General features: G+C 43.7%; 1 protein-coding gene and 1 long non-coding RNA gene across 2 annotated transcripts; one reads left to right on the forward strand and one right to left on the reverse strand.

Annotated features, from left to right (window-relative positions):
* Nucleotides 1-3,069: 3,069 nt before the first annotated feature.
* LOC115512812 lies at nucleotides 3,070-25,663 on the forward strand. The gene is made up of 3 exons (XR_003968497.1): nucleotides 3,070-3,081; nucleotides 16,875-16,884; nucleotides 25,561-25,663. It is a non-coding gene; the product is annotated as an uncharacterized LOC115512812 (long non-coding RNA).
* A 1,541-nt stretch (nucleotides 25,664-27,204) lies between these two features.
* LOC115512811 lies at nucleotides 27,205-32,448 on the reverse strand. The gene is given in 2 exon segments (XM_030314196.1): nucleotides 27,205-31,077; nucleotides 31,582-32,448. Coding segments are annotated over 2 exon segments (4,725 nt in total). The 5' UTR covers nucleotides 32,434-32,448.
* Between the last annotated feature and the right edge of the window lie 39,641 nt (nucleotides 32,449-72,089).

Genomic DNA, 72,089 nt, shown 5'->3' on the forward strand with positions numbered 1-72,089 from the left:
TCAAACCCACGAACTGGGAGATCATGACCTGAGCCAAAGTCGGACGCTTAACTGAATGAGCCACTCAGGTGCCCCTTTTCTTAGTAAATGTTGATGGCAGATCTAAGATTCACTGGGACCTCATTACGTCCTCACTGGGATCTGAGATTCTTTGGGACCTTATTAATTATCTAAAAAAATCACCATTCAAATTAAAACTTCACCTATTTCTTGCTTTTGGATTTGAGGATTCCCACGGAAAACAGAAAGAGGGAAGATTTAAAGCACCACGGGCAAGGATTTCCTAACAGCCAGAATACTGGAGTATATGCTGGAGTATCTTGGCACCAAAGTGGCCACAATCCTACTTTTTTGGCACAATACTTTCTATTTAAAGCAAGCGCTGGGGCGCCTGGGTGGCTCAGTTGGTTAAGTGTCCAACTTTGGCTCAGGTCATGATCACACGGCTCGTGGGTTCCAGGGCCACGTCGGGCTCTGTGCTGACAGCTCAGAGCCTGGAGCCTGCTCCGGATTCTGTGTCTCCCTCTCTCTCTCTCTGCCCCTCCCCTGTTCATGCTCTGTCTCTCTCTGTCTCTCAAAAGTAAATAAACATTAAGAAATATTTTTAAAATATAAAAAAAATAAATAAATCAAGAACAAAAAATAATAATAATAAAGTATTATCAGCAGTTACTGATCCAATCAGGATTTCATTTGCTCTTGACAATTTCTAGCACAAAATAAGTGTATTCTGACCAAACTAAGTGTCATTCAGGTATTTGAAAACAGGCTTAGGACACACACTTCTCTCAATAGGCTTCAAACGAAGCATCCGAGAATTATGGGAAGAGGAACAGCAGGTCAGCTGGCCAGCCAGCAGCGTAGAGCTTCTGTTGAAAGTTCATCTATTTGTGCAGCAAATTATTTGCCATCCAGAAACGTGATAAGCATTGGGGTCACCAGGAGAAACCAAACAATTTTTTTCCTCCAGGCTCTCGTATGTCATCACCAGGTAATTATCACCGAACGTGCTATGTGCCATATTAGCCGCATGTAGGAAGATGGTCTACTCACCCAGTTGAGAGTGTCTGGAAATCTCTGAGCAGCTCATTTCAGAGAAGAATCGAAAGGCTGGCAGAAGTAAGGAAGGATGTAAGGGATGTAAGAAGTAAGGGATGGAGAGAGGAGGGGAAACAATGACAGACCCAGGAGAAATGGGAGCGCACAGCATAGAAGAGAAAGGTCGTGTGCAATGGGAAAACTCAAGCTACGTTAGGTTCCTGCAACTCAAATGAAATGTATGAGAGGGCTCACAAAGACGCTGTTGAGATAGATTGAGGCCAGATCTTAATGGATCTTGAAGGGTCTCTTCAGACCCTCAGATCTTACCCAGAGTGCAATGGGAGGTCTTAAATGATAATAGGACATAAAATCATAATATTGATCGCTGTGGATTGATGAACCTATCATTTTTCAGATTTTCTGTTCAGAATTCCCTTTGATGTCTAATGTTTTCAGACGATCATATATTTTTGATTAAAAAGTACTTTAAAAAAGGATTGCTTTCCTCAAAGAAACTTTATTGACTCCCTACCTGAAAAAACAGGTGATTTCCATATTTTTCCTACCTCTCCTCCTTCTTTCTGTTTTATTTATAGGTGAAACCTTGTCTGAGATTTTAGACTGGTAACCTTTCAAATGGTCGTTCTGCTTTTATACTAATTATCTCATCTTTCTGGAAGTAATGATATTTGCATTTCTTCCATAGCTGTCTATGAGAATTATTTAGGTGCTATTGTAAGTAGAGGTTCTTCCTTTTTTTTTTTTAATGTTTATTTTTGAGAGACAGAGTGCGAGTGGGGGAGGGGCAGAGAGAGAAGGAGACACAGAATCTGAAGCAGGATCCAGGCTCTGGGCTGTCAGCACAGAGCCCGACGCGGGGCTTGAACTTGTGAACGCGACATCATGACCTGAGCCTAAGTCAGATGCCTAACCGACTGAGCCACGCCCCACAGGCGCATGACTTCTTGACGAACTGTTGGCCTTGTACCTTATCTGTCGGGACCGTTGACCTGTGGGCTGTCCTTGTGGCAGATGATCTTGGTGTTTATTCCACACCCAAGTATATTGCTCTGTTGGCATTTCAAGGTCTTTATTTATTTTCTCTTAAGTTTATTTATTTATTTTGAGAGAGAGAGGGAGACGGAGAAGGGGAGGAGCAGAGAGAGGGAGAGACAGAATCCCAAGCAGAATCTTCACTATCAGCTAGGAGCCTGACATGGGGCTGAAACTCAAGAACTCGGGAGATCCCGACCTGAGCCGAAATCAAGAGTCGAAAGCTTCACCGACTGAGCCACGCAGGGTCCACTCTTTACTTTTTTCTCTACCCTTATTATCAGGTATTCTTTGAGGAGGTCATATCTGCTGCCCGGGAAGGGAAGGGTGGTATTCATCACTCCTGGGACATCACTCCTGGGACACAGATATTTCCCCAGTTTTTTGGCATCATCTTTTTTGAGAAATATAAAACTGGGTTGATCTTCCTTTTTTTTTTCTGGTAGGTAACATTTATTTATTTTTACACTTTTCGCAATGCTTTCTTTTGAATTGCAGTTCAAGGCTTCCTTTATATTTAGATATTTCAATTTTATGTCCTGGTGCTACATAAATTTTCTAATCTGAGGATGTAGTTTTCTTCGGTTCAGGGAATATTTCTCCTCCCCCTCCTCCTCCCTCCCACCCTCCTCCTCCCCTGCCCCCTCTCCCTCCCTCCCTCCCCTTCTCCTCCTTCCCTTCCCCCTCCTCCTCCTTCTGAAAATTGCGTGTTTCATTTGTTCTGGTGCATTTGTCAGGAACACAAAGGAAGAGGCTACATCTCATTTCAGAAAAGAAAAAAAAATAGGCTGATAGTATCACTTGCTAAGCAAGAGAGTTCTTAAAAAGCACAGCCTCTGAACAAAGCAGAGCTGGGACCTTCTATAGGTGATGGAAACCACAGAGGGAAGGGTTAGAGCACTCTAAGAAGTGAGAATGTCAGGGGATGGCTGGTATGTTGGCTATGAGAGCGTGGCTATAACTGGTTGACCGGCTTTCAGAAGTGTGGTTATGGAGAGGAGTTGTCCAAAAGGTACTCGCTTTGCACAACATCCCCCTGACTGCTTTCGACTGACAACCCCATATTGCCGATGTCCTGTTCACCGTGTGACACGTGGACGTGAGCTCGGGTTCCGTTGTGCCTGACAGCGCAGCCCATGAGGGGATGCGTGGGCTTTCTGCTTTTCTACGTGTAGCCCAAGCAGGGACTCTGTCGTAACCGCACAGCATATTCACTCTGCCCGTGAGTTCATCTTGGCTACGTTTGAGCTCCTGGAAGACGGAGCTTGTATAATCTAGTCATTTGCCAGACACTGACGTCTAGTGAAATCTCAGCCTATTGGAATATGTGATAACCTGAACGTGCCAGGACACAAGTGCACACAGTGAATCTCTAATGGCGGAATTTTAGAGCACACTTGGGATCGCTTGGAGGAGGCACATTGCATGCTAAGTCTTTTCTTCCTGAGGTTGCTCAGCTTAGACATCCAGGCGTCCTCTGTTACTAAAATGTTCACTAGATGTACGCTCTTGACCATTGACGGGAAACAAAGCCACACCAGAAAGTCACTTTGACCCTGGACGTCACTTGTTTGTGGTGGTCATTAAGTTTAGCTTTAGGACTTCCCTTAATCCTTCAGATTACATGTTACAACAGATCATTGTTACTTTTCTGTAGTTTCTGCTACAGATGTGGTATTTGTTTTTGTCTTCTATAGCATACATTTTATTCAATAATCATCTTAGATACGTTTCTTATGAAAATCTAATTTTTAAATTAAGTTAAAAATTCAATTAAATTTTTAAATCAAATTATAATTAATATATAAGATTGGATTATATTAGAATATAAAACTATTTTTTGAGCGTTTGGCAATTAAATGTATAAAGTCTGCTTTTGAAAAATTACAAGAATAAAATTACCAATATTTGTGATTATGAGTGTTAATTTAATAAAAGTCCAATTTCCTTTATTATGAAGTCCACATTTTCATTATGTATTTGGAGGCGCCTGGAGAAGAGCTCCCAGAAAACCGGTAACATTTTAACCAAGTTTGAAGGCTGCATGAGAATTTGCCATTGGCGAATTGGCAAATGCCATACGAATGGCAAAAAAATAAATGATAGGCTGTGACTCTCCGAGGACAGCCAGCTCTCATTCCTTCCTTCCTTCCCTCCCTCCTTCTCTCCTACCTTCCTCCTTCTTTTCCTCCCTCCCTCCCTTGTCTTTGTCCTCACTGAATTTCCAGAAGACTGCAAATTCTTTGCTCTCAATTGCTCAGATTCTCCAATCCAATTGAAAGAAACCGAGACTTGACCCACTCACTCCATTCCTTGCCTTTTGCCAATTGGCTTTTATTCTCCCGATGCCTTAAAATGCATTCAAATGCTATCACTGTGGTGAGTGATGAGGGAGATTTTAACCACTGGGCAGCTATGAGCCTGACCGACCCGGCCCAATACCCCCAGAGACTGATGATTCTGAGTAAGAAAGGAGTGTCAGGAAACCCGCCCTCAAATGAATTGTTTTCCATTATGATTTTCTGGTGCTTCAACTAAAGAATGTATTTGTGAAATAGTTAATGATACGAAAGGCTAAGCCATAGCATTTTAGAATTGGCAGGACATTTGGAGATGACCTAGAAAATAGTATTTCCGACTTTTTCGTGGAGAACAAATACTTCCTGGAAGGCCCAAATGTGGAGATGAGAATGTAACAGAGCAGATGGAAATAGGGTCCCACCTTCATTTTACTTGGAATAGCCTTAATTTAATCTGGTAAATGTCATAAAGTCCTTCCGGAGAGGACAACTCATTGTGATTGACAGTTGGGCTTCTCTGATGATTGGTGATGTTGAGCACCTTTTCACATACTAGTTGGCCATTTGTATGTCTTCTTTGGGGAAAAAAAAAATCTGTTCAGGTCCTTTGCACATTTTTTAATGGGGTTGTTTGTTTGTTTGTTTTTCCTATTTGTTTGTATTTCCAAGTTTAAGTTCCTTGAAGACTAGTGAAATAAAGGGCTCGTGCGTGGCTCAGTCGGCTAAGCATCCGACTCTTGGTTTCCATTCAGGTCATGATCTCAGGGTGGACGGGTTCAGGCCGACATCGGACTCAACACTGACAGAGTTGGGCTTGTTCGGGATTCTCTCTCTCCCTCTCTCTCTCTCTGCCCCTCCCCCATTCTCTCTCTTTCTTAAAATAAATAAACTTAAAAAAACAAAGACTAGTGAAATAAGCGGAACACAGAAAAACAAATACTGCGTGATCTCACTTACATGTGAAATTCAAAAAAAGCCCAACCTGTAAAACCAGAGAGTAGATTGGTGGTTACCCGGGGCGGGAAGGTGGGGAAAGGGGAGATCTTGGTCAATGGGTACAGAATTTCGGGATGAATGAGTCCTGGAGATCTAATGGACAGCATGGTAACCATAGTTAATAATACTGTATTGTATACTTAAAATTTGCTAAGAGAGTAGGTCTTAAGTGTTCTCACCACACGCACGCACACACAGTGATGGGTATGTTAATTGGCTTGACTATGGTAATTACTTCATAATGTGTGCGTCTATCGGACCCTCATGTTGTCCACCTTAACTATACACAGTTTTATTGATTGATTGATTGCTTGACTGATTGATGTATCTATTTATCTATCAAGTAGGCAAGCTGTAAAAAAAAAGCTCTGTGAAACAGTTTATTATCTTGGTGATGGGTTCCACCTCCCAGGTGGGAGGGGCAGAAGGAAAACAACGAATTGTTCTGACCCTGTCACTTTATAGAGACAAGAAGCAAGGTCGGGGAAGGCAGGTTTGGGAGGGTTTGGGAGACGCATGTGCACTGCATCATGTGGCTTTCTGGAAGTTTCCCTATCCCTTCCCCCAGCTCCTATCTCCTTGGCTTAAAGGGCCGGGCGGGGGTAAATTTCCCATTCCGCAACTTTTACAAGAAACCCCATGATACATGTGACACTTCCTTGGGAAGTTCAGACAATGCCTGATTACAGAAAGCTCTCTGCCGACACTCCCAGGCGTGTGATGCCATCAGCCAGTCATTCTACTTCTTCCCAGGATCTTTGCTTTTTTGCTAGCTCTCATCCTCCCCGGGAGTCTAAGGGGTGGGAAATAGGTCCCGCACAAGGGCAGGGGCTCCCCAGCCTCCCGGCGGAAAAAGGGTCTCTCCCTCTTCCCTCGATGATAAGATGTCACCACAATTACCTGGCTGCTGGAAATAGCTCTGGCATTTTTTTGATGGTGATGATGCGTAGCTCCCAAGCGCCTGTCAGGTAGATTTCTGCTTCTCCCTTTCAGCCTGCTCTTCTAGGAGGCCTGCCTTTATTTGCTCTGGGGCTGAGGTCATGTTTCAGCTCTTTGCTCTGTCCCCAGCCCCCCTTCCAAAACCACAGCCTCTTTTTCTTTGTTGATCCTTCAGTGAGTTCTGATGGGTCAGAGTAGGAATAAACTCCTTCTGCTTCCCTCTGCCGTTCGGTGTCCACTCAGCCTTGTGTCTCTGACCCAACTTGCGTCCATGGTATCTTCCGATTTTGTGCCATCCACAGATTTCATGAAAGGCTATGCCCTTCTTCCCAGACCCTTAGTGCAAAGAAGAGTCAGTCCGAATAGAGCCACACTGAACGCCTCCTCCCACCCCGACACCTGGCTGTTCTCTCCCCTTTGTTTGTATTTCCTCGGTCACACTTCAATCTGTCAGTTCAGAAACTATTTCTGTTGGGGTGGGAAAGGCACTAGTGTTTGAATTCTTACAGCTATGTCTGGGAACGTGGAAGAGGCTGGGGCTTTGGGTCTCTTTAAATGAACCCTAGGTCTGCCCTGACCCCCTGTGCGATCGCATCCAGGAACATTAAAGGCTCTGGAACTTTGAAAATGAAACTAGGGATACCGCGGACCCCTTCCAAGAATTATCGTGGCGATCAAATTGCATGAGACGGTGTATAAAGCACCTGACACAGGTCTGTTTCGTATTGGCAATTCAATAAAAGTGGATTCTTTCCTTCCAATCGTTTATGGTGAGGATTTGTGGCCGATGCCGCTTGCGGCCAGCCTGCACCTCTTGTCCTGGCTGCCTCGGCACATGCCGGCCCCGCTTTCAAAGCCAACATCTGCATGGACTTGTCCCAGTGCTTTCCCTCACCGCGGGAACTTATTTTGCTGCTCAAGGGGCCGGCAGGTGGACCCGCAAAGGAATGCCTCCTGGGCAGTTACTGTTAACCCATCAACAGAGGAGCTGGAACATAAACAGTCTGGCTCCCCCTCCCCGTTTGGATAACTCTGAGGTCCCTGTCTCACACTGGCCCACAGCGGTCACCAGCTCAATAACACAACCTTTATTATCTGCCTTTCCTCCCATGACCTAAGATGGCCCAAGGTCACACAGACTAAGAAATAGACCTCCTCGTGCAGTGTGAGCGCTTGATTAAAACACATTTCCTCCTCTACATGGAAGTGTGCAGACTCACGCCAGGAAATTGACCTGGAGGGTTTGCACCTATAGTAGGATTTCGCATCAGTGGAGAGATTGGAAACAACGTTTAAGGTGTGTGTTAATACGTGAGGAGATATGACTGGCTTCTACACAGTGAGAAACACTCTGAGTTCCCCGGTCATTATCACAGTCACAATGTGGACAAATATTGATTACCTATTATCGCCTATCTTAATTCCTGCCGAGCCGAGAAATCATGCTCCAAGGTGAGTCTCATACAGGGAGAAGCAGGTGGTAGACAGTGGGTGACGGTTGGGGGCGGAGATAATCCAAGCCAGAGGTGACAGGTGGGAACTGCGAGTTGGTGGAAGGGAGCTGATTAGACCCAGAGGCCCACTCCAAGGACATGGGAATGTGATCATTACTGAAGGATGGAGACTTGAGTCAGGAACCACGGGACCAGGACCGGGAGAGGGTTGGGGGGATTAGCGAGGTGGTTCTCGGAGAATTACAAGTGTTCCCAGCTTACTTTCCAGCACCCCACGTTCACAAGTGTATAAGGGCCACCAAACCTGAGCGCTAACTATGAGCTGGGCAGCAGAGCGCAGGCTGGCCCGCCCCAAGGGGGGAGTCCAGACAGACGGCCTCATCGGGATTCGGCAAACAGGAAGACGGTGGTACCACGCGTCCACCGCTCAGTGTGTGAGCGCCTCTGCCCTTGAACGCCATCAGTTTCACACAGCTGCCTCTGCCTTTTGTCACAATGGCTCCACTGATGACTTAACTCCCTTCTCGATACAGGTATCACCTCTGTTTCTGTGCCAGCTCATCCATTGTTGGCTGACCTGGAGCGGAAAATAGGTTGCTTAATAAATAGTCTCAGCATTGGTACAATACAGCCTATTTCTAGGTCAGCCGTACCTGGTGGGGAGGAAACAATGATCTCGTGGTTAAAAGGGAATGGGCTGCCCTATTAGGAGGGTGTCCCTTAGATGGTTAATTAACCAGAGACCTGGGATCCCAGCTCAGAGAGCACACTCTGAAGATGAGACTCAGGGGTGGACCCGCAGGCGAGCCGTGGGGGATAACCTTGGATGTTCTCCAAAGAGCTGGCCACACAAAATGCTCCCCAGAGAATGACTGATTTAGCATTTATATAGTACGCAGAATTGCACTTTCTCACTGCTGTGGACTTTTCTGGCAGGGGCCGTTTAATCCACTAGGACATTCGATCAAGTCCTTTTGAAAGTCCCCAGCCCTACACGCTCCCTTTATCCAAGCCGATCCCCTTCTCCAGTCCCTGACCAGGCGGCCAGCTCCACGTAGTAATCAACTGGGCGCCCTTGCATCGATCAGCCACTCCCCTTGACTTCGCTTGACCCCTCACACAGCTCACTTCTGACTATTTCTTGCTCTCGACACCTCCTACACCTCCTACCTGTACCCTCTAGAAAATCTGCTATTTATTGAAGTCTCCTAGAAAATATCAAATACAAACAGGAGCAGAGAACGTGGACTCCTGAGTAAACAGACACAACTCGGAACCCCAATATGGTTCATCTTTCCCAGCGACATGACCTTGAATGAGTTATTTAATCTTTGCCAGCCTCTTTAGCAATTCATCACTAAAATGGAGATGCGTGTAAGTGCTCAGTAAATCTTAGCAGTTATGACTGTTATTGACTGTGACTTTTATTCTATCATTGCGTAATAATAATATTAACAGTATAATTATCAATAATTTATCATAAGCGTACACTTACATAACTACAGATTATAAAATGTAAAATTACATAAAATTACATAAAATTATATAAAATTATATAAAATGTAAAATGATAAATACTTACATATTATTATTAGCTATTGTTACTATTAATAACTACAATTATCAATGTATTAAATATTATATAAAATGTAAAATGATATAAAATGTAAAATTATAAATACTTACATATTATTATTAGCTATTGTTACTATTAATAACTACAGTTATGAGTATTTTAACTTGTCATCATATTCATATGCGTGTTATGTTATGTAAATGCTCAGTCGTCTGAGGCGCATGTAATTATTCTCACTTTGCAAATGGGGAAACTGGGGTCTAGGAAGGTTCAATAATTTTCCCCTGGTGGCATTGCTGGTAGTAGCTGGCCCAAGAGTGAGAACACTTGGCATATAAACCCACTGTCTTTCTCATTCTTTTCTTCTTTCTTTCTTTCCCCTCTCTCTCTTTTAATATGACTTCCTTCTTTTATATTCTCTCTCTCTCTCTCTCTCTCTCTCTCTCTCTGTGTCTGTCTCTCTCTTTCCCCTTATCCTAGGGGGTTAGGGTCTTGACATCTGAATTTGGTGCTGCTCTGACACCTGACATTTATAGACAGGACTTGGAGGAATCGATATTTGCTGTATTGGATTACACTGAAAAAACACTACAGTTGAAATCAGAGTTTTGATCCGGGACCTCTTCGAATAATGAACAGGGATGAGAGTCCAGGCCACGGGAGGTGGTGAGAAATTCTGTAACATCTATCTGCCACGTAAGACGGTCCCAGCTCCAAAAACCAAGACATGCAGTGAGGCGTCATTCATCCAGGTCAGGGATGCACCCTAACACTATTGACATTTGGGGCTAGACGATTCTTTGTTGGAGACGATGCTCCTTGTAGCATGTTAAGCAACAGCCTTGGTTTTTACCCATTAGCTGACACCAGCGATTCCCCCTGAGTTTTGACAAGCAAAAGTATCAACAGACTTTGCCAAATGTCCCCTGGGGGGAAAATTACCCCCATTTGAGCACAACTGATTTGAGTCCGTTGGAGGAAGACCAGTTAGAAATAGTAAGAAAATGATTTTTGATTTTTGGATAATAGAACCGTTGGAGGGATGGATATGGAAGTGTCGCTGCCTAGGCAGGCCTGTAGAATTGGGGATTGGAAGGAAGGATTTACTTGGATTCTAGCTTTGCCCCTTTCTGGTTGCACTTGATTTAAATACGATTTAAATATCCAGTTTGTAACTCTGAGCCTGAGTATACTCAGTGGGGAGATAGTGTACAGACAAATGTTTGTCTCCTACCGAATTCAGATATCGAGACCCTAACCCCGAAGGTCCCAGCGTGATGGTATTCGGAGGTGGGGCTTTGGGGCAGTATTGAAGAGGATGAAATTATGAAGGTGGGGCCCTCATGAGGTGATCAGTGTCCTTGTAAGAAGGTCATCAAAAAATTGTCTCCACCATGTGAGGACACAGCTCCAAGAAGGCTGTGTACCAGTCAGGAAGAAAGCTCTCCCCAGAACCCAACCCTGATGGTGCACTGATCGTGGACCTCTCGCTTCCAAAACTGAGATGAAATAAATTTCCGTCACGAAGCCACCCAGCGTATATGGTGCTTTGTCGTGGTAGCTGGAGTAAACGAACACACAGACGTAATAATTTTGCCTATGGCTCAGGATTGTTGAAGGATTTAATTGAAGTAAATCCGTAAAGTGGCTTATGATGGTTTTTATTGATAGTTACTGGTTTCAAGAACATTTCAGCAATTAACTGCTTATGAAGTTTGGCAAGCATCGGTCCTACTAGACCTACTCTGCTGAAGAGGTGATATAATTGTAATTAGCTCATTACTGGTATGCCACAGAAAGCTGTTAAAAACTTGAAATTAGTTTGCCCTTAATTGGTTCATTCATTCCTTTGACAATTAGCAAACAAGTCAGACTCGGAACGAGCCCTCATGTAACTTACATTCAGGTGAATACACCAGCTTGACTTACAAGATGTAATCAGGACAGATTTTGAACAGAATTGAAAGCATAAATTATTTCATGACAATTCTGAGTGCTCTGGTGGAGAATTCCAGAGTTCTTTTCCAGCACATACCAGTGGAAACCTCTTTGTTAAGCAGCATCAGCACCCTTACCTATATCCACTGTGAATTGGTCGAATTGCTTAAGAAAACTTTCTTCATAAAGTATATGCCAGTAAAACTTAGGTTAGGGGAAAGAGTGATGATTTTGCTCAGTGTATTCCTGGAAATCATTAAAGGCAAACTTCTACTTTTTACATATACCTATACATTTATAAAACAGTATACTGCTTTTACATGTATATTACATATATATGTTTAAATCGATTTTACTGAGATATATTTACATGTAATAAAATGTACCCATTTTAAGGGTGCGGTTTGATTAGGTGTGAAAAAGTAGAAGGAGCAATCACTCGTCATGCTATTGCCAGACTCTACAATGTGGGCTAAAGATGGCCTGAAGGTGCTCCGTGAGATGGTTTGTAGCCGTCAGAATACACGTCTCCAAAAGCATTGATTCAGACATTTGAGAAGCTTCCAGCAGGCGGCAAGCAGAGGGCTCTTGGCAGAATATCCAACCCCTACCCTACATGGCAAGAGATTCTGGTTTACAAAACCCTGCCCATCCATTCTCTCGCTCATTTATCATTTCTTTATCGAACAAGATGAGCTATAAGGCACATAGGAATTCTTATCCCCACCGCATAAACAAGGAAACCAGGGAATAGAGAAGATCCGTGATGCATTCATGATCCGCATGGAGGGGCTTGGAGACAGGGACCCCCATCTAGGTTAGTCTTGGACACCGTGCAGTGGCCGTTCATCGTGTGCACGGCACCACATTCCATCCAAACACCCTTTCCTCAAGCATGCTAGTGGGTGTGGAACAGAAGAGCTCCGTTTGGTGCCACCAACAGCTCAGTGCCTTTGGTGACTGCTGAAATGTGTTTCCTACATTGTCTAGTTCAAGACCTTTCTAAGCCATAATGTTAAAATTACCCCATGCTTCATCTCAACTCAATCCAATTTCTTTCAATGCAATAATTACGTGGACCGTCCACTTGACCCGTGGGCCAAAGCAAAACAAAAACATAAAACAATGGGCTCCACTGGGATCCTTAAGCATCAGCCAGCCACTCACTTCAACAGGGCGTGTGACGTCTTAGAAGGTGAGATTGAAATGGAAGGATGGACTGAGGCCATTTGATGGATTGGTGATTCACGGGATGTTTGTCGGCTTGGCCTGTGTTAACAAAACTCCCCAGGCTGGGGGACTGAAAGCACAAAAATGTATTGTCACAGCTCTGGAGGCTGGAAATTCCAGATCAAGGTCTGGCAAGGCCAGTTTCGGACCAGGGTCCTCTTCGCGGCGTATAATTGCCACCTTCTCACTCTGTCCCCACGTGGCCTTTCTGTTGCACGCACTCACAGAGGGAAGGAACAATGTCTTCGGGGTCTCTTCTTATAATGACACAAATTCTATTGCAGGGCCCAAGCTTTATAACCCATTTAAGTATAATTACTTCATTAGAGGCTCCATCTGCAAACACTTGCACTCTGGGGATTAGGGCTTCCATATATGAATTTGCGGGGAACACAAACCTTTTCCACCACGTCCCCCCAAAAATTTGCGTCCCTTTGAATGCAAAGTACATTCATTTCATCCCAACAGCCCAAAAGTCTTAGCTTTTGTCAGCATCAACGGCAAAGTCTAAAGTCCAAAATCTCTTCTAAATGTCATCGAGGGGTGTCTGGGTGGCTCAGTCAGTTGAACATCCAACTTCCGCTCAGGTTATGATCGCCACGGTTTGAGCCCTGCCTCTGGTTCACCGCTTCAAATCCTCTGTCCCCCTCTCTCTCTTCTCCTCCCCACTTATGCTTTCTCTCTCAAAAATAAACAAAACATTCAAAAGAATAAGGGTCATCGAAATCAGGTGTGGGTGGAACTCAAGCTACGGTTCATCTTGAGGCAAATTCCTCTCCAGCAGTGACCCTTGTAAAACCAGACAAGCTGTGTGCTTCCAAAAGGCAATAGTGGGGCTGGTGTAGGATAGAGAGTCTCATTCCAAAAGGGAGAAATAGGATATAAGAAAGGGGGGACGCCTGGGTGGCTGAGTCGGTTAAGCGACCAACTTCAGCTCAGGTCATGATCTTGCGGTTTATGAGTTCAAGCCCCACATCAGGCTCTGCACTGACAGCTCAGAGCCTGAAGCCCGTTTTGGATTCTGTGTCTCCCTCTCTCTCTGCCCCTCCCCCACTCACCCTCTGTCTCTCTTTCCTTCAAAAATGAATAAATATCTAAAAACTTAGGAGCGCCTGGGTGGCTCAGTCGGTTAAGCGTCCAACTTCGGCTCAGGTCACGATCTCGCGGTCCGTGAGTTCGAGCCCCGCGTCGGGCTCTGGGCTGATGGCTCAGAGCCTGGAGCCTGCTTCCGATTCTGTGTCTCCCTCTCTCTCTGCCCCTCCCCCGTTCATGCTCTGTCTCTCTCTGTCTCAAAAATAAATAAACGTTAACAAAAAATTTAAATAAAAACTTTAAAAAAGGAAAGAAAGGGGTGAAGGGTCCCAAGCAGACATACAACCTATTGAGACAGATGCCATTAGGCCTTAAGGCTTGACGATGCTCCGCCCACCAGGCCCACTGAGGCAGCAGTCCCATGGGATGCAGGCAGTCAGTCCACAGCACATGCAATGGAAAGGCACTGAAAGCCTTTATACCTGAGAATAACCTGTATAAAATAGAATTTCAGAAATATCAAACTGGCTTGGGAGAGAAGGATAATTCTAGTTTACCAAAGAGCAAAGTATGTGACGTAAACGAGAAAGCTGTTGTGATAATGCATTTGCTTACCCTTCCCCATTCCATCCATTCATTGTACATTTGCCGAACTATGGCTATTTGCCGTGTGGCACACCGATCGTTGAAGGTGCAATAGCAGATCGGACAGACCGACCCCTGCTTCCAGGGGACTTATTTTCTAGCACGCACAATGGCCTGACTGCAGCGCGGCAGTGGGGGTAAGGCAGAGGGGTCAACGGAGGATATGATTCAGAAGTATTGTCAGCAAAGCGTGCATCTGTGTGGATGTGAACGAAGCAGAGGCAGGGAAAACTGGAGGCATCCAATAAAGTACATTTTGAGGAGTGGCCACTCTTTTTGTAATCATTGTAGCATAAATACAGGAAGTGAGTGGCAGTCATATTTATTTGGGGCTGTGGGAAAGCTAGCCGACTCTGGTTACTATGCCAGGTGCTTGCAATATGGCAAAAATAGCCTGAGGCAGGTTAAAGTAAAGGGAGACCCTTCATTTATTCGTTCCTTCAACAGATATTTACTAAATGCCACCCACGTGTCAGGTACTATTTGAGGCACTGAAAATATAGAGGTGAACACAGTTCACCAAGTCTCTGTTTCTCCGGAGCTAACATTAAATGGAAAAGACTGACAAGTAAATAGGTACAGGGTGCAGTTGCAGATTGGGCTCGTGAGGTAGAAGGAAAATTCAAATGGGGTAAAGGATCAGAAAGGGATGGAGAAAGTGCCACTTTAGAAAGCATGGCGCGGGAAGGACTCTCTAGAGAGAGGACATTTGAGAAGAGCTCTGAACAAAGCTTTGAGCTGAGTCACTTCAACCCTTATTGAATCCCAACAGAGCACAAAGCTTGGTGGGAGATCCTAGTAATAAGAGTAATAAATCAGGAAACAGAACAGAATCACAGCAGCCCACATAAGGCACTGTTTTTGGTGAATCTCACGCTGAACTAACTCTCTCTCTTTCATTCTCTCTTCCTCTCAATTGCATATGGTCCCCCCCTCCCCCCGGAAATCATTTATCTCAGAACCATACAATGTGCGTCTGCAGCAAAATGAGACATTAGAAAGAGAGGGGACTTTTCTGAGTAGGAACTATCCCCTACGATTCACAAACAGTGATTTCCTCCATATGCAAAGTCTGCACCTTGTGATTGTCCGTCCTGTGTCCCAACTCTTTCTCCAGTGGAAAATGCGCCATGCTGAAAGTAAGCCAGGGTACTGGGTAACTTTTACTCACCCAGCAGAGGTCTGGCATCTGGGGCCAAACTGGGCAAATATAGTCCCTCTTCCCCTACATGGCAGCTATCTGGATACACATGTCCAGGTGAAGGATGCTTTACCTTTTCCTCTGATGTGTTGGTATGAAGCTGCTCCGTATTCTGGTTTCCTTCCTCTGCACAATCCATACTCCTTGAATGCTCTCCTTTATTCCTTTTTGTTTGTTTGTTCGTTTTCTTTCTCTGAAACAGTGAGGGCAAAACTACGGACCAGGGGCTTCACTAGGTACAAAAATACCAACATCGGTCATATGTTGTCCTTTGCCTTTAAGACTTACCGTGTATCGGGAAGAAAAGCTTGGAAAACAAATCCATCATATGGTGAAAGTGTTACAGCGGAGAGACAGCTGTGAGCTCCAGTAGTAGGGAAAAAGCTACGGGAACGATGGCCCAAGAGAATTGGCATGTGGCCGGGGCAGATCCCTGGGAGCTGAGAGAAAGAGCCAGACACGCACGGTTAGTCTCATGAGAAAATACAAGCATTCAAGGAACTCCCCCTCAGAACTGAAGCTCAGTGTTCCTGAGGACAGTCCTACAAATCATTTTGGAAACCAGGTACTGAAGACGTTTCATGGTGTCAAAGACCCTTTGAGTGTCATGGGGTCATCCAGTACGACCACACAAAAGAAGACTGTTACCTCCCTTGTTTCAGAGACTAGGGATTCTAATTGTGTTTTCTGAGTTGGGTTTAAATGGAATTGGATTTTTCTCTCTTTATCTGTTATGTCAAATGACTCTTTCTCCAGTTCAAGGTATCAGCCCCTTAAAAACATGGACTAGATTAGGCTTCCCCCATTACCTCACAAAGGTAATGGCGATATAAAGGTATAATAAATGGAATAAAACATGTGTAGGGCTTGGTCGAATTTGCAAAGCAACATCATATGCAACATTAACTTTGGGGTTAGCTATTTCCCCGTTTTACGTGTTTTTTTTTTAATATATATATATTTTAGAGAGAGGGTATAGGCTGGAATGAAGGGCAGAGGGAGAAAGAGAAATTTTTAAGCAGACTCCCCACTCAGAGCAAAGACCGACGTGGGGCTTGGTCCTGTGACCCTGGTATCATGCCCCGCACTGAAATCAAGAGGCAGACACTTAACCAACTGAGCCACCTAGACACCCCCCCGTTTATACATGTTAATGGAGGTGATGAGGGTCCAGAAATGTCACATGGGTTGTCCCATGATGCAAACACAATTGGAAGAGGTTGAACTAGAATCCGGGTCTTTGGGCTCCCAGATAATGCAAATTTTTCTCTAACATTTAGCTGTTACTTTCATCAGAGGAAGCAAAAATTTCCGATAGTAGTTGGAGACCTAAAGGAAAACCATCCATTCCACCCTGACTGACTAATCTACCAGCCCGTCCCTGCATTTATTACTCATCCCCAGCCTATTTACACTAAGTTGTCAGGTTTTTGTAGAAAGGATACAGGAAGCCTGGGAGCGGCTGTCAGCTCTTGAGATGTTCTCTGCTCTACCTCTGAATGCAGGTAGCCCGGCATGCCTCAGCGAGCTTGGGTAAGAGGCATGGTTTCTCGGTTAGATTGCTTACGTCCGTGGGGCACGATTCCCTTTCATGTAAGGTCTTGTCAAGCAGCTGGGATAAAGCACGAGCCCTAAGGTTACTGGATATAAGTGCTTTTATCTTTTCATTTATTTAAGAAAAGCATAATATGGAGACAGAACTGGTGTTTAATGCTTCAGAACAAGGGGGCTCTGTCCTAATAAAGAACCAAAACTTTTGGAAGGCTTTGGTCCATGATCAATACATACCTCTCGTTCTTAAAATTTGTGTGTGTGATAGGCATTTTTTTAAGTTTATTTATTTTGAGAGAGAGAGAGAGAAAGAGAGAGTGCAAGCAGGGGAGAAGGGCAGAAAGAAAGGGAGAAAGAATATCAAGGAGGCTCCGGGCTCAGTGGAAAGTTCCACAGGGGGCTCGATCTCACAAACCATGAGATCGTGACCCGAACCTAAATCAAGAGTTGGATGCTTAACCAACTGAGCCACTCAGGGGCTCCCTGTGCAATAGGCATTTTTAATCTCCTTTTTAACAGTGGAGAAAACTGCCGGTTAGAGAAGAAGGAAGGAAGATAGTACTTTGAGAGCATTTGCCAGATGTTAGGGGCTCTAAGAGTTTTACATGTATTACATTATTTACTTTTCATAATAATCCCATAAGACAGGTAACACTTTTTCTCCTTCACAGGTAAGACTCAGCGAGAACCAAATAGGTTACATAATTTGCCCCAAGTCTCCAGATAGTAAACATGGTGTTGAGACAAGATGGCTGGCAACAGCCCCATGATCCTCCTACCAGCGTTGGGTTGCCATGTTGCGTTGCCATTTTGATCATATATTGCTTCCTTCAGTCCTTTTGTTCACCCTGGGAACCAGGTATTGGGATTCCCATCTTTTATATGTTAAGAAACTAAGAGGCATGCTTGAATTCCCATAGCAGATCTGATACTCAACTCCAAGTACCAGAACATCACATCCCCCATTGTTCTCCTACACTCAGGTTCCTGATAACAAGACAAATTTGGACCGTGCCTTTTTTTCCCCTGATTTTTTAAAAGTGCATTTATTTATTTTGAGAGAGAGAGTGCATGAGCAGGAGAGGGACAAAGAGAGGGAGAGAAAGGACCCCAATAGGGCTGCACTGTCAGTGCAGAGCCCAGTGCGGGGCTCAAACTCACGAATGGTGAGATCATGACCTGAGCCAAAACCAAGAGCCAGATGCTCAACCAACTGAGCCACCCAGGTTGACCCAGAACCATGCCTTTTAAATATATATCCTGCAATATATATCATTTATATTCTCAAGACTGTATTAGGGCAGTGATGAAATGGAAACAATTTGCCATGTTACATGGGCTGATTTCATTTTTTAAAAACCATTACGTCATTCTTCAAATTAATTGGTGAAAAAATCCAGTTGTAAAGGAGCTTGTTCTCATTTGAACAATCACTTTTTTTGGAGGTGGAAGGAGCAGACATTCTAAGACAGCTCAGATGGACGCAAATGTCACAGGCTGTGGACTGTGGGACTTTAGAGGAGAACTACAGTCCCATGGATCAGAGAGTTTCCCCACCAAACGGCAGGGCCAATCAAACATTCCTCACTTCTCCAAACCAAAGCTCCTTTGAAATCACTAGGTCTATTTCCAAAAGCCCTTGGGCTTTGCCATCCATAATCCTTTCTTATTATTTTTAACACAGGGTCATGCCCTTTGAGTCTTGATGTCTTGTTTTCTTTGGCTCTTAGGAGGCTCAAGTTTTTAGATCCCTTCTCGACTTCAATAGAAGTACTATTCCTGAGACACCTCTTGCAGGGTTTCCTTAGTTGTCAAACCTTGTGCCATTAAAAAAAAAAAAAAAAAAAAAAAGAATATCTCCCAAGCTATCCTTGCTGACTTCAATGATTGTATGGGAATCAACAATTGTAACTGAATTTTTTCCAAAGTTCAATCTACAGCTTCTAGGTAAAGACAGATTTGAAATAACGAAAGCTTAGGGTTTGCTGTTAGCCTGGTAAGGTATTGTTTGTATCACAATTGCTATGAGTTAAGCTTCCTGATCCTTAGATTTCACATCTCAAAACTTTAAGGTCTATTGTCCATCATGAACGATTGTTCTGGAGATTGAGGGAGATCATTCATTCACTCACTTCTTCGCTTCCTCATCATCCATTCAGTCAGTAAGTTCTATGGGCTTACTAAGTGTATCTAGGATTCTGTCCATCATTGGAAACGATAGAGATTACAGTGCTTACGTTTCTATTCTCCAGGAGTGCATAAACTATTAGGAGAGACTCGTGTGCAAAATTAACAGTTGGTATGAGGTCTGCTAAGAGGGTGTATGCATAGAAGCCCCAGGAACACCAAGGGGTAAGGAGAGGCTTCACCATCTAACATTGGCCAGGTGTTGACTGGTAGAAAAAACATAAAGGAATCAAGGTGCCTTTCCTGAGCACGAGAAAATTAAGTAAGGACTTAACGAATGAGAGTAAGCCAAACTGGGAGGAGATTGGGGCAGGGGCATAAGAGAGGCGTGCTCTTTTTTTTTCATATCCACACCTAAGACAAAATTTGAATTGCAAATAAGTGCTTAGCATTTTAAAACTCTTTGATTCTAAATAAAGCCAATTTGACCTCAAAACCTGCCTTTGGTTGCATGTAACCAAAGCTATTACTGTTCGGTGTTTAATGCTGAATCTTCTTCATAGCGTCCCAGACTTAGGAGCTATTCTTTGAAGTACACAAAAGATAAGATCCTGTGGGGACTGGACTTTCTGAACATTGAGAGATTAATTTACACCGCCAAAAAAATGAAATCAACCTGCCACGAATCAAAGTTCCCATTCTTATTTTCCAGGGCATTTCACAGGAGGATTTTCCCACTATGGAAAAAGTAAAAGATAATAGAAAAATCACTCTCGTGCTACTTTGGAATGAAAACAAACAAGAGAGTCATGCTCTGATGGGGAAGTTAGCAGGCTGTCATTGATACGTCTCTATAGGCAGGAAAAAGCATTCCACATAGAAAAAAAATGCTTCCCCAATCAAGTAATTCAATCTATTTACGTCTCCTTGTATGTACACCTAATAGGAGTGCAGCACCATATTCTATTCCATAAAACCTGCTTAGATTAAGGATGAGCATCATATTAGGAAAAGAAGATGAGCATTTTGATTTAGGTCTGTCTGTACCACTTTGATGGAGTGACCTTGGGCGGGTCTTTACCTCCTTGCTAATATTCAATGGTTTTAATAGCATCCACCTCATCCTCAAGTATAGACTGATGGGTGTAAAATGACTGTAGGTGCTATCATGCAAAATTAATGTAAGTTATTGACAAAATTACAGTTAGAAAATACCCCGATGGGAATTCATTTTGAGTTACACCTTGCCTCACTTCATTCACAAGGCTGGGAACATAGCAAAAGATACCCAGGGTTTTGTGATCCCTTCTGTCTTATTCAGCTCGTGCTGCTAAAACAAAATGCCATCACTGGGTGGCTTAAATAGAAGATATTTATGTTTCACGGTTTTGGAAGCTGGGGAGTCGCAGGTCCAGGTGCTGGCAGATTTGGTGTCTGATGAGAACCTTCCTCCTGACGTAGACAGTTGTCTTGTTGCGGTATCCTCAATGGCTCTTCTTTTAAGGGCACTAACCCCATCATGATGATTCCACCCTTGTGTTCCAATTACCTCCCAAAGGCCCCACCTCCAAATATCAACATGATGAGGATTAAGGCTTCAACATATGAACTTTAGGGGGACACAAAGGGACACACAAACACTCAGTTCAGGAACCTGCCCTTGATTTATGGGTAATTCATATTGTTGCATCATTCAAACTAATTGTCAATCTCTTGACTTTTTCGGGACCTTGATCTCATGTTACCTATACAGACCTCTGCACCCTACTTCTTCCTCTTTTTGTAAATTATTAACCTCACCACCCATTCATCAACCCCTGAAACATTTTTTTTAATAGAACTTGTACGAATGCATGAGGACAATTTAAGGTCCTCCCATTCTGGAGGAAGTCTTACCCATACTAATGACCAAGCTCCTTCAAAAGAAGGATGAGGTATCTACCTAGTACAGCTCTTAGTACCAAGTAGATGTTTGTGTGACATTGGTCACCTTCTGTCACCTTCCTCACTGTCCTCATCCTCCTCCCTAACTTTGAGGGCATAAGTGGGAAGAATAGGAATATTGTTCATTGAGCATCAGGTTCCAAAGCCTAATTCTGCCCTTTGCTAACTTCAGGAATTTGCTGAAGTTGATTAAGATCACTGGCATACATCAGTTGACACACATCAGAGAATAATCAGAGAGCCTGGAGACCCTACAATGGGTTCCCGCACAGGGAATGCAATACTGGTGGGAGGAGGAGTAGGATTGTATAATTTTGTTCTTTGTGCTTGGTCCTCATTCTGACACCAGAGTGCAATGTGAGGTTGGGTTAGCTGCTGTGTTTGGAAGGGGCTGGAGGCTTCAATGTGTTTCTGAGAGAAGGGGCATCATTACCTGGTTGCTGAAGATCATTCTTAGTCTCCAGGGAAGTGTTTCTCAAAGAGGGTTCTACAGGGGAGGAAGTATGAACCTCTTCTTCTTCTTCTTCTTCTTCTTCTTCTTCTTCTTCTTCTCCTTCTTCTTGAGAGAGAGAGAGAACAAGAGGAGGAGGGACAGAGGGAGAGGGAGAGCGAGAATCTTAAGCAGGCTCCATGCTCAGTGCAGAGCACAATACGGGACTCGATCTCATGACCTACCATGAGATCGTGACTTGAGCCAAAATCAATAATCGGACGCTTAACCAATTGAGTCACCTAGGCACCCCAAGGATTAATCTAATATTCTATACGAAGTTTCCAAGAAAGAAGAATCTGGAAGAAAGCAAATCTAAGCCCTTCACCCTGGATCTTCTGCCCCATAACTGCTCCTGGTATCATGGAATCTCTAGAATACCCATTTATTCAGAATCCTGCCTACGTCTGGGAAGCGAGCCCAGAGGAGGAGGAGATGGGATGAGATTCCTGAATGTGAATGGTTCAGTGACATTGAGAATGTGGCTGTGACATTCCTCTCATAGGGATGGATTCTCTTGGATCTTTCTCTGGAGAGCCCGTGCAGAGGTGATGTGATGGTCAAATGCAGTCACCTTCTCTCACTGGGGCATCCCTGACCAAATCTGTGAGAACTCCAGGTCCGACCCAGAGAAGCACCATGTGCAGTGAAAAGAGGGCTTGCATGGGACACTGAGGAATAATATTTAAAACCAAAGAGACCACTCTTAAGCAGGGCATTCTTGATGTAGGACAATCCAATGTCATGAAACTACCATAAAAAAAAATTATATCCGGGGTGCCTGGGTGGCTCAGTCGGTTGAGTGCCCAACTCTTGATTTTGGCTCAGGTCATGATCTCACAGTTCGAGGGTTCAAGACCCATGTTAGGCTCTGTGCTGATAGCACAGAGCCTGCTCGGGATTCTCTCCCTCTCTCTCTGCCCCTCCCCCACTCGTGTTCTCACTCTCTCTGTCTCAAAAATAAATAAATGAGACTAAAAAATACAATCTCCAAACACTGTTGATGCCCTCCTCTATCCTGTCTTACTCTTGCCAATTCCTTCACAAAGGATGGAAGATCTTAAAGTGGGGTCGTCTATCTCAGAATTGTGATCTTTTTCCAGTTGTATGGATAGGTAGATAGATAGATACACAGATACACAGATACATAGGTAGGTAGATAGATAATAATTACGTATATATAACTAGAAAAAGAATACATGTATATACATCAAAATATACATTGCTTTGCTTTTAAAGTTCTATAAGTTGCAATATAAATATGGAAATATGGAAATTGTGAGTCAAACACATATGAGAAATACTGTGAAATGTCTGCAGGATTTTTCAGAAACCTAAAAATGAGTATGAATTGTATATTTCAAAGAAGGAAAGGGACTCTCTAGTATGTGCCAAGCTCACTTGGCTATGAGATTAAAAACAACAATAACAACCCCCCCCCCCAACTGCCAACTGTATCTGTAGCTAAGTGTTCAGAGGAGCCCATGTTGGTATGAATATAAGATCCTGAGCCAAAGGCACCCAGGGGCTCTTGTCGTGTCTGCATAGACTAGCCTCACGCCTCAGGACAAGAAAGCTGTAGGATTCAGGGATGAAGCGAGTCCTCCGTTTAGTTGAGGTATGCGGGTGAACTTCCTTTGTCCTCAGGACCCCAAGTGAGGCAGCAGGCGGCCAACCAGGGTTAAGGTCCCAGTGAGCTGGGGGGGGGGGTCCCCTGACATCAGGCAGGGGCAGTAGCCTAAGCCCCAACAGAAGAGGGTGTCCAGGCCCAGCCTGAGAGTTTGGCTGTGAAGGAGAAATGAACAGGGGTTCATGGAGCATCTTTCTTTTTTTCAATGTCTATTTATTTATTTTTGAGACAGAGAAAGAGACAGAGAGAGAGACAGAGAGAGAGACAGAGAGAGAGAGAGAGAGAGCACAAGTCGGGGAGGGGCAGAGAGAAAGGGATACAGAATCGGAAGCAGACTCCAGGCTCTGAGCTGTCAGTGCACAGCCGGAGGCAGGGCTCGAACTCGGGAACTGCGAGATCACGACCTGAGTGCAAGCAGGGTGCTTAACCAGCCCCCAGGTGCCCCTCACGCAACATCTTGTAAACTGTGCAAAGTCTTGTAAACTGCGGAAAGGTCAACTATGTCCGGCGTCCCTGAGACGGGGGATCATTTAAACATCTCCGTTGCCAACAACTCTCGGGCGCTTACACCCAGACTTGTGCCGGGCTGACACCCTCCTCGGTGCTCTCCGTGCAGTAACTCCGCGAATACTGTTGTTACCCACACTGTTATTTAACACTACTATTATCCCCACTTGAGATGATGTGCAGGGAGGTTTACAAATGTGCCCAAGACCAGTGGTTCCTGAGCTGGGGAGCTGGGCTCCGCCCCTCACAGCCTGACTCCCAGCCGGGCTCTCCAATTCTGTCACTTAGCACATAATAAGCCCATAATAAGCACATAATAAGCCTATTATTGTCCTGGGTTTAGGAATGAGGAAATTGAGTCTCGCAGAGTACCTGTAATTTGCCTACAGTCACGCCACTGTTGAAATGCGCAGCTCCCTTTTCAGGAGAGAAGGATGTCTCCGGTTGAAGTCACCGGGCCCCCAAACCTAGTGCACCAACACAATATACAGGTTTCAGGTTTGGGGATAATTGTCTGCCATTTGGGGTTGTCTGCACCATTTTCCCTGAGCCATTAACAGCAGCCGGATAATCAATTTGACCAGGTACAGTGACAGCCTTTGGGGAACAGCAGACAATATTTCGTATTTAGGTAGAAAATGCTTTATATTTATATAGTCAATTATGCTTCTTGAGGAGGCTTTCACATCAGATTTTCCACATGATTTGGTTCGCCCAGCACCTGTGGAGAACTTTCAAAAGGGTGCTGGATTTAGATTCTGATCTGTTTGAATCCCGGTTCAGCCACTTAACCACCCTGCGATCAGAAATAAGCCTCGTAAATCACCCGAGGCCAGGAAGGTCCTTTAGAAAATAGGGTGAGCCTGGCAAGCCCGGGGGGAGGGGGGGCGTGAGGAGGAAATTAAGTTAGTATCTACAGAGTGCTGTGAGACATGAGCTACCTCCTCACAGTTTCACCTTTTCACCGTCGAGCCCCACTGTACACTGGGGGCTGGTCCGTACTGGGCAAACCGTCCTTCTAGTGTAATGCCCAAAGTTCCGAAACCTCCCACAAAAGTCCACCAGAGTCGTAAGTCAAAGCCAAGCGGCAAGGGTCGTTTATTGCAGGTTCGAACCTGGTCCTCTGCGCACTCGTCGCCGGTGACGCAAGAGGCCACGATCAGGGTTGGTACAGCGTTTTTATAGACAGAGACAAATAGCACAGGGGAGGTTTCAAATTATGAGGGGCCTGATTAGTTGATTTTAAAGTAAGGACATTTGTTGTTCTCTGATTGGGCGTCCTTTGTCTGTCCTTTGGCGGGAAGGCTTTGTCCGTTACTTGTGGGAGGAAAAAAGGGGGAAGGGGGTAGGGTAGGTGGGGAATGTGCTAAGCAAGCAGGTTTACAGAAGCGAGAAATGCCGGTTAGTTTATGTATAATCACTCATTCCATTACATATCAGACTACATTTAGGAAGGTTTACAACCCATTCTACTACACAGCGGGTTACATTCAGGAAAGGCCTCACAATGCTCGTAGCAAACAGCAAGCAAAACAGACTTCTCAGCAATTGTATTTCTTATCAAAGATCCATAATAAGCAGAAAAGAGAACTTTAGCTTTAAACTAAGGCAGGGCTGTCATTTGGATTTAAAGCTGTTCTTTTCATTCCCCCCTTTTCCTTGTGCCTAAAGAGCCAATCTTGGGTCTTTTAAGCCTCTGTTTGTAATGTCTCTAGCGGTAGGTACTGAGTTCGTAAGACCATTAATTGTACAGCATTGAACCTGTCTTGGACAAAATTAATAATTTTGTTTATGATGCAGGGGCCTAATGTGAGAGCGAGAAGTAGGATGGCTAGAGGCCCGAGTAAAGCGGAGAGCAGGGTAGTTAACCATGGGGACGCACTGAACCAGGATTCAAACCATCCAGCCTCCTGTTCTCTTTCCTTTTTTCGTTTATTTAGCCCTTCTCGGACCTTGGCCATAGAATCTCTTACTATTCCTGTGTGGTCAGCATAGAAACAACACTCTTCTCCTAGTGCTGCACAGAGACCACCTTGCTGTAGGAACAGCAGGTCTAATCCTCTCCTATTTTGTAAAACTACTTCCGAGAGGGAGGTTAGGGACCTTTCAAGCGAAGTGATGGCAGTTTCAATTCTTTCCATATCTTTGTCAACCGCTTCTCTAAGTATACTAAATCCCTTGTTTTGTATAGTTAAGGCCGAGATCCCTGTCCCTGTTCCGATGGCCCCGAGTCCGAATATGGTGGCTAGTGTTAGAGCCCCTGCAGTAATGAGTGCTCTCTTAGTTACTCTTTTGGGTGCTATCCACATCTGGTCTACATACTCAGTTGTGTGGTATATGATTTTTGGGAACACAATTACCATTACACAGAATTCTGACTGATTGAACATATCCTTGTAGAGACAAGGGGTTAATCCCGCATAAGAACAAAGCCACCATGAGTTATTTGGTGGAATAATCCAGTTTTCTGAAGTATTGAATATATTTCTGTTACTTATGCATAAGTGGCTATATTTTGTTGGCACTGTTCCTATACATGTCCCATTCCCCGTAAGCACTGGTAGTGTGAGGCCGGGTCTTCTCTGTCCCCAACTGCAAGCATCTGAGTTGTTCGCAGTGCTATAATTTCCTACTATTGCTACTGACTCGTAAAATGGAGGCTTTGTGGAATAGCACAGCCAACAAGCTTCTGTTTCATTGGGTTTAGTATGGTTTAAGGCCTTATAAGTGGTATTCATCATTACCCATAAGGGGTCATCTTTGAATGGGGTTTGAATTTTTGGGGGTTTTCTTGGAGTAGTCCCGGTTACAGTGACCACCTGAGTGGCCAGAGGATTAGTACCCTTATTTGTGGACCTCGGGGTAGTATTGGGCTTACTTGTGGGCCATACTGACTGGTTTGGCCCTAGTAGTGTTGGTGAGGCTTTGGGTTTTATTTTTAATCTTATCTGAATAACAGTTGCAAAGTAAGGCGGTCCCCGATACAGGTAAATTCCCCAATTTAGTCCCGTAATCCATCTCGTCTCCTTTTTTCCGTCCTCTAGGAATTTGATACGAATAAGGTTACAGGCACGGGTTTGCTTGGGACAGGGGCTGGCAAACTTCATGTCAATATAATGGGGTTTTACCTCCCATTTCCAGCTTCCATCATTGGTAGTGACACAACTCCAAGCCTTACAGTAGAGGGATTCGATTCCTCCACAGGTTTTTTTCATTGCTCCTGTTCTGAACCCGGGACATGCATAAAACCCACTAGATCTTATACGCTCTTTTTCATTTTCTGGGGTTCCGGTCCATGACGGATTAGGACGCTGGCGGCTTCCATTGGGGGGAAGTACCCCCATGGTTATGGCTACGTCCTCTAGGTTAAAATATAGATCAGGCCACCAGGCATTTAGGGGAGTATCGTCTGCTGTGGTAGTATTATAGACTTCCTGGGTTTCTAAATTAGAAACCTCCCAAGTTAAAGTATAGGGTATATGGGGGTTGCTCGCAATACTTATCAGTCCGTAGGAGGTGAGCAGGAGCACGCTAATGTGTGTTCCTCCGATCATTGTGGGTCAGGAGCTGCTGCAACAGTCTTGGTATGGGACACCCAGGCCTTTGGTCTCAGCCGGTTTTCGGGGTCCGGTTTTCGACGCAGAGTCAATTTTAAAGGATGGGTCTTACTCTGGTCAACTGTCCAGGCGGTGTTGGCTTCCGGCACGAAGTCTTCTCGAACCGCAAAGGGATCAGCTGGTCGGGCGTGGGCGTAATGGATCCAGGTGGCAATCCCGTCGACTTTGAGAGCAGTGGGTGTGGTTAGGATCACAATGTAGGGTCCCTTCCACCGTGGTTGGAGGGTCTCTTGCTTGTGTCTCCGCACGTATACCCAATCTCCGGGTCGGTAGTGATGCGGCTCAGGAGGGGGCCCGCTCTCATAAATGGCTCTCAATCTGGGCCAAACTTCCTGGTGTGTGTGCTGGAGTTCCCTCAGGGAAATAAGAAGTTTATGATCATCAAATTCAGTTAACACATTAGACTGTAGGTTGGGAATTATAGGGGGGGGCACTCCATACATGATTTCAAAGGGGGTTAATCCCAGTTTGTAAGGGGAGTTCCGCACCCTGAACAGAGCGTAGGGGAGTAAGACTACCCAGTTAGCGCCAGTCTCCATGGTCAATTTGGTTAGGGTCTCTTTTAGGGTTCTATTCATTCTTTCTACCTGTCCTGAGCTTTGGGGTCTATATGCACAATGTAGTTTCCAATCGGCCCCAATAAACTGCGCTATCCCTTGTATTACCTTTGAAACGAATGCTGGTCCGTTGTCTGATCCTATTAGGGTAGGGAATCCGTACCTGGGCATGATGTCTTCCAACATTTTCTTTGCTACTACCTGCGCAGTCTCATGCTTGGTGGGGAAGGCCTCTGTCCATCCTGAAAAGGTATCTATAAACACTAACAAATATTTGTATCCATATTTTCCAGGCTTTACCTCAGTGAAGTCTACTTCCCAATAGGCTCCCGGCCTGGTTCCGCGGGTTCTGGAGCCAGGGTTTTTCCCGTGGTTGGTGGCGTTAGTTAATTGGCAAGCTTTACAGCTAGTAACTATCTGTTCAATTTTTGTCCTAGAGTCTTTAATGGTGACCCTAGCATGTCTTATTAAGTCTTGCATTTTTCTTGTGCCCATATGAGTGGCTCGGTGCATCTTGGATAAGACTTTATTTCCCATTTCTTCTGGGAGGATTATGCTACAGTCTGCTGCTCTCCACCATCCATTAAGGCACTGAGTCATAGGCAATTTTTGGATCCAGCTTAGGTCTTCTTTAGTGTAGGTGGGACTTTCTGGTAAACTAGCTGAACCGGGGTCTGGTAGGGTGGTCATTAAAGCACAGTCCACCTGTAAGGCCACCTCTCGGGCCACCTGGTCAGCCAAATTATTTCCTCTGGCCACCAGTGTGACCGGTTTTTGGTGGCCTGGGCAATGTATGATGGCTAGTCGTTTAGGCAGCCAGAGTGCCTTTAAAAGAGCCAATATTTCTTCTTTGTTTTTGATAGTTTTCCCCTCTGCAGTTAACAGTCCCCTCTCTCTGTATATAGCTCCATGTATGTGGGCCGTAGCAAAAGCATATCTGCTATCGGTATACACGTTTAGTCTCTTGTCTTTTCCCAAAGTCAGTGCCTTGGTTAAGGCCACAAGTTCAGCCCGTTGGGCAGAGGTGCCAGCTGGCAAAGGTTCTGCCCAAACAGTCTCAGTTTCAGTTGTGACTGCTGCCCCCGCATACCTTTGACCCTGATGTACAAAGCTGCTGCCGTCAGTGAACCAGGTAACTTCGGCATCTGGTAGCGGGCGATCCTGTAAATCTTCCCGAACTCCATGAACCTGTGCCAATATCTCAGCGCAGTCATGAAGGGGGGTATCCAAGTCCGGGTCTGGTAACAGGGAGGCAGGGTTTAGTGTTCGGGGGGGAGCATAAATGATTCTGAGGGGATTTAATAATAGTCCCTGGTAGTGAACCAGTCGGGCGTTACTTATCCATCGGTCAGGAGGTTGCTTGAGGACTCCCTCGATGGCATGAGGAGTTGTAACATGTAACTCTTGTCCCATAGTTAATTTATCAGCATCCTTTACCATTAGAGCTGTAGCAGCGATCATACGGAGGCAAGAGGGCCAGCCAGCCGCTACTGGGTCCAGTCTTTTTGAAAGATAGGCAACGGGCCTGGGCCATGGGCCAAGGAGTTGCGTCAGCACTGCTTTGGCTACCCCTTTGTTTTCATCTACGAAGAGATGAAAGGGTTTGGAGACATCGGGGAGCCCTAAGGCTGGTGCCGACAACAGGGCGAGTTTAATTTGCTGGAAAGCCTGCTCAGTTTCCTCTGTCCATTCAAAGGGCACCTGTTCTCGGGTGACGAGGTAAAGAGGCTTAGCCATTTCGGCGAACCGAGGTATCCACAAGCGGCAGAACCCAGCCGATCCCAGGAATTCTCTTACCTGCCTTCGCGTTGTGGGTCGGGGGATGCGGAGGACGGTTTCCTTCCGTGCATCAGTGAGCCATCGTTGGCCTTCTCTTAACAGATACCCCAAGTAGGTTACCTCGGATCTGCAAATTTGGGCTTTCTTTGCTGAAGCCCGGTACCCCAGGGCACCAAGTGTCCGGAGGAGGTTTTTGGTGCTTTGCAAACAAGCTTCAGCAGTCTCAGCAGCGATTAAAAGATCGTCAACGTACTGCAAGAGAGTCACTTCGGGGTTTTGATTCCGGTACTCACCCAGATCCTCGTGAAGTGCCTCATCGAACAAGGTGGGTGAGTTTTTAAATCCTTGGGGGAGCCGGGTCCAGGTGAGTTGCCCATTTATGCCTCTCTCAGGGTCGGACCACTCGAAGGCGAAGAGCTCTTGGCTTTTGGGGGCCAGAGGCAGGCTGAAAAAAGCATCTTTTAAATCAAGGACAGTATACCATTGTCTTCCTGGGCTGAGGGCATTTAGGAGGGTATAGGGGTTGGGTACTGTTGGGTGTATGTCCATGACTCGGCAGTTAACTTCTCTCAGATCTTGTACCGGACGGTAGTCCGCACTGTTAGGTTTTCGTACAGGCAGCAGGGGGGTGTTCCAGGCTGAATGGCAGGGACGCAAGATGCCTAAGTCTAGGAGGCGACGGATATGTGGCGTGATGCCATTTCTGGCCTCCATTGACATCGGGTATTGTCGGACCCGAACTGGATCTGCCCCTGGTTTCAGCTCTATGAATAGAGCTGGGCGATGTTTAGCCAACCCCATACCCCCGGTTTCAGCCCATGCTTCTGGAAACTGCTGGAGCCAGGGCTCTATGTTTTGACTTTGTGAGGGTGGCCCCTGATGGAGTCGATATTCATCTTCTAATCTTAGAGTAAGTATGGTAATGGGTTGGTTGTGAGGGCCAGTCACTTGGGGGCCCCCTGGCGTAAAATGAATCTGGGCCCCCATTTTAGTGAGTAAGTCTCTTCCTAATAAGGGGCAGGGGCTGTCGGGGATGACTAGGAAGGAATGGGTGACCTTTCCATTTCCTAGGTCCACAGTCCTCTGGGTGGTCCAGGGATATTTTTTTATCCCGGTAGCCCCTTGGACCCAGGAAGATTTTTCAGAAATTTTTCCATGGGGTCTGATCAAGACCGAATGTTGTGCCCCTGTGTCGACTAGGAATTGAACTGGGTTCCCCTCCACTTGTAGCGTTACCCTAGGTTCGGGGAGGGGATCCGAACCCCGTCTCCCCTATTCTGCATCTTGAGTGAAGAGGGCGGGTGTGGTTTTTGGCTGCCACGGTTTTTGATCATGACGTGGCTTTTTCTTTTTAGGGCATTCTCGGGCCCAATGGCCTTTTTCTTTGCAATAGGCACATTGGTCCTTATCTAGGGACTTTTGTTTATCCAGGGGCTTTTGGACAACAGCGGCCAGGACTTTGGTCATTTCCTCGGTGGCTTTAAGTTGCCTGTCCTCTGGAGTCTCTCTATTATTATAGACACGTTGGGCAATGCGGAGTAAGTCCTGAATCTGTTTTCCCTCTAGGTCCTCTAGTTTCTGGAGTTTCTTTTTAATATCAGTGGCTGCCTGATTTACAAAGGCCATTACAACAGCAGCTTGATTTTCGGGGGCCTCAGGGTTCATGGGGGTATACTGTCTGAAGGTTTCCATTAATCTTTCTAAATAAGCAGCAGGGCTCTCTGTCTTACCTTGTATTACTGAATACACTTTTGCCAAATTAGTGGGCTTGCGTGCAGCAGCCCGGAGACCCGCCATTAGAGTCTGGCGATAAATGCGCAGCCGTCCCCTACCTTCTGCCGTGTTGTAGTCCCAGCCATCCTGTGGGGGTCGGGTCAAGGGAAAAGCTGCATTAATGAGATCAAGGTTAGCAGTGGGTTGGCCGTCATCTCCAGGAACCAGCTTTCTTGCTTCCAATTGAATTCTTTCTCGCTCCTCGGTGGTGAACAGGATTCGGAGGAGCTGCTGACAATCATCCCAGGTGGGTTGGTGGGTAAACATAACACTGTCTAAGAGACTTATTAAATCTTTAGGGTTGTCAGAAAATCGGGCATTCTGGGTTTTCCAGTTATATAGGTCACTGGTAGAGAAGGGCCAGTATTGAAGTCGGGGGTTCCCCGTACCATCGGGAGGCCCTATTTCCCGTAAGGGTAAAGCTACGGTGGAGTCAGGAAGGCGGAGTCCTGGCTCATGAGGGGCCCGCCTACGGGTGCGTCCAGCCGGCCTTTGGACTTCGCCCCCACTAGGCATGGGCGCGGGTTGAGCCTCCCTATTCTCTAGTTCTCCTATGGGCTGGGCTACGGGAGGCTCTGCCGGCGCAGCAGGGATAGGGGCAGCTTGCGGAATGAGAGGAGGAACCTGGTAAGGGGGAGGGTCAAGGGAAAGTAAGTCTTGGCTGTCGGGGAGAACAGGGGGTGCAGTTGGAGTTGGCGGCTTGGGTGGGTTGATAGGTTTAGCCGCTAGAATTTTGCATGGCCCTGTTGTTAAGAAAGAGGCCATCCAGGGAGGTGGGTTTTCTACTAAATCTTGCCACACCAGAATATAGGGAATCTGATCCGAGTGACCTTCTTTCCCTGGTAGGAAAATTATTGATTTTACTTTAAGGACCACGGGGAGGCAGAAGGTTCCCTCTGTAGGCCAATTGACCCCAAAGGTGGGCCATTCAGAGCGGCAATAGGTGATCAACTTCCTTTTGCGAATGTCTAGGCTTAAGTTGTGTCCCCTAGCTTTTACGTCCCTGAAGTTGGTGAGAAGGAGGGAGAGAGGGGTGCTCTGCGTTTGGCCCATGTTATGATTCTGAGGAAGAGGAGAAGAGAAGGGGGCGCGGGCAACACGGACGTGGGGGAAGGGGCGCCGCTGGCCAGGGGGCGGGAGGGAAAGCCGCAGGGAGCTGAGGAAGGAGGAGAGAGGAACAAAGGATGGAATAATTAATTCTGATCAGCCGAGAAAACACTTAATTCCAATAAAACATCCGACCCATGAAAGAAAAACAAGAACTAACAAGAATCTTTCGCAGCGGTTCCAACTTTCTGGTGCCATCTCGGCCAGCCCAACAGAGAGGGTTGTGGCTAGGACGGCGGTAATTACAAGGGCCCAGGGGTGACGATACATTTAGACTGACATAGAAGCACTCGCGTACTCGCCCGTCCGCGTCCCTCTCGGGAACTTAGGTGCCTCTTAGCATGGGCGGGCAGGTATAATCCCCCTGCTTGGATCAAAATAAATTTTGACCGCCTTAAGCCGTATGAGGATCACCGCGGAAGTCGGGTTAGAGCCCACTCGAATCCCGTAGCTTATGCCGTGGGACTACACATAGGGTAAGTCAGGCGCGTGCCCCTGACTCCCAACAATCATTCCAGTCAGTTTAACAGACAGACACACAGACACACATCACATCAAAATACGGGTAACAATTGGCATGCCTAGATGGTTTTTCTTTTAGACGCGTAGAGATATTTCTTAGCACTCTGGTAGTTCATAAAGAAAATGAAAGTATTTAGTTCGCAGGCGCGTTGGGCGTAAGCAGCCCACAGAAAAGAATCCTGATGGGCCAAAAAGGTCCCCCGATGGACCAAGAAGGTCCCCAGACGGGCCAAGAAGGCCCCAGACGGGCCAAGAAGGCCCCCAGATGGGCCAAGTAGGCCCCAGACGGGCCAAGAAGGCCCCCAGATGGGCCAAGAAGGCCCCAGACGGGCCAAGAAGGCCCCCAGATGGGCCAAGAAGGCCCCAGACGGGCCAAGAAGGCCCCCAGACGGGCCAAGAAGGCCCCCAGATGTCAGTGGACGTCTCCAACTGACCCCGGCTGGGTGCCCTATAGCGCGTCCGCCAGGGTCACACCAGCTTCCAGACAGAACCGGTTCTCCAGAGAAGAAACACAGATCAGAGAGAAAAGGAAGAACTTTAGAGCCGGCTTACTTACCGATCGGAATCAGATACGACCCGTTGACCAGAAGTCTGGTGGGCTCGGGGGGGATCTCGGTGGGACCTCCAAATGTAATGCCCAAAGTTCCGAAACCTCCCACAAAAGTCCACCAGAGTCGTAAGTCAAAGCCAAGCGGCAAGGGTCGTTTATTGCAGGTTCGAACCTGGTCCTCTGCGCACTCGTCGCCGGTGACGCAAGAGGCCACGATCAGGGTTGGTACAGCGTTTTTATAGACAGAGACAAATAGCACAGGGGAGGTTTCAAATTATGAGGGGCCTGATTAGTTGATTTTAAAGTAAGGACATTTGTTGTTCTCTGATTGGGCGTCCTTTGTCTGTCCTTTGGCGGGAAGGCTTTGTCCGTTACTTGTGGGAGGAAAAAAGGGGGAAGGGGGTAGGGTAGGTGGGGAATGTGCTAAGCAAGCAGGTTTACAGAAGCGAGAAATGCCGGTTAGTTTATGTATAATCACTCATTCCATTACATATCAGACTACATTTAGGAAGGTTTACAACCCATTCTACTACACAGCGGGTTACATTCAGGAAAGGCCTCACAATGCTCGTAGCAAACAGCAAGCAAAACAGACTTCTCAGCAATTGTATTTCTTATCAAAGATCCATAATAAGCAGAAAAGAGAACTTTAGCTTTAAACTAAGGCAGGGCTGTCATTTGGATTTAAAGCTGTTCTTTTCACTAGATGAATCTGGTTTCAGTGTAAGGGATGAAGTCCAGGAGGCCCAGGTTGTGGGTCAGACTCAGTGACGTGGGACTCAGGGATTTCTTGCTTAAAAACAAAGCAAGACTCTTGCTTTGACCATTAGTGGTTTCCAGTTTGTAATTTCACAAATGCTACTTGGGAGCTTGCCGTTGAAGCCTCCTGTTGACATGGCCCCGCCTCCACCACTTTCCTCCGAAGTGGTGAGAGCGGCTGCCCATGAATGATAAATACACATGTTCTGTGTGGCCTGCAAAGTTGGGTGGGTTTTGTTTTAAATATGGCTGACTTTATAGAGACGTGTGTGTGTGTGTGGCTGTGTGTGTTTTAAATCCATATTCCCAGTTTAAAAAAACGTGCAACTTATGATAAGGCAAGCACATTTGAACTTGTTTGCTAGCTGTGTGCTCCTGTGTGTTTAACCTCTCTGAGCTTTAACATTCTCATCCATGAAATGGGATAGTGCTATCTCATCAAATGGCAGTAAGGCTTAGTTGGGAGTCGTCTTTTTAGAAAGACTCCTTGGCCCATAGCTTTGCTAAATACATGTTAATTTGTTCCTCTTCCAATTCATGGGAAATAAGTCTGCTTACCTCTCTTTATGGAAGCATTTGACTTCAGCATTTTCGATACGGAGAAGACATATATATATACCACATTTGTAATTCAGGATACATTTAAGAAAAGAATCTATATAATCACTTTAAAAAACTAATATATAATTAGGATAGTTTAATCCTTCTCCACATTTTATGGTGATTAAAGACATTGTTTCAGACTTTCACACATAACATTTAAACATATAAAATGTAGACAAACACCATTATTTTATATTTTGAAGTTTATGATTTAAGAGGTCAGTCAAATTACTACTACCTTTACATTTAATAGGCGATTCGAGGGATAGCTAATGTGCTTACAGCACCAAAAAAGTGGGTGTATGTAGGCCTTCTAAACCCCGGAGCCCCCCATTACTTTGTTGCACAATCCATCCCCATGGGCATGTAGAGAGCGGCTATTATGCCCAAGTCTGACATTTTTTTCTGCCTGCATTTGCATTCCTGGCCAACTATTATTTCTTGTAAAGCTATTTTTCATCCTTAATGCAGTGGAAAATGGGCATTAAAAAAAAGAGATATTATTTCTAAATAAAAGAAGATACGGAAGGAATCTGTTGGAGGATGAAGAAGCATCCATTTGCAGAGAGTACCACAGAAATTAAGTGATGGAGCTCTGGATTTCAGTAGTTCCGTCAAGTGCGTAAGCCTGGGGATGAGTCAGAAAACCCAGGTGCCATTTGTTGGTCTTCCTCTTAGACACTGGACAGCCCTCTTGTGCGTTCATCTTTCCCTTCTACTCACACCGCCCAGCCCAAGAACTGAAGGGAAAATTCCCTGGGATAGCGAATGGAAACGTGTTTAGAAATTAAGAGCATAATTGTAAAAATACGTAGAATCGTAATGGAGAGCTTCGCTGTAAGTCGAATTTGAGAAGCTTACCGGTTTTGAGGGTAGCTTTGGGACACTGACAGATCTTTATGAAAGTCCCAAACTCAACACCCGATTGCCCTATCCCTGAGATTTTGAGTTGCTCCAAAGACTGGCTTTCTTCTCTATAAAATGGAAATCAATTGGCTTCCTCCGAATTAGAACCAGATGATAAAATACTTGTCCAACGCTTAGCCCTGTGTCTGGCACCGAATGAGCCTTTAATAAACAATAGTGAGAGTAACAAAATGAAGATAACAGCATAGCGCAGTCCAAATGCCAACCGAACAAAATAGATGAGCAGGAAGTTCCATCGTTTGGTTTTTAAAAAACCGGCACACCTGGGTATTGTGGAAAAAAGAGTGTAATTTCTACACATGCAAACCAGTGGGCGTCTTGGTTGACTTTTCATTTAACGCATTAGACAAGTTGTATTTATTGTTTGTCAGATGATACATTAGCACCTGGCGAATTTGGTGACGAACACGAGATAGGTTTGTGTGTTATGTGTGTGTGTCAACCAGTGTTTGCCAAAGACAAGAAAAAAAAGGACCTGAAAGGTGAAAAGCACATCCTAACCATGTTTTTCCATATAAAGTCAAAATAATGGTTCCATGAGGCTGTCGCTCTTTTGTGGTTCTTAAAGATTATGTGGTATCAGAAGGCATCACAGGTTTTCGCTGAACACGTAAGTTCTCTGGGCTTCTTCCATGGCTCTCATAACCAATCTGGCAGGATGGTGATGAGGCATTAAACAAGATATTGTACTTGAAAGGAATGGGAAGGCGGTAGTTTTTCTCAGCTGAATGAATATTAACACAAGCCCCAGCATAGCAAGTACATCATAGGTGCACAGTAACTAAGTGTATTTGGCACCTGGTTCCCCGGAGAGGTCACTGAGAAGTTGCTGGAACAGGGAAATGAACACATAACCTTAATGAATTGCCAAGTGCACCAACAGACTTGGATTAAGACACCTCCTGATCCAGGGGGCATCTGGGTGGCTCCGTTGGTTAAGCGTCCGACTTCCGCTCAGGTCACGATCTCGCGGTTCGTGCGTTCGAGTCCTGTTGTCGGGCTCTGTGCTGACAGCTCGGAGCCTGGAGCCTGCCTCGGATTCTGTGTCTCCTTCTCTCTCTGTGCCTCCCCGCTTGCACTCTGTCTGTTTCTCTCTCTCTCTTTCAAAACTATATAAACATTAAAAATAATAAAAATAAATAAACGTTAAAACAGATGACTCCTAATCCAGTTTGAAAAGGATAAAGTTTCTGGGACAAGTGTCCCATGAATCCTGAATGAGGAGAAATACTCAGCCAGGTGCTTGTGCAGAAGAGCGTGAGCAATGGGATAGGGGTGTGGAAAACCCCACAAAGGGGTGAAACTGGGAGGGAGGTGTTTTAGTGAGAAGGAGCCGTGGAAGGTGGGATAAGAGAGGGGAACCGGAGTTGTTTCCTTTAAGCACGGGAGAAAGAAACTTGCTCAGTGGACAGAGGCCTAGGTCCCTGGTGAACAAGCCATATTGTCCATACTGCACAATCATCAGGCAGTCGAATATGGTGCCTCCACTTGAAGGATTCCTAAATGAATTTCAAGAACTAATGTCAGGGAAGCAAATACATGGTAACTCCACGTGATCAGTGCACTGGGATCCCCTCTGTTGGTGGAATCACAGATTTTTGCCTTTCCTCGTGGCCTTGTCTTCACCTCTAGACCCTGGATTTGGGTAGGATCCCTGTAAGGCCATAGGCATTTCAGAAGTAAGACTAGGGCAAACTTGCCCCCTCCAGATCCTACTCCTCTTGTAACCATCTACTCGGTGCCACATTACATCTCTGCTCCTAAAAGATATAAAACAGATGAAGAAAGGGCAGTCGTGAAAAGAAATTTCACCACTTCCCGGAACCATTGGTCAGTGAGGAAGCCAAGCGGGGGGGAAAACATAGGCCAAATTCCTTTGGAGAAGGGGCATCCGTTGACTGTAGTGATACAGATGAACACAGCAAGCAGACTTGCCTTGTTCCCTGTCCTCTATTCTCTCATTCTAGACAGACCAATGAGCTGCCATGTACGGGTTAACTTGAGCCCAAGTTATAGGATGAATGGGGAGTTGGAGTGGCGATTCATGGAGCTCAGGAGAAGAAAGTCCTGGCACAGCCCCACATGCCTCGTGCCGACCCTGTTCTTAGTTCCCCTGCTTAGGTGTAAAGCTCCCTCCTTGAACTTCAGTTTTGTTTAGATTCCCCCATGATGGAGCCCCACCCTCCTTCTACATTTGCTTCTCCCATTTGTCTAATTCTGGAGCCAACTATTTTTTTTTTTTCTGGTCAACTATCCCAGTCCCTGGTTTCTAACTGAAGAGCTCTAGGCTTATGTCTGATATCCCACTATCGGTATCTTGAAATGCTGTTGATATTGATATTTTCCCCAAACATTCATCTCTTCTTAGATACCCAAAGTTTATGTTCTCACCATCTTATTAGACTCTCACTTGTTCCCCTGTCCATGCATTCCTTCCTTCCTTCACAGATGTGCTCTTGTTCACCATGTGCTACCTGTCAAGACAGCAGGTGCAAAGGAGGCATGGTCTCTGGCCCTGTGGCCTTCACAGCAGAGCGCAGGACATCGAGACATCCACAAATAAACAGAACACATGGATTAGTTATACGGAAGTTTGAATAGTAAATATTTAACAACTTTCCAAGGGAAGAATGAGGAAGACATTGCCAAAGATGGGTCTGCATAATAAACCACCATAAAGCCTACAAGAGCTGAATAAAACAAGCATTTTCTTATGTTTACAGATTCCATGGGTTATGAATTTAGTCATCATATAGAGGGAAGGTTTGTCTCTGTTCCCCAGCATCTGGGTCCTCAGCTGAGAAGATTTGAAGGTTGTTATGACTTGATGGCCAGGGCCTAAATCATCTGGAGGACCTTCCCTCAAGTGGCCAGCAGTCTATGTGGATTGACAGCTGGAATACCTATGTGTCACGTTTCTCTGTAGCCTGGGCTTCCCAGCAGCATAGAAGCTTCAGGATAATCAAATTCCCTACAAAGGCAGCTCAGGGCTCTAAAGGCAAGCGTCCCAGCTAACAAGGCAAACACTACATTGTCTTTTCTTACCTGGATTCAGAAGCCTCTCAACATCTCCTCTGTCCACCCTGGTGGTTACCAATGAATCACAAGCCCACCCAGATTCAAAGGCAGGGGACTTCGTCTTCTCTGTTGTTGGGAGACTTGCGAGATTCCAGCAAAGCATGTGGGATGGTGGCCAGTTTGATATCCATCTTTGCTAACATGTAAGCAGTATGGGTTAAGTAAGTGGTTTTCAAATGTAAACCAGGAGGAAAGGTTCTGAACAGTCTTGGCAAAGATATTAGACATCAAAGTTCATGATGAACATAGCGAATAGATCACCATGTCTCAGTGATAATGCACACGGAGAGGAATTCGTAGGACGCTGTCAAGAGAAGTGTTGCGGTTACAGAGATCTTGAAAAGATACAAGGGACCACTTAACAAGTTATGGTAACTGACCAGAGAAGAGACGATAAGAGTCCCACCTCGGGCACTTGTAGTGGAATTTGAAAGATGAAATGACCAAGGGATATTTAAGGTATAAATTAATTATGACTTGTCAGTTCCTTGGTTATTGGCTGAAAGATATATGGCTGTCACTTTCCTGTTACTCAATATCTTTCTCTCATTCACTGGTAAGGCCTCCAATCCCATGAACCGTCAGCGGTGGAGACGGAATCTAGGTTGGCCAACCAGAAGACCCCATCCTGTTGGGGCTGAATGGCAACACGTACCCTGGGGCATAGCTGGGGGACACTGCCATAGGATTTCTGGGACTACTGGAAACACGATCTGTTCTTTCCTGTGGGAAATCTAAGAAGGACTTAACCCAGAGCTACCATCGGCCATATTCTCCCTATAGAAAGCAACTTTCAGAACATGAAGTTAGCCCAGAGAAAATCCGAGCCAAGAGGAGGTAAGAGACGAGCGAACACCTGACAATATTGTTAGAATCCTCAGCTCCAGCTGAGTCAGAAGCAGTGATTCAGGTGACACAGACCACTGTGTTCACTCTTGTCAAAATTAATCATTTGATATCATCAGCTAATTACGTGCCAATAATAACAAATGAATCTTACCATACTTCATGACCGATCACGATGTCTGAGTATGACCTAATCATACTTGCAACCTGATGCTTTTGGCTACTGGGGTGTAGAGATTCCGAGGGAGGACAGTGCTGGAGGTGAAAACTTCGAAATAGGCTAGAGCTTTGTCAGTGTTGCTGCAGCTGCTGTGACCGAGGATAATTCAAGCTACAATGTGAAGCCCCTACTTCTAAGTGTAATACAAGTAGCTTTTCTCTCTCCAGTGTGTTCTATTGATTGCAGACAAAAATGTAATTACCTTCTGAGATACACTTTTCCCGTCTTAACTCCCTCTACATGTGAAATGAACTGTAACAGACAAATTAGGTTTTTTTTTTTCTTTCCTCGTTCCTAACATTCTTAGATTTTTTTTTTTTTTTCTGATCTCAGATGATTCTCTTCTCCTGTGAATATAGCAGTGCAGTTGAGGATTAATGGTGTGTTCTACACGGCCAGATAGAAATAAAATGCAGTCTGGTGCAATATGGGGAGTTATACTGGAATAGAATGCTACAGCTGAAGGGGGTCCTGAAATCATCACATCTCCAATCCTGTCTTACCCAGTGGGAAACAGACAACCCCAAAACCAGAGGAATCATGGGAGGCTGGCCACTCCTTATTTACAGGGTCGTACGAGCACCTTCAGTCTTCTTCCCCGGCTCCTGGTTCTTCTCATAACCTTAGGGTTTGATTGTACCTACTGAATACATTGTAGTTTCTAGACATTTTACATGATTTGCCTGGTTATCTGCACGTCCCGTCTCAGTGCAATTTGTTCTCATCGGAGCACCAGTATCCACCATTCAGCTTTGTTATATTTTCTCCATCTGGATCGTCCTTGTCAGCAACAGTAGCAGCCTCAGAGGGCAAGCTCGTCTGCACCAACCATGGCAAACACACAAGCCTAGAAGTTCCCAAACCAGGGCACCTAAGCCAGGGTACATTTTAGGCATATGAATCCCACGTGCTTGGTATTAAAAATACTCTTGTAAGATCAGCATCATATTTTGCATTTGCATAGCACTTTACAATGTGTAAAGAATGGCCAGGGGGTGTTTAGGAGTGACAGTGAGGTGACATGTAAGTACAAAGTCTCTGTCAGAGGACAGATCTGGAAGACTTGTTGAATTCCTTTAGGCAAGAGTTGCTCCTTCATTATTAAGAAAAATTTCACAAAGAATAGGGTATCAAGAGTGAAACATCTTAAATGTCATCCACCGTCCAATCACAAGGCAACTCTATCATTACTCATTTTTTCCAGGTTTCTTTTTGAATTGGTCCATTTGCACAGTGTGTGCGTGTGTGTGTGTGTGTGTGTGTGTGTGTGTGTGTATGCACGTAATCATGTATGCGTTCAGGTCTTTCAAAAATTTTGTTTTACTCAACTCTGTATTTCTTCTTCTGTTGCCACACTGTATTTATAATAATCTTGTCTTGCTCAGTAATATATGTAGATAATAAAATGAAATATATACTTTCTGACATCAGCATTGTTTTTATTAATTTTTTTAACGTTTATTTATTTTTGAGAGAGAGAGACCAAGTGTGAGCAGGGGAGGGGCAAAAAGAGAGGGAGACACAGACTCTGAAGCAGGCTCTAGGATCTGATCCATCAGTACAGAGCCCAGGGCAGGGCTTGAACCCACGAACCATGAGATCCTGACCTAAGCCGAAGTCATGAGCTGAAGTCTGACGCTTAATTGACTGAGCCACCCAGGCACTCCCAGCACTGTTTTTTGTCTGTGTGTGTGTATGTGTGTGTGTGTGCTTTCAAAAATGAGTGAACAAGGAATGAAGTCAGTGCAGGATAAGAAGCTTTAAAAGATAATTGTTGGTTTTCATTTGTTTGTTAGTGAAGACTGGATGGAGGCAATAACTGGGGAAGAAACAAGTGAAGACAACCCAAATGAGAACAAAGCAAGGTTATTTGTTTAGCCTTTGCGGTAACCAGGGCATCAGCCACCAAGGCAGGGAGACTGCCTTGGGTCTGGGAGACTCAAGGCAGGCAGAGGAGTGGGAAAGCCTTCCAGGAAGAAAGAGAAAGCTCCAGGTATGCCCCGATGGCAGGTTGGGGAAGTTCAAGGGCGGGAAGCAGGGCATCTATGTGATTGGTGTGCCGAACATATTTGCCTTTCTCTGGCGGGTCTTGAGTTGGAAGTGAGGGCAAAGGGAAGGGAAGCTGGCAGTCGCTGACCAAGTCCTGATCTTTTGGGGTGGGTTGTTGCAGAGGTTATGGGTTACCATTCTCTTTCTACGGATAGTCTGGCCACTGCCCATCTGTCAATATCTCACTGGGCAAAAGTTAACATGATCACTTACTGCCAGTGACTAAACTCAGAAGTAGTCTCTGAGTCGTGGGTGTGAGTGAACCCTAAATGCCAAAGAACATATCCATGGTGAAATAGAACACCATTGCTAAATGCCTATGTTCCCACTTTGACGGTTGTTTACAGACATAAATTTATTAGAAACAGTTATGTAGTCCAAGTTCCTCGGTAGTTACTGAGTTGACTCTTTTGCTTTTTATTTGCATGTTTCTACTAACATAAACATGTTAATAATTTTTTTATTATTTTATTACTAAATTGGCTTCATTTTATGTATTTATTTATTTTTTTTTTGAGAGAGAGAGAGAGCGAGCAGGAGAGGGGCAGAGAGAGAAGGAGGGAGAGAATCTCCAGCAGGGTCCTCGCACTGTCAGGGCAGAGCCTGATGGGGGGCTCGAACTCATGAACTGTGAGATCATGACCTGAGCCGAAAACAAGAGTCGGATACTTAACCAACTGAGCCATAAGGCACCCCAATATGGTAATAAATTAAATTGACCTAAAAATGGTCTGTATTGGTCCTTTAGGCAGCCCAAACCACCAGCTAGATCAGTGTAGGGTTCGTGTATTCTAACCTAAAGTCAGTTTGTAGTTTTAGTTTGGTACTTGTTTCCCATTCATTTGACGTAAGATCCTGGATTTACAATATTTCACCTCTTATTCTTGCATCAGGAAGTAAATGTGCGAAATGACCCAAACCATGAAAGGATGGATTACAAACAACCATAAAGTGAACACCTGTATAACTGAACCCCAGGTTAGGAAAGAGACTGAGCTAGTTCCTTAGAGGACTTTTTTTTTTTAATGTTTTTATTTATTTTTGAGACAGAGAGAGACAGAGCATGAGTGAGGGAGGGGCAGAGAGAGAGGGAGACACAGAATCCGAAGCAGGCTCCAGGCTCTGAGCTGTCAGCACAGAGTCCGACGCGGGGCTTGAACCCACAGACTGCGAGATCATGACCTGAGCCGAAGTCAGACGCTTAACCGACTGAGCCACCCAGGCGCACCAGAACAGCCTAGAATCTGAACTTCCCTAATTGACAATACATTGTTAAGGAAAAATGTGTTCTTTTAAAGAGCTACATTCTAACACTCCATAAATACCTATGCAACATCAGAAGAACTGACTTTTCATTCATTTATCTACTTTCAGCATTTGACAAATATTTAAGACATCTTGAGATAAACAGAACATGAATTATTGATAACATTTTGCAAGGATATAACTCACGTTCAGACAAAAGTAAGTGACCTGCTATCTTAGCAGAGCTAAGAACCGATGACATTTCGTATTAACCTCAGTCCTTGCCAACGCGGTCCAGTCTCCCTGCCAGGGCTCCTCCCTGAGTGCAAGGACTGCCTCTGTTCCCTACATCATGACTCAAGATGTAGTCATTTTCATATTTATTAATGCTCAATCCAGAGCTGGAGCAGAAGATCTTGCCATGTCTGGCCTTGCTTTATTGGAAAGTTTTTCTCCTTCCCCTCTTCCTCTTCTTCCTCCTCGTCTTCCTCCTTTTCTTCCCTTTCTTTCTTTCTTTCTGGCAGGGGTTATGTACGGTCCCTGTTGAAAATCAAACTGAAATGCAACAAGAGAAGCCAAATCAAGAAAGGGTGATTGTTACTTTTCTAGCTATTCTATCAATTAAGTGAACCCAATAAACAGTCAATGCTAATGGACCACCAGTACATCCTTAGCTCAAAACTGGGTGCTAACTAAGGGAAGCATGAACTAGGTCCCTTGCCTAGAGGACCTTAAGAATCGTGTTTCAGAAAGCATAGTAATACACAAGAAAAAATAATACAGTGTGCAACTCTTGGTTCTTAGAGTAAGTAGTCTGTGATACTTGTGATACCCTTTTGGGTTCATTGGTGTCCCGGGACTATGCTAGAGAAGCCCCACTTCCTCACCTGGGACGTGAGACTCGGAATACACCAATTTACACAGCTGACACGTAGCAAAGATCAAGATATTTGACTTGCAATGTTGTATCCAAGTCTCAGGCCCATAATTACAAGGAAGATACCCCCTCGCTTCAGCATTCTGGCTTTTAGCTAATATGGAGAAATTAGAAGGCGTGAGCTCAAGAAAGGAAAAGTAGAGGCCACGAGACGGCAGGGGAAAGGCATGGCCTGTGCGTATGCATGGGAGAAGCAGGAAACCTCTGTTAATTTCCTCCCACTTGTTCTCACTGGGGTTTTAGTGCTTATAGGCATGTGGCAGGAGAATGGTGAGTTTGTAGCATTGACAAGTCAGTTGGAGACAACATCCTAAGCAGATTGTAGGAGAAAAACAGATTTCCCCTGGTTTGCTTCATCGGATGCTTCTTTACATAGGTGAAGAATCCCTTCAATTGGATTATGAAATTGCTTTCTGAGTTTTCAATAATAAGTTACCAGCCGCCTCTCTGTATCTTACAAACTTGCAAAGTTTCCCATGTGATGGCACTCTTAGAAGAGAGAGTAGAAAATGTAATTGCTTTGGTAACATTTTGCAGCAACATCAAGAAAGACTTTGATGTCCCTGTGGTTTCAAAACTCAAATAATATCAACTATGTTTTCCTGGCTTTTTTCTTCTTTCCTGAGCCACATTCGTATTAATCACAAGGTGCTGACAGCTTGACAAATATTCCTTTGCATGGTATTCAACTGATATTTTTAAAAGCCCAATAATATATCAAATGGGGGGGGGGGCGAGAACTGATAAAAATAAATTTCTCACTGTTGATAGCCAGAGCTTTAGATCTCCAAAAATATCCTTAGTTCCAAGGTAGTGTTACTTCAAAGAGTCAAAAATCATCCGAATGGAGAGGAAAAACTTCAGCTCTTCCTGAACCACATTTCAATCAAGAGAAAAGAAAGGCATCTACATTATTAATCGGGGCGGGTTGGGGGGGGGGGAACAACCCAGCCGTGTATGAATTTTCAGAGCGGTTTGCTATTTCCTTTTGGACACAGTGCTCCAGGAAGCCCAGCTAGGTGATGGTCCTAAACCCAAAGCAGATGGTCTTTAAAATGATCATACAGATTTTCTGTCATAATGAATCTCAAGAATCCTACAGGATTTATAATAAAAACTGTTCATACATATGAAAAGACAGATGTTTCTTTCGATGCCACTCACCAGTTCTTTGGCTGAATTCAGGAAGAGCCATTAGCGATGACTTGATTTTCAAGCCGTTGAGTTATGTGAGATTTTAGTCTCAACTAATCAATGTCAAAACACCTTTTAAATGGAAATCATTTTTTCTCTGGGGTGGAGGATGGAGGGGATGCGTTTAGGAGACCAGGGAATGAAGTCCCCTTTCACATATATTTTTTATTGTTGCACTAGATGTGGGAAATCCATCAGGCTTCTTCTGGCAAACCTTCCAACGAAGGGAGACACTGTTCAAAACACATATTTTCTTCCTAATCAGCAGCGATTAGGCTCACTATGCAGAGGAAGAGTAAATTCTACCACTGGCAAGTGACTGTGGTCTCTAGGACTGCGCCAGACGACAGGAGCCTGAGTGCTAATCCAGAATCCATCACTCGCTCGCTTCTGGGTGAATCGTGACCGGTATCAAACACACCTGGAATAATTCAGCATCTCGCAAACCTAACGGAGCCTCTGAATCACCCAAAGAATTCTTTACAGTGAGTCTTCCCAGCCCCAAACCCGTTGTACAGGATCTGAATTTCTGGGAGTAGGTCTTAGAGAAAAGCTGTGGTTTAAAATGCTTCCCAAGTGTTTTCTCATTTCCTCACATCCAGGAGAGAAAATATCATGTATTTTTCACAGTTGGTTATACAAATCCTCCCCCAACTGAGTCTGTAGCTCCAGCTTTGGAAAATCCTTAGCTTGAACACGCTTTTTCTTGCTTTGACACACACAGGCACACATGTACACACTCACTCACATCTACATTTATGAGCACCGATGTGCAAACACACCTACCCACTCACCCGCTTGCACGCTCATGCTCACTCATGCACACTTACACACGCTCACATGCTCACACGTGTAGGGACACTCACGCTCCCCCCAGCACTGATGCCATTATGCTATCAATCAAATACTTTGTGTGTGTGCTCAAACATATAGAAATATAAGTATGTCTGTGTATAATGACCTTTATCAACGTGTTCATCAATCCATCCATTCATAGGGGCTTCATTTTTTTTTTTAATTTTAAATGGTTTTTTAAATTTATTTGTAAGAGAGAGAGAGACAGAGAAAGAGAGAGTGCGAGCAGGGGAGGGACAGAGAGAGAGGGAGACACAGAATCCAAAGCAGGCTCCAGGCTCCAAGCTGTCAGCACAGAGCCTGACATGGGGCTCAAACTCCTGAACTGTGAGATCATGACCTGAGCTGAAGCCGGACGCTCAACCGACTAAGCCACTCAGAAACTCCCAGTCTCATTTTTTTTTTTTCCTACCAGGAGACTGTTGCCATGAAAAATTTACATGCAATATATATTTTAAAAAGGGATCCAAAAGGTAACTGTATTGACTGGATTGGAGGGAAGGGTGCTGAGCTTTGTGACCCCAAGTCAGGTGAAGGTAGTAATTCTGAGGATGAGAGAGTGCCAAGGTCAACAGTCCCCTGAGCACGTCTGAAGTGCTCCGGTGACCTTGGGTGAACAATGCAGCGCCTGCCCGAGAGACAGGACAGAAAGCCTAAGGCCTGCCCAAGGTGGGGATTCTAATAGGAGATCTTTGCAAAGAGGAGATTCCCAAAGTCGAAACCTTCAGTGGAAGGATGAACGTCAAACAAACCCCATACAGAAGGGGGTTTCTATCTTGACCTGGGACAGGAACAGAGAAAAAGCCTGTCTAACAATTCTTAATCATGAGCCTCCATTTACATGGATTTCTAGTCAGATATTTAACTGTGTCATATACACCTTCAGGCCTTTCATTCAAAAGATCTATTCACAGTCTCAGTGAAGGGGTCCAAAGTCTCTCAAATAAGCCAAAGATCCAAGAACACTGACTACAGAGTGCTCATGAGTTTTTACTTCCTCTTTCCTGCCCCCTCCCTTCATTCCTCCCACCTTCTTTCCACCTCCTTCCCCAAACCCACCCCTGACACACACACACACACACACACACACACACACACGTGACGAAAACAGACAAACACCACCACAGCCAACTACCGTGCAAAACAGTGGAAACGCCAAGATTAACAGACTTGAAAAGATTTCAGGTCTCAGAATTATGAAATCCAGAATTTAAAAGCATGTTTTATTAAATAAGAAATAAAAGGAAGTGCTGAAAATATAAGAACACGGGACTATAAGCATGACAAAGCAGACCTTAAAACATTTAAAGAGAACTTTTCGTAATCGAAACTGCAGTACTTAAAATTCATAAGCAAAACAGATGCACCAAGCGAAATTTTTAGTAGGAGCTAAAGAAAGAGTTAATGAATGGGAAGATAGTATGCAGGAAAAAAAAAAAGTCCAGTATTCAGCACAGGAAGGCAAAGAAAAGATGAAAGACAGAACAAAGTATGAAGATCTAGAATATTCTAATCAGCCACAGAAGAAGATAAAAGAACAAGGCAATTTTCAGTGAGACAATGGCTGAAAACATTTAAGAACAGTTAAACACGTAAATTTCAGACCCCCAAACGCAGTAACCTCAGACAAGATAAATAAAAATAAACTCACCCTCAGAGACACCCTAGTGGGTTCTCTGGAACACGAGCTAAAATTGGGAGACTTTAAGTACCCTTTGGGAAAGTGATAATGTAATGTCTCGCCTTTTGGCCATGCCATTTGGAGGTCAGCAGCTAATGGATGTGCTGATGGACATCCAAACTGCTCAAGAAATTTAACAGTCAACTTCAAATTCCATCCTGATCCAAAGGTCTTTCTTAAACATAAGTGAAAGAAAGACGTTTTAAACACATAATACCAGAATCTATCCCCAACCACCTTTCACCAGTGACATTTTAATGGTTGTACTTCAAGAAACGGAAAGCGATCCCAGACAGAAGGTCAAAGTTACAAGAGGGAATGACGACAAGAGAAATCAATAAATGTATAGGTGAGTACAAATAGCCTTTGACCCAGTACAACGATAGTGGTTGTGCTTAAATGTGGGTATTGGAAAAAATGGCATACATATAATTTTCTGAACAAAAATATCATTGAAATTGGGGGAGAAAAAGCTCTTTGAAAACAGTAGTAGTGAACAGATCACTATAATAAATAATGAGCAATAAAATAAATAAGGTGTAAATACACAATCCTGAGGACGATAAAGAGCACATTACCACAGAGGTGGCAGATATTCGTGGGACATAAACCAAGATATCACAAACGCTTTCATTCTGATAAATGTGGAGACTGCAATGAAATAACTACACTTCTAAAACCAATTCAAGAAGAAACATGAAACCTGAGTATTCTTCTAATCATTAAGAAATTAACCAACTTGCGTTAAAGCCGAGTTTTCTGATTTTGATAATTGTACTGTGGTCATAGAAGGCAATGCCCTTGGAGTGCCTGGGTGGCTCAGTTGGTTAAGCGTCTGACTTCAGCTCAGGTCATGATCTCACAGCTCGTGAGTTCGAGCCCCGCGTCAGGCTCTGTGCTGACAACTCAGAGCCTGGAGGATGTTTCGAATTCTGTGTCTCCCTCTCTCTCTGCCCCTCTCCCACTCATGATTTCTTTCAAAAATAAATAAACGGTAAAAAAAAAGTAATATTTTTTTGTTTTTTGTTTTTTTTGTTTTTACATAAGAGAATGTCCTTGATTTAAGAAACACAGTTATTTCTAGGTAAAGGGAACTAGTAGCTGCAACTTTTTAAAATGATTTAAAATATATCGTAATATGTATAGATAGATGGTTGGATGGAGAGAGAGAATGAGTGAGAAAAAGAGAGAGCGAGGGATGTCAGGAGGGAGAAGTACAAAATGAAAATAAAGCAAATGTGCAAAAGTATTCAGATGTGGTAAACCTGAGTGAAGGGTATATGGAAATATAATGTATTACTTTCACAGTTTTTCTGTATGTCTGAAATTATTTCAAGACAAAGATAGAAATAAAAAGGGTTGCTGATTCAATATTTAACCTCATCCCCTAAAACATCAGGTTTGGAGACTTTATGGGTGTGTTTTACCAAGCAATCAAGGAATAAATCAATTTAAACTACAAAAACTCCTTCAGAGAACAACAAAAAAGAGAATACTATTAATAGTTTTATGAAGCTAACGTATGTTTAATAGTGAAACCAGGAAGGTCCATGTCATTAGTAAAATCAAATGCAAAAATAGAAAAAGTAACCATTACAAACTTGGGTTTATTTCAGGAATACAAGGTTGGTTTAGCATTAAAACATTAATCAGTGCATATTAATATATTAAAAAGTTGTTAAAATTCAATTCACCATTCATTCATTAACTAAAATATATAAGACATTTTAGCAAACTGAGAATAGAATCTTCCATATCTGTTAAAGGATACCTTAAGACAAAAGACAGCAAGTATAAAATTAAGTAGCAAATGTAAGTATCAAATTTAAGGTTGAGAAGAAAATAAACGTTTTTTTAGCTAAGAATATATCAATTCAATATTTTGTTTTATTCTATTTAAATGTTAATTTTATTCATTTTGAGAGAGAGAGAGAGAGAGAGAGCAAGCAGGGAAGGGCAGAGAAAGAAGGAGAGAGAGAATCTCAAGTAGGCTCTACACTGTCAGTACAGAGCCTGATGTGAGGCTTGATCCCATGGTTCATGAGATCATGACCTGACCTGAACTCAAGAGTTGGATGCTTAACCAACTGGGCCACCCAGGTGCCCCTCAATATTGTATTTTAAATCCTAGAGACTGCTGTAAATCAAGAATTAGAAATGAAAGACATAGGGACTGGAACAGAAGAATAAAACTGCCATTATTTGCAGATAATATAATTATCTATGAAAAAAATGAGCATGGTATTCTAAAATTTAGAAAATTGGGAATTTAGTAAGGTTACTAAATATGTAATCAATATAGAGGAATCAAGTGAATTTCTCTACACCTGAAACAACCAATTAAAAATGTAAGAAGAAATCATGAAATCAAATTTATTTTTATATTTTATATATTATATTTATATTTTACATTTTATATTAATAAATTATATGTATATATTTTATATTTATATTTTATATAAATTATATAAATGTAACATTTATATAAATGTTAAATAAATTTATACATTTAACATGTATAAATCCTAGTTAGTTAACAGAGGACTCAATATTGGTTTCAGGAGTAGAACTCAGGGATTCATCACTTGCATATAACACCCAGTGCTCATTACAACAAGTTCCCCCCTTAGTACCCATCACCCATCTAGCCCATCTCCCACCCACCTCCCCTCCAACAATCCACAATTGGTTCTCTTTTATTAAGTCTCTTGTGGTTTGTTTCCCTCTCTTCTCTTTCTCCCCACCCTTCCCATATATATGTTCATCTGTTTCATTTCTCAAATATCACATGGGTGAAATCATGTCATTTGTCTTTCTCTGATTGACTTATTTCGCTTAGCATAACACATTCTAGCTCCATCCATGTCATTGCAAATGGCAAGATTTCATTCTTTTTGATGACTATGACTATGTGATGACACACATTCTTTATGCACTCATCAGTCGGTGGACATTTGGGCTCTCTCCATACTTTGGCTAGTATTGACTAACTAAAATTTAAATTAAAAAAAAAGAAGCCAGATTGAATAAAAAAAATTTAAAAAATAAATAGATGAATTGTGTACAATAGAAAGAAAAAAATTAAAGTGCCCAGGGAATATACTAAGAAAAATTATAAACTCTTTATAAAGAAAATGACAAGATTTCATTGAAATGCATGGAAATATGTTTATTTGAACTATACTTAACAGCAGTGGGACATTAGATAGGATAATTGTGTATGCTGTAAAGCTTGTATATCCATGCAAAAAAAAAAATCCATGCAACTATTTGTGGGATAATAAGTGGATACCACTGCATTGAAACATAGTTTCCCATCTATTTACCACCTAAAAGTGAATTATTTAAGGTTCATGTTTTTTACATCATATAAATAAAGCAAAGAGGATTTATCCCTCTGATTTATTTTCTTCCCCTATATTATTTTTAAGGTCCATCTCTGTGATTGCCCACAGCTGTAGTTTGTTTTTGTTGCTATGTAATATTCCATTGCATGGTTATAGCACACATTTGAGTTATCCACGTTTGCGTGAGTTCCAAGGTTTTAGTATTACGAACAATCCTGCTTGGATATTCTCATAAATGGCTCCTGTACACATGAGCTTCTTTAGGAGAGTTCTGGGAGTGGAATTGCTAGTTTAATTTTTTTTTTCAACGTTTATTTATTTTTGGGACAGAGAGAGACAGAGCATGAACGGGGGAGGGGCAGAGAGAGAGGGAGACACAGAATCGGAAACAGGCTCCAGGCTCTGAGCCATCAGCCCAGAGCCTGATGCGGGGCTCGAACTCACGGACCGCGAGATCGTGACCTGGCTGAAGTCGGACGCTTAACCGACTGCGCCACCCAGGCGCCCAGGAATTGCTAGTTTAGAGAAGATGCACTTAGACAATGTTACTGGGTAAAGCCAAACTATTTATGTGCTGGGTGCAGTTCTAAGTGCTAGTCGTAAGTACCACTGAAGAGAGTAGATAAGCTCCTTGCTCGCATTCTAGTGAGGAAAGCCAGAGCTAATTGAATAAGCACATTTAAAAAAATAAATAAACAAGAGCATGTGAGAGGGTGGTGGCAATGATAATGTTATGAGGCACTGACTCATGTGGCTATAGAGCGAGCCAGCCTCTGAGCGCTTCTCTGAAGAAGACACGTGCGAACTGTCAAGTGAATCCTCAAAGGGAAGAGCCTGGTGAAGACTACAGAGGAAGGTTATCCCAAGAAGAGGGGGCGGTTGGCATCAAGGGGATGAGAAAGAAGTGACCTTGGAGTGTTTAAGACCAAGAAAGGTCATGCTGTCTGGGTCACTGAAAGGGAGTGAGATGTCATGGGCATGGTAGTTGGAAGGAAGGCAACCTGGACCATGTTGAGCTCTGAAGGTCATTGTAAAGGTTTGAAGTTTATTTTCGATTGGAAGCCAGTGAAGGATTCCAAGCATGGAAATGATGCAAATTGATAGAATTGAAAAAGTCTCTACAATCATTGCCATGGTCAAAGGGAAATCATTAAAGTGTAAAAGCAGGTGAGCAGCAGGAAGTTACCGTTCAGGCTAGAAGAATATGGCTTCATCCGGGGGTGGTGGGTAGAGGACATGGCTCAGTGGACGGTGTCTTTGGACTCGAGTCCAAAAGACCAGCTGATAGATTAAATAGGGAGTAGAGGTGATGATGGAAAAGAAGCAAAGACCAATTCCAGGATTTGAGATTAAGTAGAGGAGTAGTGGTAACAATGGAGGAGCTAGGAGAGTCTGGGGCAGGTGTTGGATGGGAAAAGCCAGAGTTCTGTTTTGGATTTGTAAGGTTTGAAATGTCCACCAGAACTACCTCTCCCGTGGGATAAGAGCTAAGAAGCTTAACATATGGAATCTTACAGTCTATGAGCTTTGAAGTCAGTCAGACACGCCATTTAAAGGCAGACTTCTGTCACTTAATTGCACTGTAGCCTGGGACACAGCGCTGTGTCTTTCTGAGCCTTTTTCTTGCTTTGTTTTTCTCATCCACAAACGCAATTGTAAGGAGTGAATGTGATGCTGCATTTTACATTCTTGGCACATTGTAGGCACTTAAGTAATAATGAGTTTCTTCTCTTTCCAGTGTTTGCAATAGGAAAACCAAAGCTAGGGCAAGAATGACATCCTTTGGCACTATACAGTAGGAGTAGAGGCACAGGAAACCCCTAGACTCCTAACTCCAATTCCAGTTGGCTTTTTTCAAGCTCTCCTGCATGTATGTAGGAGAGCTTGAAAGCTCTCCTTCAAAAGCTTTGAAAGCATCTCCCTTCAAGCAGGGAGATGGTCATAGGTGACAAGTTTTGCTATTCTCTGAACAGTGTCACATGCGATGAGAGGTGAGCATTCTTGCATCCAAATGATGCCAATGTGGGAAGGAACAAGAAGGAAAATCAGGAATTGAAATAACCAAGTAGGGTTTGGGAGGTCAGAGCGCAGTGATCTCAGTAGGTCAGATTCAACAGCTTATGCCAATCTGTGTTTTCAGAATCTAGCATCAAGCTTCCTTTGGAAGTAACCAGTGAGTGAATTTCATATTCCTCACAATGTTCTGGGTAGACAAAAAATAGGGTTTGTTTGCTTTTATTCTCCTACTTAAACGAAGGCCAGGTTAAAGGTAAACAGAAAAGAAAGAAGGGAAAAAATGAATGTGTAGCGAAGACAAAATGTGCTGAAAACAAATTGGATACGTTTTATGGAATGAGTTTTTAAAGCATTTTAAAAATTTATTCCCAAATGTGCCTCTGCTTTCAAATGCTTCGCGGTTTCAGATTGCTGAGTTTTACATGTATCGCTTTTGGGTTTTTTTTTTTTGCTTTTCCTTTCCCCTCTCTGCCTTCATCTCTCTCTTTCTCCCTTTCCCTTCATCCTTTCTTCCCTCTTTCCTTCCCTCCCTCCTCCAGTCATCTCTCCCTCACTCCCCCCCCCCACCTCCCCTCTCTCTCTCCCATGCCAGATTCTGTTATCAATCCAGTGGTCTAACAATGACATTTCAGAGAGAAAGACGACTGGCTACCCTTTGAAAATTTGTTTTACTATCGCCTTTATGACACTTTGGAGATGAAGTTTTGCCTTTAATACTTGAAAATGCAAAATTGGCGTGCCAGGAAAATGTACTCTTGTAAAGCGTGACATATATACCACTTGCCTGATGGAATGACAAATGTTAATCTGGATTCACGTTCCAGTTTTATCTTTCCCTTGCTGCGACATCTTGGAAAAGCCATTCTGAGTCTCTTACATAAATGGGTCAGAGACATTCCCTGTGTATTAGCCTAAAATGGCCCCTGTATCATCTCCTTCTTCAGAGCAGGCTAGGACCACCAGCCTAAAGCCTGCTGACTCTAGGGGCGCCTGGGTGGCACAGTCGGTTAAGCGTCCGACTTCAGCCAGGTCACGATCTCGCGGTCCGTGAGTTCGAGCCCCGCGTCAGGCTCTGGGCTGATGGCTTGGAGCCTGTTTCCGATTCTGTGTCTCCCTCTCTCTCTGCCCCTCCCCCGTTCATGCTCTGTCTCTCTCTGTCCCAAAAATAAATAAACGTTGAAAAAAAAAAATAAAGCCTGCTGACTCTAGACTCAGATTATTACACGTTCATTTTTAAAAAATATAAAGTCCAATTAAACTTATTTTTTAGCCACTTACAACCCATGTACTTTATATCCCCCCCAAAAAGAGCTGTACTCAACACCTGCTAGATAAGACAAATCTTGTAGCTAGACCCCAACTGTTGCCTCCCTTAGGAGATCTTGACTCAGACGTTCCTCACTTGTTGTTGAGAGACAAGAGATATCACCTAGAGATGTGAGCTCTCTCTAGGATTCCCTCTTCTTCCTTGCGAGGTCCTGCACCCCATTCTCTCTAGGTGGTAGCTTTGTGCTATTGTCTCTGGAAGTTATCTTTCTGGGAGGGACTGTTTTCATGCAACTCAACCCAAGAAAGCTGTGTTATTGCATTTTGTGGCTGTCCCTTCCTTGATTAACCTTGAACTTCTGGAACATACCAGAATCTCCTTCATAAAATGAGGAAATACTGTTTGACCAGCAGGGTTGTTTGGAAAAAGCCTAGTATCACACCTGAAATTTATTTGAAGGTCATTAAATGTGATGCCCGTCTCTTTGTGATTGATTCATATATGGTACCACTTGCACCAGAGAAAGGAAAGAGGAGAGGCAAGGACAATCAGTTTGCCATTTTCTTCAACATTTGAGAATTCCTTGTTTGAGGCTGGTGGAATGGAGGCACCACGGTGAACTGAGCAGTTTGGATCAGTTGACTCTTTCAAAGAAATTGATTGGAATCTGCCAAGTGTCCACGTTACATAGAACTTGGAGAACACAGCCTCGAAGAGGCTGAATGTCCTTCTGTGTCATTTCGCATAGGATGATAGTTAATATCCAAGATGGCTGTCACTTCCTGGGATAGCATGTGAGACGTATTTTCTAAATGCAGATTAGTGAGTAAGTAGATCCCCCTCTCTTCTCTCTCTCTGGTGGTAGGGACAGGCAAGTAAATGAGCAAAACAAGGAGTTTTACCCTCGCCTGCATGGGATGTGCCAGAGGCAGTGCAAAACATGATGGGAACACATAGGATAAGTACATGTCCAGAATGCTATGTTCTCAAAGCACAAAGGACCTTGACTGAACAACCAAAAATGCTTCTGTCTCAAGGTATACCAAAACACTGAAGCCTTATTTTTGTAACTGCAAACATGCAGTGGCTTACTCGAGTCAACAGTTTACTTACTCTTGGAAGACGTTCTTAACTTCCTGTCTGTCCCCAGTATTAGCCACAGTCTCTATCACCATACGGTGCTTTGAAAGGGGTGCTTGTTGGTGTAATCAACAAAAGTATTTTTTTTTATTGGATTATTTTACTTAATAGGTAGCCTGGATGGATGGTTGCTTGATGCCCCATGCTCCAGGGCTCCATTTCTCCCGGTGTCCAGTGATAGGTCAGGAGTTCATCTTAGACGTTCCACAACATCTTTGAGACCCCGTTTCCTCCTCTGTAAGTAGCAATCAAGCATCTATCACAAAATATTTGGGAAGAAAGAACCAATCAAAATATTCAAAGAAAGAGATATATTGAAAACTAAAACGGGAATGGAGCAAGAGACAATGGGGAGGGACTACAGGTGGTGATGCAGTTTTGGCACCTGGGAAAGGAGACAGGGAAGGAAGGAAGGTGGGGTAGGAGGACCCTCAGATGGAAGGAGAGCCCTGAAAAAGTCTTGTCTAGGGCGAGGGGAGCCACAGAGCAAAGATTACCTATTAGAGAAGTCCCATTGGGAGCCAGGAATGTCGACAAGAACTGTCCTGCCCTACACTGTCATGGCTGGGAGTTGGCTGGGAGAGGTTGGCTTCACTCTGAATTCAGCGATGGATCCCGAAGTTGTGGCACTGATTAAAGCCTGCCAGCTGACTAGATACCTCGCCATAGGTTGTCACATGAAGGGGGAGTTGAACTCCGTCCACTTTTCCAACGATGTGTGTGGAACAGCTCCTCCATGGTGCCTAAGAGCCTCTCCTTCTGCAAGGAGACTAACAAAAGGGCTAGTATCCAAATATATAAAGAATGTATAGAACTCAACACCCTCCAAATCAATAACCCAATTACAAAATGGGCAGAAGACAGGAATAGACGTATGGATGGCCAACAGACACATGATAAAACGCTCAACCTCACTGATAATCAGGGAAATTCAAATCAAAACCACAATGAGATGCCACCTCACACCTGTCAGAATGGCAATACAGGAAACAAAAACAGATGTTGGCAAAGATACAGAGAAAAGGGAACCCTCCTGCCTTGCTGGTGGGCATGCAAATTGGTGCAGCCACTGTGGGAAACAGTAGGGAGGTTCCTCAAAAAGTTAAAAATAGAACCACCCCATGACCCAGCAATTACTCTACTAGGTATTTATCCAAAGATTCAAAACTACTAATTCAAAGTGATACATGTACCCCAAGTTTACAGCAGCATTATCTATGATATGGAAAATTTTTTTCTACAAATTATGGAACCAGCCCGTGTCCATTGATCGGTGAATGGATAAAGATGTGAGATATACACACACGCACACACACACACACTGGAATGTTACTCAGCCATTAAAAAAAGAATGAAATCCTGCCATTTGCAATTACATGGATGGATTTAGAGAGTATTATGCCAAGCAAAATAAGTCAGAGAAAGACAAACACCCTATGATTTCACTCATATGTAGAATTTAAGAAACAAAACAAATGAGCAAAGGCCAAAGAGAGAGAGAGAGAGGCAAACCAAGAAACAGACTTTTAAAAATGGAGAACAAACTGATATTACCAGAAGGGAGGCGCCTGGGGAGATAGGTTAAATGGGTGATGGAGATTAAGGAGTGTACTTATCGTGATGAGCACTGGGTGTTTTACTGAAGTGTTGAATCACTGTACTATACAGCTAATACTTAATACTACACTGTATGTTAACTAACAGAAATTCAAATAAAAAGTAAAAAAAAAGAAGCTTAATGGAATAAAATATGGCTGCTGTTGTGACAGTTGGTCACAGGGTTACAGTTGGTACTCACTGTCTTCTTGTGTTATCGTAGATTCCCCTCTCCCTCAGAAACCACTTCTGCTTATCTTGCTAACTTCCCTGGCGATGTAACTCAAAGCTTCATTCCTGCTGAGTTGAGCCCTTGGTAATGATACCTTTCTTTAGGCCAGGGTATCGGCACATGTCCGCTTAACAGCTAACAGTCGGGCAAAGAGTTACCAAGATGCTCCTCCATTGATCATGTGGGTTGCTTACATTCTTTCACCACATATTGTCCAAAAAAACAGCCCCACTTCTTCCTGCTGATTAGAATCAATTAACCTGGCAAGATGGTGACTCATCTTCTCACCAGCAGGATTTGGACCCAAGGAGAACAAAGATCCCAGGCAGCCATCATAGCTTGTAGTTCAATGACATCCATGCTTAGTTCCCTAGAAAAAGCTCACCTCCTTTGGGGACTCTGCAGGAAGTCTGTTAGAACACAATGTTCCCCACTGGATCTCTAGGGTGATGCTGGGTGGGACCTTTCTTGCTTCCATCTCTTGGTTCCTGAACCCAACTTCCCTTATGATTGTAAATACAACACAGAGGTTTCTGATTTACTCCAGTACTGTATTCTGAATAATGTCACCCCGAGCTTCCGGAGAAATTTTTTCAGATAGGCGCCCTAAGTGTCTTCACTAAGCCATTCTAAAATTCTATCAGGCCAATTGCTTTTCCTTCTAGATTTCCAGCCAAGAGACCAGTAGCCACTGCCCAGAAATCTGTACATATTCTCACCTAGGGCCATTTCTCCTTGCATACAAACAATATCATCAGGTTCAGCACTTCTATCCATTGGGAAACATTTCCTTCTCAATTATTCCATAATGCCACACCTTAGTGTAGCCTTAATGTAACCACCATTTGATTTTGATTTTCATGCACACCCCAGGCTGACATATATGTCAACCGAGCTTGGGAATTTTTCTCTTCTCTCAGGTGGTCATATGCTACCTTCCTTCTCTCACACACACAACCATAAGTGTGAGCTGGGCACGAGTAATGGTTCCACTGTGCTATGTAACAACGGGTCTGGGCCATTTGACCCATGGAGCTGTTGGTGCCACTTGATCTTTCTTGGTCTTAATCCTGATGCATCATTTTCCCTTTACAATGGACTTATACTGAATCCCGTAACCATGGATTGTCCAACATTGTCACTGGTGAGTCAAATAGAATCATCTCTTAATAGGTAGTCTGAATGTATGGTTACTTGCTCCCCATACTCAAGTGCTCTATTTCTACTGGCTTCCAGTAACATGTCAGGAGTCAATTCTTGATTGTATTAGAATTCTCTCCCATAGATGGCATGTCCTTGCCCTAGATCTTTAGGAGTTGATTCTCCCACGGTGACTTCTCACACTCCATCCTTTCCCACCATCACCATCTCCAACACGACAGTTGCAAAGCTGCTTAGAACTGACCAGGCCTACCACCTACCACAGAGACCTTTTCTGTTTCAGGCTCACTGAAAGCTAGCAGTTTTCCATGTTGTCCAATATATGGGGCAAAGAAGAATTCCTACATGTGTTCTTTTGGCCTTTCTAACTATGACAACTTTTACCCGGGAGGCTAAATACCCAATGTGGAATTTACTCCACTGCCTAGTATGGTGTTCCCAATTAAACACTCAAGGAACTGGGGACATTACCACCAAGAGGGGGTAGACCAAGTCAACCCACTTTAAGCGGGACTGTAGCTATGACTTTACTTATCTGGTTCCCATATACCTACATTCTAACTGGGAGGCCATGATGTGTTTCCGGTCTCCAGGTTATCAATGTCATGTCTGACTTTATGTCCATTAGACTTCAAAATGGCAGGGATTCCCCATTAATAGTCTAAGCAACGATCACAGACCTTTTTGTGGGGGGAAAGGACTAGCGGCACCTCTGCTGTGGACAACTCTTCCTACCATGTTATTGTAGACTCCCTCCTCCCAAGTCAGTGAGTTCCAGACCTAAAAATTGCTTGGGTCCAGGAAATGAGCAAGTACCCATTACATTTTTTTTTTGTTTCTGTATTGGAACTACTGTCCACAGCTTCATATGCCTTCATTCTTATCTTCTTCTGAGAGTAGATGGGAGGTATTTCCTTTATCGGCAATCTATTTTGTCCCTAAGGACACAGTATTCTATGAACTGAGACCAAAGCTGCCTCTGAGTCAAGCTCCCTCTCTCCATGCACCTGGGTTGTAATGGAAACTGCAACCCTTCCCACCCCACCACTACTGGAGGTGAAGGATTGCCACCAGGCCTCTATTTACTGGAGGGTTCCATGGTCCCCATGAATATTGATGAACCCAGCTCTGTGAAGACCATTCTGCAAACCACCTTGCCCTTTAGAGGAGAGTCATCATGGAAATTCTTAGAAATGCCATCACCTCCGTCATAAGCACAGTCTTGATGGCTTTGGTGAGTGGGACTGAATGGGCCCTCCATGGAATATGTTCTTCTGGTGGATCTTCTAGCTTCATGTGACACAACCATTCCACTATGCCTGATTTTCTCAATCTCTTTATTCTTTCCTCTGCTGTTAGTCACAGCAACTCAGGAAATCTTACTTTGTTCAGCATGGGGCATCACTTCTCCGCGGCTTCTGAGATCGAGCCTTACAGTGAGTCTGTCCTATTCTGCTACTAGGGTCTTATCAAAGTGCTAAATCTCTTGTCATGAAAAACTGCTTCTAGTCAGTGAATTGTTGCTTGCCCAGCCTTATGTTCCAATCTGTTTGATCAAACACTCTTAAAATCCAATTCCAGGAATCCTCCCCTGGCTCCTGCCAGTGTAGGCTAGAGGATGCTTGAACGCCTTTAGGGTATAGTATTTTATTTCTATCAGGCCCAACATATCCCCAGCCAGGCCTGATATGGTGAGATTTCTCCATAGTTTTTGTCCAATCATCCAAAAGAGCAGACACATGTGGCTCTAGAGGGGGGACCTTATTGCTTTCTTGGGAAAAGTTCCAGTAGCATCTTCCCGTACAGGGGAAGTGCTTGCTCTAACTAAGGATGGCTGTGCCAGCCTGGAAGGGTCTGGTGGTTCAGGTGAGTCTATAGAGCTGAAATCCTTAGAAGTATCTATACAAATGTCCCCATTCCATTTTACAAATCCCTAGGTTTTCCCAACCAGGGCTTTTAGTTTAGCAAAACAGATAAACTTTGACTGAGCATTTTTGTCTGGAACCTTCTACTGTGGTTATTAAATCTTGCATTTTTTCCTCTGCTGTGTCTTCTCTTGGACCCATGAACACCCAAGAGCTACCCTCTCAGAAACTTTAAAATATGTGTCAGCTTTAGTCACATTGTCTTATACCAGTTCTCCAGAATTTATTCATCCTGCATGACTGATCCTTTGTACCTCTTGATCAACATTCTTCATTCCTGCTTCCTGAGCCTCTGGTAACCATCATTCATTCTCTGTTCCTGTGAGTTGGATTATTTTAGGTTCCACATATAAGTGAGATCCTGTAGTATTTGTCTTTCTGTGTCTAGAGTATTTCATGTAGCCTACTGTTCTCCAGGTCCATCCATGTTGTCACAAATGATAGGATTTTCTTCTTTTCTACGGTTGAGTAGTATTCCATTTGAAGAAGTAATTAGAAGAAGTAGTTATTAAGCAAAAATAACCAGAACTTGAAGATTCAGAAAATGCTCAGCCTGTCCACAATGCAGAGAACACCAATAGTGTCTCCAAGTAACTTGATAAGGAAATTAGTGTGCATGTGAACCACAATAGCCCCAGCAGCCACAGAAGAAACATTGCCAGTTTGAACTGAAGGGGGTAGAGATGGAATAAAATTAAAGAAGATTGTCAGACTTCTTCAATCCTATAGGACCAGGCCATGCAGCTATTCAGCTGTGAACATGTGCTACTCTTCAAGGCAAGGGAAGAAGGGATTCGAATGCAATTCAGACATCATTGGGGCCACTGGCTTTGTTCTAACAGATCAAAGGGCCACCAATCAAAGACCTATGGATGCAAATTCTTCCCAGCAGAACTGTAACATGGGGGTCCCCACTGAGAGCCACGTGTGGGCAGCTGCCTGCTGACATTGCCACTCCAGTGGGCCTGGAGGACGGAGCATGAAACCAAAGAGGATTATTCTTGTGCCTTAAGGTTTAGTGGAATTTGTCTTGCTAGGATTTGTACTTACTTGGGACCTGTAACCCTTTCCTTCTTTCCTATTTATCCCTTTTGGAATGGGACCGTCTAACCCATGCCTGTTCCACCATTGTGTTTTGGAAGCACATAATTTGTCTGGTTCCACAGGTTTGGGGCTGGAAAGGGACTGCGTGTAATGCATATAATACTCAGAAGTGGGTCCTTTTGTCTAGCTAAGCAGTGAGTAATCCAGTCCCCAAACTCCATCTCATCTCCTACCTTTCCAAACCATACCCAAGTACCAGCAGTTCAGGAAACAGAATTAAATATACTAGACATTCTTTGGGGGTAAATGCCTGCTATGGACAAAGAAGAGATGGGGCAGGATTTTGCAGAGACAGCCTGGTAGTTATGGAACTCTTGAATGAAGGGAGGGAAAGAGGGGGACTATAGTGCAGCATTGAACGTATTTTCTCCAGTCTGATGGAAAGTGCTAAAAAAAAGATTGCCTGGGGGGTAGGGGTCTCATGTGGGTCAGGAGTGGCCTGGCTCCAGGGCCATCCATGCTCAGTCTTCAGCTGGAAGCAGCCTGGGGAAAGAAAGCCTGGCTGGTGTCCAAAAGTTTGAAAGGACCTCAAAGGTGCAGGAGATTCTCCACAACTCATGGCCCCTCAACCCAGTGAGCATCAGTTTATTTTCAGACTTTCAGAGTCAAGATAGATCTCATAATTTGGGGTTTTCTAAGCACTTTTGGACAATACGTACTTATCACGCATTTTTGTCTCTAAATATGATGTGATCAGAAAGCAGACTAGTGAGATGCAATGTGTGGTGGTTCATCCGACTCTTCCAGGGGACTTGTAGATCTCGTTGGGAAATCTTCTCAGGTAGTAATGGCCATTTATCCACCCATTTCTCAACCCGATACATAGGTGGCAGGACCTTTCCCACAGTTTGTATATGATTAAGTGTTTCCAATGAAACATATCTGGGAAACAAAATTCAAACAAGTAACTTCTGCTGGAACTTTTTGGTTGTTGTTTTAAGAGTGTCGTGATGCCCAGGAAGAGATGAGAGTAAGCAGAAGTAGGCAAATGCATTTCCCTATAATGTTGTTCTTTTGCGGAGCATCACTTAACATCCCGCATGTACAGCGGGCTTTGCCTAATGCTGGAGGGGGCCCTGTAGCTGCTACTCACTGGCTGTGTGGTTATCCACCAAGTGGCTTGTTCTTCCTCACTTTCCATATCCCCATCTGTGAAATGGAAAGACCAGCCATGCTGGTTGCTCCCCCTTTTTGGAGGATGGAGGTTGCCTGTGTGTCCACGGTGAGGGCTGGGAGGGGAGGCAGGCTCATCTCCGTAAGGAGGTGAGAAGGGTATGGAGCCAGGCAGCAAACAAGAGAAGAGGGGTCCATGGACCTGGGCTAGTCTCTTAACGTTGGCTTCTGGCCAGCAAGGAGATAAGTCCTGAAATCAGAAGGAAGTATTTGGAAACATTTAGAGCAATGTCATAATCCCGTGAGAGCCAAGCATGTGATCGGAATCCTCGTCTCATTTGTGTGGTGTTTTACAGAAACAAATGGGAAGAAGAATGGGACAAAAGGGGTTCTCCCTCATAGTTTGAGAGGTACTGCTTTGCAGCATGCTGAATCTCCCGTTCGCTGAGACTTTTAAATATTAGATAAACCCACAATGTGTTTCCTTTTTAATATTTAAAAATACTTTCTTTTAAAAGCTTTCCTCAGCTTTAGCTCACTTGGATATGGCTGTCACACATCAGATGCAACATGATGGCTTCACAATGCTGGAGGCAAACCCACTGCTTATCTGCATCCAAGAACAGAGCCTTGGGGCACCTGGGTGGCTCAGTCAGTTAAGCACCTGACTCTTGGTTTTGGCTCAGGTCATGATCTCATGGCTCATGAGTTGGAGCCCCACATCGGGCTCTATGCTGACAGTGCAGAGCCTTCTTGGGATCCTCTCTTTCTCCATCTCTCTCTTCTCTCTCTCTCCCTCTCTCTCCAAATAAAAAATAAAACTCTAAAAAAAAAAAAAAAAGAACAGGACCTAGGGTGAGGTGCGAAGGCATTAGCAGACCAATGGCTTGTCTACTTTTTCTTCCCGTTTTGGTTTCAGTTCTCCAGTGTCTTTTAGTTTTCCCCAGTTCCCAGTAAAGGGCTCCTTCCCCCACCCACAGTATCCGTCACCCTTTGGTTGGTTTAGTCCACCCTGGAGATACTCACGTAACAAGTCTTGTCACAGGTCTGTCCATTGCTGTTTTCTTGTGTTTGTTATTAATCAAAGAAAGGATTGTGGTGAACTAGCACTAATGCAAATCCTACCCGAAGGGCAGGTGATGGCTCAGAACAGAGCCCAGGGGTGTCCAAGGAGAATGATGGGAGAAATAATGATTGCTACTGCTCAGTAGGGAGAAATGGAAGATTTTTAAGAAAAAAACACCGATAACGAAAAGTAGGTCAGGACCCAAGCGAATATGCAGTCAGGGGATGAGTCCAGGAGTAAAATCCTTCTTCTGGAAAGAGAAAAATTGGGGGAAAGGAGGCTGGAGGCCAAGGGGATTCACAGAGAAGAGTTTGCTCAGACATCAATAGTATCTGACCCACACAATTGTCTCTGTCCTTGTCTCCATCTGAATCCACTTTGTGCAGGGATGTTCTTCACGTCTGGCATCTGGCAATAACGCTACAAAGGCCCAGGTTCCATTTTGGTGCCGTTCAGGAAACAACACCAGGTTATCTGTCTCTTGTTCCTCATTTTATTTGTGTGAGGGCTGCGATTGTGAATCTAATGTCCTTTTGGTGATAAAACAAAAGGTCCGAGGAATAATTGTCCTTGACATGAGCATAATATAGGCAGCTTAATGTTTTTAAGATGGGGTGTGCCCAGTTACACATGATAGGTTATAAAGACATTGCAGATTTTATGTTCTGATATGGGCTCAGCATCCATTAACCTGCACCAAAGGTACACACGAAGAAAGACAACAAGAAAAAGGCAACATGCCAAAGGAGGAAGATGCAAATTTACCCAGAATAAATTCTGCTGCTGTCAGAAACTCAAGCTCTGTCAAGAGAGATGGCAAGACTTGATTATGCACACATAATGAAAAGAGTTTTAGGCAAATATTTTCTATACACGCCAAGTATTTTTCCACAAGTTCTCAGGAAAACTACAGGAAAAGTAGCCTTTCACATGGTGTAAGGTTTTCTTTTTGGTTCTTTATCCCTCCCTCCTTCCCTCCCTCCCTCCCTCCCTCCTTCCTTCCATCCACCTGCCCATCCGTCCATCCATCCATCCACCTGCCCATCCATCCATCCATCCATCCGCCCATCCATCCATCCATCCACCTGCCCATCCATCCGTCCATCCAAACATTATCTCCTCATCCAGGTCTTCCTTTTCACCATTGCCATAGGCAGTTCTCTTCCCCTCTCTTACATCTTCAGAGAGTGAGCAAAATATATTAAGATTATTGGTAATAAGTGAAGCTAATTTCTATTGATATACTCTTTCCTCCTCTCCCAGGGAGAAAAACGTAACCTAATCAGTTCAGGATAAAGAAGCCTTTCCTTCTCAGTCAGCTTAGGGATTTCTACCTGCCATTCATCATATATCTGGGTGATTTTTACTTCAAACTTTAGGCAGTTGGTTCATGACAATCATATGAGTGTAGAGGCTCATGTCCTTGCTTGTTGACATCTACCCATTCTACTATCTGCTTATTTTATCCATGATCTATGTCCTTCCTGGTCCCCAGTGATTGGCCTACAATATTTTTGTAACCTTCCCCTCCTGTCTCTGAGGGCACTCAGGCAATTTTCTATCTTTCACCTAACTCTGGCCTCCTTCCCAAGGATGTGAGACAGATAAACATTCTGTCCTCTGCCATTCTGCAGCTAGAAAAATATAAGAACCCAGCTCAGACTCTCTATTTCCCCACATGCCACCCCACATTCTTGACTATACCTCTGCCAGGCTCTGCAAGGAAATTTTACCAGATTTGGAACCAACCTTACCCCTCATTGGTTGGTCGGGGCAATGGAACTTGTGGCGTTTAGTCATTAGATCCTCAAGTATGTCCTGATATTCTATATTTTGCAACCTCACGATTTTGCCTCTCTCACAGGCCAAAAGATAGGAAGAAGAATTGGGGCTCACATCTCTTTTAAGGACCTCACCCACTTCTAACTTACGCTTCTCTTCATATCTTATCTCCCCCTTCCCTGCCTGTGGGGGTTTTACCAAATTTAGGATGAGAGTAGTAACTCTTTTATTTTTAATCAAATGTTTTTTATTCCATCTATTAGGTCCAATGTATATTTTATGTCCTGAGTCTTTTGGTATTTATGAAACCTCAAAATCATAAGAACACTTGGAAATAAAACCTTGACTTCCAAAATGTATTCATGTTATGAGTTTCAAACGACTATTTGGAAAATCAGAAACCAAGTACTGAGTGTGTATGTGATGCCCAGGATGCAATGTCTATGCAGAGCGAGGTGGGGGGAGGCTTAATGACCATCTCAACTTCCCATCCTACTAGCCCTAGGCTTGGCCCAACCTGAAGTCTTGCCTCATGTCCTATAGCACCCCACCACTTTCACTTTGGGCTCCTGCTTTATCTAATCAATCTCCCATCTGCTGAAACCTGCTGTGTTGCTCTAAGATCCCATGACTTTGAACAAAACTCTCTTTTTGTAAGCACCCTTGTCTACGTGGAAAACCCCTATTCATTCTCTCAAAGCCCACTCAAGATTTTCTCCCTTTGAAAGCCTTCTTGATAATTCTAACTGAAATTGAACACTGTCTTACCGCCGAAGCTTCTATTTGGAAGTTACTGGAACCTGTGGTCATTTTTTGCTAACCTCCCTCTGTCACCCGCACTAGACTGCAAGTATCTAAAGACATAGGGCTGTGTGATATAGGATATATACCTGCATCTCCATTATCTGTACAGCACATTATGCATAATAGCTACTCAGCAGTTAGAGGAAGAAATGAAGGGAGAAAAATAATGAGGGAGTTCTGAAACAGAAGGAAGAATAAGGGGAGAATAAAAGTGTTGTTTTATGCCTAGGTGTATAAAGTATGAGTAAGTAATAGAAGCTAATATTTGCCTCTAAACTACATTGTACTAGCCACCTACTTAGATTATTTCATTACACAAGACACTTTTATGCTCCAACTTCACAGGTGAAGAGTCCAAAAGAAAAGTTAAGCAATTTATCCAATACTCTTCACCCAGGAGATGCTGAAACCAAGGTAAGGATCCAAAGAAAGTTGGTCTTAAAACCCACATCCTTTCCCATCATGCTTTACTGAAAAGGAGCTAAAGCTTAGGTTGCAGAAAATTAGCTTAGTAGCTGACTTAGATGCTGTTCTCATGGCCTTTCGGTTGCCCTTTGTTTCTTCGTGAACTCCCCTTGACTATCCACCTGCCAATGACCACATTTTCTTCCCTCAATTAGGGCTGTTATTTGCTATTTCCTTTTTACAGACATTATAACATAATATCTGGGATCAGAAACCCTGTTTGGAATTATAACTCTCATGCATGACCTCCTGTGAGTTATTTATCTTTTGAAGCCTATTTATTCTCCAAATGTAGGTTGTTGTGAAAACCGAAAGAGAGAACTTATAAAGTATCTCATAAATGGTAGTTTTTATTACCATCCTGCACTGAGAGACACTGGAAATGGTGACTGTCCATAGCCTCATGCTGGTATATTCCATGTTCTCTGGGTCTTGAAACTCTGACCGTTGCAACTCTAAGTGATGGATTGCTTAAATTACTGGAGATACTATGAGGAGTTCTTAAGAATCAGGGATATAACTCTGTGGTGCCAGGATGCCTCAAGTGGAAGTGAACTTGTTTGAAGGACATGCAAAAGGTGTTTTAAAACACCAGGCTTCACTACTGAATCCCACAGTTACTCTCCTCTGCCTCCCTGGTAACAGGCAGCACTACGGAAACTCAGTCTTTGACCTACAAGGAAATGGAATTTTTATTTTTATTTTCTAATGGATGAGAAAACACTGGAACTTATCTGTTCTGAGTCAAGCAGGTCCAAAAAAGAAGGCAGGATCGAAGTGACTGGGTATTGTTCTTACCCTCTTTGTGTGACTTTCGGGAGTTTGGGATGGGATGTGAAGACAATTCTTGCCGAAAACAATCACAGAAGTGGTGAATAGGAGTTTCTTGAACTTATGGGATGTGGGATCTGTCTTTAAATAGGGAAATAATGTCAATAGATACAAGGATGAAACTTTGTTTTTCTAGAGGCCAGAAATTGGACCAGTGGTTTACATGATAAGAAAACCAGATCACCTTAAGGAAGAACTCCAATAATGAGGGTTGGATACCAGGTGAATGAAATGATGAAATTCTGAGCAGGGGCAGAGGGAAGCCCCACTTCTAGGGGCCCGTCATTTATCAGAAGGACGTGTCTGGATGCCACTTAGATTATCTGGAAGGATCCAGGTCTTAGATAAGCCATCCAGCCATTGACAAGCCACTGTGGGACCCAATGAATCTTACTTAAGTAACCTGAGCCTGTTACCTCATCAACAAAACACTAGCTTCCAGTTAAATAAGTCTAAATTTGCTTTCAGATCTCAAACTCTAGAAACTCAACCAATCCAACTGTCCTCTCTATTATTTTCTGTAGCTCTTCTCTGTATACATTCAAAGAATCTGTTGCAAGTACATTACACTTTCTACTGTTCTATAGAGCCATGTGCTCAACAAATATATTCCTGAGGAAAATAAAGAACCAAACTCTAATCCTCCAAATAAAATATAGTTGGCTTAAAATAGTAGGCTCAATAAGATCATCCTGATGCTAAATCACACTAAAAATAAAATAATAATTCTTCATGATAAACTATAACATCTATGCCAGAATTATGCTTAAGGCTAGCCTACACTCTTATAGCAAAAATGAAAAATTGAAAAGCAATGGTACACCCTAAAATAAATTGGATAATATGGATATTTGAAATGATGAATATTCCCAGCATTTTCTTTTGTTTATTATGTCCTGAAAGTCCACAGTTGATTTCACAGATGATTATACATCGCTTTAAATATTGAAGAACCATTTGAAACACTCAAAAAGAACAAGATAACAGCATTGTTCTTAAGAAATGAGGTAAGGCTGATTACGCTCCATTCAGTACAATAGATTTTATTCAATAAATTTCCAACACAGTAGGAAAAAAGAGATGCTTTTAGTCTACCCACATTAACAGCAGAAGACGTGTCTTTCTATTTTACTGGAAACATCCATTCTTCCTTGTAATGTTTCCAGTTGGTTTCCATAGAGTTCAAAGCAGTTTTGCTCCCTGCAAAAAACAATTGCTGAAGACTAGAGAGCACTGGCCATCCACTTTTGCACTCCTGGAGAAACGAGTGTAGCACATGCCTCTCCCTGGTACACTGTGAGACAGGCATTAATGCTGAGTAATTAACTGAGCTGTTAGCCCCCACTGAGGAGTCAGGAAGTTCTGGTGAATCAATTTCTTCTGAACTAACTTTCATGCGTGGCCATTTGCTTTATATGAGTACACATTGAGCTATTAGGACTTCATCCTGGAGTAAGGGTGAGGTGTTGACACAAACCTAGGGTTCACCAGAGGTTCCTGTGTTCCCTGGAAGGAAGTAATCTCAGGAGCGATGCTAAAATGGAAGGAGGGGGTGGCTGTTGTGTAACTTTGTGACTCATAGTCTCAGTCTTTTCTTTTTAAATACAGCACAGTCAACTATAGTCACCATGTTCTGCATTAAATCCTCAGAACTTATTCGCCTTATAGTTGAAAGTTTGTAACCTTTAATCAACTTCTATTTCCTACTCCCACCCCCCAGCCCCTGGTAACCACTTTTCTGTCTTCTGTTTCTATAAGTTTGCTTTGTTTTGTTTTGCATTTTTTTTCACATTTGTTTATTTACTTATTGTGAGAGAGAGCACAAGCAGGGAAGAGGGGCAGAGAGAAAAGGGAGTGAGAACCTTAAGCAGGCTCCATGCTCAGTGTGAAAGCCGACACGGGGTTTGATCTCATGTCCGTGAAGTCATGACCCGAGCAGAAATCAAGAATCAGACGCTTAACCGACTGAGCCACCCATGTGCCCTTGTTTTGTGTTGTTTTTTATTCCACATGTGAGACCATGAAGTATTTGTCTTTCTCTATCTGATTTACTTCACTTACCATGTCTATCCATGTTGTAAAACATAGTAGGATTTCTCCTTCTTTCTCGTAGATGAATAATATTCCATTGTATACATATACACATTATATATATATATACATATATATATGCATTATGTATATATATATGCATTATGTATATATATATATATATATGGGTTACATATAGAGAGAGATACATACATACATTATATATGCATACATATACACACACTGTAAAACCTTGGTTTGAGAGCATAATTCATTCCAGAAACATCCTTGTAATCCAAAGCACTCACGTATCAAAGTGAGCCAATGGTTCTCTCTCTCGCTGCAGGATTGTGGGTGATCGGCTCCCATGCTCAGAACCTCAGTCTCAGACCACAGTGTTTGGCAGAAATCAGGGATTTCCTATGGACAGTTCTTTCCTTTTCTATACAAGAGTACGCTTAAGAATGCTTTGCTTCAGGGGTGCCTGGGTGGCTCAGTCGGTTAAGCGTCCAACTTCGGCTCAGGTCACGATCTCACGGTCTGTGAGTTCGAGCCCCGCGTCAGGCTCTGGGCTGATGGCTCAGAGCCTGGAGCCTGCTTCCGGTTCTGTGTCTCCCTCTCTCTCTGCCCCTCCCCTGTTCATGCTCTGTCTCTCTCTGTCTCAAAAATTAAAAAAAAAAAAAAAGAAAAGAATGCTTTGCTTCATTCTAGGTGAGGCTGCCTGCAGATAGAGACCCTCTCCTCTGCTGCCTTATTGCCAGTTACATTAAGTACAGTGTTTGACAAGAGTTTATTAATACTGTACCGTAGTCAAAATCCATGCAAGCATATACAATGGCCCCCATGCAGAAAGAGGTTGAAAAGAAAAGTGTCAAGAAGAGAGAAATGATTACGGTGGAAGTTAAGAAGAAAATCATCAAGAAGTACGAATGAGGTATGTGAGTGGCCGAAATCGCAAGATTTTATAAGAAGTCAGTGTCTGCATCTTGTCTGTAGAGGAGGAGGAGAACAAGGCAGAAGAATCCCTCACTTCAAATGAGGTTGGGGAGATGTGGAAATGTGGGCAACAGCACAAGATTTTGTAGAAAAGCACCACCCGAATAAGGCTGCATCAGTGTGAGCGATGAATCTGTTTAACGACAATGCAATGTCACATTTCCGCGAAATCCTTAAAACGAGGCAAAAGCAAGTGTCATTGGATAGGTTTCTTGTGAATGCTGCATGAAAAGAAAAAAGATTCCATGGAGTCAATAGATAGCAGTGATTCCATTAGTGATAGTGAAAGTCGTTCTATACAGTAACCCTCCTCCCGTCTCCCCCACACCAGCCACGAATGTCTTCAAAGGTAAAGGCAGGTTCATTTGTTTATTTTTCTTTATATTTTGTATATTCTTAATATTTTGTGTTATATTATAGTATTGTAATTATTTTTATATGAACATTTTTGGGTTGAGAGACAAATCATCTGAGTTTCCATTAGTTCATATAGGGAAATTTGCTTTGCTATACAAGTGCTTTGGATTACAGGCATGTTTCTGGAATGAATTATGCTCACAAACCAAGGTTTTCATTATATATATATATATATATATATATATATATATATATATTTAGGTTGTGTCCATAATTTGGCTATTGTAAATAATGCTGCAATAAACACAGGAGTGCAGATGTCTCTTGGATATCCTGTTTCCATCTCCTTTGGATATATATCTAGAAGTGGGACTGATAGATCATATCCTATCTATGATATGGTCATATCCTGCTGTCCCTAGTGGCTGCACCAATTTATATTCCTGCCAGCCATGCACAAGGGTTTCTTCCACATTCTCACCAACACTTGTTGTCTTTTGTCTCCTTGACAATGGCCATTCTAACAGATATGTAGTGATACGTCAGTGTGGTTTTCATTTGTGTTTTTCTGATGATGAGTGATATTGAGCACCTTTTCACGGACCTGATGGCCATTTATATGTCTTCTTTGGAAAACATGTCTGTTCAGGTCCTCTGCCCATTTTGAATAAGATTGTTTGTTTGTTTTTGCAATTGAGTTGCATGAGTTCTTGATATATTTTGGAAATTAACTCCTTATCAGATATGCAATTTGTAAATATTTTCTCCCATTTGGTAGGTAGCCTGTCCTACCGTTTTGTTGATGATTTCCTTCTCTGTGCAGAACCTTGTTAGTTTGATGTTAGATTGTTCATTTTTATTATTGTTCCCTTTGCTTTTGGTGTCCAATCATTCACAGCTTTT

Source organism: Lynx canadensis, chromosome B1, assembly GCF_007474595.2.
Source record: "Lynx canadensis isolate LIC74 chromosome B1, mLynCan4.pri.v2, whole genome shotgun sequence".
Taxonomy (NCBI): Eukaryota; Metazoa; Chordata; class Mammalia; order Carnivora; family Felidae; genus Lynx; species Lynx canadensis.